This window comes from Nicotiana tabacum, chromosome 24, assembly GCF_000715075.1.
Source record: "Nicotiana tabacum cultivar K326 chromosome 24, ASM71507v2, whole genome shotgun sequence".
NCBI classification, from domain to species: Eukaryota; Viridiplantae; Streptophyta; class Magnoliopsida; order Solanales; family Solanaceae; genus Nicotiana; species Nicotiana tabacum.
This window is the reverse complement of record NC_134103.1, coordinates 16348278-16414903: the sequence shown is the minus strand read 5'-3', so window position 1 is coordinate 16414903 and position 66626 is coordinate 16348278. Positions and strand designations below refer to the sequence as shown.

General features: G+C 39.7%; 1 pseudogene; it reads left to right on the top strand.

Annotated features, from left to right (window-relative positions):
• Positions 1–16088: 16088 nt before the first annotated feature.
• Positions 16089–65778, top strand: LOC142178035 (MADS-box protein 04g005320-like; annotated as a pseudogene).
• Positions 65779–66626: the final 848 nt, after the last annotated feature.

The following is a 66626-nucleotide window of genomic DNA, read 5'->3' as shown; positions in this document are numbered from 1 at the left end:
CTCCAAAACCTTAAGAAGATATTGACTGACGCCAAAGGAAAATGAAAGGAATTTTTTCCCGAAATCCTATGGGCTTATCGTATGACCTCAAAATTTAGTACCGGGGTCACCCCGTTCTCGTTGTTCTACGGTGCCGAAGCGCTAATACTGGTCAAAGTAGGAGAACCGAGTTTCAGGTTCTGGTATATGACCGAAGAGTCAAACGGTGATGCCATGAGCACGAGCCTGGAACTATTGGATGAGAGGCGTGAGGCCGCCCTCGTCTGGTTGGCCACCCAAAAATAATGGATCGAAAGGTATTATGACTGGAGTGCCAACCTCCAACACTTCAATAACGGAGACTTGGTATTAAGAAAGGTAACACTGAACACCCGGAACTCGAACGAAGGGAAGCAGGGATCAAATTGGAAAGGTCCATATCGAATTATCGTGATTACCGACAAAGGATCATACTAACTCAAAGCAGGGAACGGTGAGCGACTACCGAACAACTAGAACGTAACTCACTTAAAAGGATACTACTGCTAAGGTACGACCCCATTCATTCTTTTCTTTACATATGTTGAGAATTGGACTAACACTTGCAGGCAACAACCAAAGAATGATGCAACTATTAGTCCTGAAAGCACGCGTTGCACTCTTTTTCCCTTGAATCGGTTTTGTCCCAAATGGGTTTTCCGGCAAGGTTTTTAACGAGGAAATAGAAGTTCGGGCTAACTTAGAATTGAAGACCAGTTATGAACCGGAATCGAGGGTCACATCAACAGTTTCCGAGACCTCTCGATGATCGAACTCGAATACTGGGGGCCATCAGACTTTAGTAATGATTTTTAGAAAGGAAGGAAACTTTGTGCCTGAACAGTCTAGCCTCGGTGGATAGGATTTATTATAAGGTCCAAACGGTCAAATGAACCGTGCCCGCATTGACCACCTAAGACACAACACGAAACGTGTACACACTTACAATCTTGTATATTACGCATAGAAATGAAGGAAAGTTTCCACCTTGCAGAAACATATTTTGTCCCTTAAAACTATTACATTTTGTTCCTTAAAGGATATTGAGCCCAAGGGCCGCCTCTATCCAGATCAACAAGATCACCCCGCTCGGGGACTATCGTCCAAGGCAAGTTTGGACGGCTCAGGCTATCGAATCCCAAAGGTACAAAGCCTATTAGGCAATACCCGAACTTAAAAGGCTACGGTTACCCTCGCTCGGGGACTGTCGTCCAAGGCAAGTTTGGATGGCTCGGGTTATCGAAGCCCAAAGGTACAAAGCCTATTAGGAAGTACCTTAACTTCAAAGGCTACGGCCGCCCCCGCTCGGGGACTGCCGTCCAAGGCAAGTTCGGACAACTCGGGCTATTGAAGCCCAAAGGTACAATGCCTATTATGGAATACCTGAACTTAAAAGGCTACGGCCACCCTAGGAATGGCTCGAGACGTTCGAACCCCGTAATCAAAACATAAGGCCTTCAAAAATTCCAAACAGGTTCAAAGGCTACCCTTGGCGAAATTATAATCTAAAAACATCTAAACAAGCACTTCGGGGAAAGCTTCCGGTTATACCTCGTCCCCACGAGTCTTGTTCGAACCATCAAATAAGACCTTAGTACTACGTTTTCTTCCGTGCTAAGGTGTTTGAAATCTTTACAATCATAAAGAGGAAACCAAAAGAAACGAATTTGAAAATTGCCAAAGGGAAAAAGCACTATATACATTCCAATAAAAGTCTTTACAAAGGCCAGTGATAACGACCTCAACAAAATAAATAAAATCCAAAAATAAAGAAAAATCCTTAAGGCGCCTATGCCTGATCTTCACCGGAACCCGCCTCGTCACCGTGGCCGTCAGGGTCTTTGTCATCCCCGGGTTCGCTGGAGCCCTCATAGCCCTCCTCATCATCGGGGTCAGCCAGCTTCTTGGCCTCGGCCTCAAGTCTTTTTGCATATTCAATCTCGGTTGACAGGTCGAATCCCCGGGTGTGGACCTCCTCGAGAGTTTCCTTTTGGGATTGCCACTTCACGTATTCAACAATGATTTTCAAGTGGTCCTGGGCTGCCTCGGCATCAGCCCTATACTAGGCCAACATCTCCTCAGCATCATCCCTGGTTGTTTCCAAAACGGACCTCGCTATCTCGAGCTCCTTGCCAAGAGTATCCCATTCAACAATGGCCGAGCCCAGCTGAGTTTGGAGCTCTTCGATTTGTTGAGCCTATGTGTCGGCCTTTTCTCTTGCCTCTCAAAGTTGGAACTCCACCGCCGCCAGCTGCTCCCGGACAGTCTCCTTCTTCGAGGCCAATTGGTCTATTTATCTTTTCTACCCTTCGGCCATGGCTTTGACCTCGTTCATCTCGGTTCGGAATTGGTCGATCCTGTCAACCTTCTGCTGGACCTGCGAGTTTTGGCCGTTAGTCGCCACGTCTAACTCGTCATCACTAACTTCAAAGATCTTTACCTGTTCCACTAGGTCGACATGTTCCTTTTGAGCCACATCCAACTCAGCCCAGAGAATCTTGACTGCTTCTTCGCGTTGCTCGCCGAGAAGCTTATACATGTCCCTATTCTCAGCAAGCTCCTTGACCTCGGCCTCGAGCTGGTTAATCTCAGCCCGGTACTAGAAAAAACTCTCATGATGAAGTACCGAGGCCTGAAAAATATAAAAGAGAAGAGGCATGAGAGATATCAAAAATTAAGTCTAAAGATGGGAAAGTGTATTGACGCTTTAGCCAGTTCAACGACGCATACACCTCATTCATTTTTGCCTGGTCTTCTTCGGTTACTAGGTATCGGAGGTAGCTAGCTAATCCGACTAGGGCAGAAAGAACTCGGGAATCCTAAGGGACGGTGATGATAACTGACCGCTTTCGGCCAGGGTCCATGCTCGGGGCGGGGAACCGATTGATTAGTATTGGGCTCGAGTTCGGCTCGCCAACCTTCGAGGATGAGCCTTTCCTCGGCACCTCTAAATCACCTAACCCGGAGAAGTCTTTCAGAGCAGTAGAGTCCACACCTTCAAAAAAGAAATGGAGGGGATCATCCGCACCGTGGGCCCCTTCGTTGGATCGCTCCTTCATCGCTCGGGCTTCGTCGAACATAGATTCTGTGAACGAAGGCGACTCTAAAATTTCTAGGACACTGGGCAGAACGGAACCGTCGTCTCGAGAGGTCTCGGCCCTCACCTCTGCACCAGCCTCCTGAACCTGAGGAGGGTTAGCCACCGTTGTTTCCCCCTCGGTTGTCGCCTGCTCTTCAGGGAAATATGGCTTACGGGCAACAAAAACATCACTTTCTTTGGGCTCGTCCCTAAGCCGGAAAAGCGAGTCCGAGTCAGTGGAGATGGATCTCTCTTTCGACTTGAGCACCAATCGTCTCCTCGGTTTTTTCTTCTCTGAGATCGGGGAACTCGGAGCCCTCCTTCTCTTCTTCTCTCCAGCTATAGCACGGGCCTGTCCCTAAGCGGAGGGATCAACTGACAAGTCTTCGCCCCCTACTAAAGGCCTAAGCTCAATGGTCTTAGGAAAGCTTGCAAAAAGAAAAGAGAGGGAATGAGAACATGATGGTGGAAAGGGGGGGCTGGTGTTACTTATTCGAGAAAGAAATCTTACCGTGGGAATAAGCCTCCCAGCAGCCCTTCGAGAGTTCGTGCCACGAGCGCTTAGAGTAAGGCATCTGTGAGCAAATGCCCTCGATCAACTCCTTGAGCCGAGGAATGGCGTTTGGGACTCGAGCAAGGACTGCATCACCACAAATACCGAAGAGGAAAAGGGAAACAAAACGTAAAAATGACATCTGAAGGAAAGTATACTTACGTGATAGATTCCACTTCTCGATGAATGGCCTAAATTTGGCAGGGATCAGGTCTGCGGTCCTCACCCGGACAAAGCATCCCTGCCAGTCTCGATCCCGATCCTCATTAATGCTCGAAAATTGGGCTTTGCTAGCACGACGTACAAGCTTTATCAGCCCCCCCTCCCCCAGAAGATTCGGAGACTGTACATGCGGAGTAGATGATCGATGGTGAACAAACAAGAGTCGACTTTGTTCACAAAGAATCGTAGGAGTATTACGATCCTCCACAGTGACGAATAGATCTAATCGAGGCAAATATCATACCTCCTATAGAAGTATAGTATGACCGGGTCCACCGAGCCCAGTGCGAAGGGGTAAGTGTAAACACTCAAATACCCCTCCATATGGGTAGTAATGTCGTCGTCGGGCCCAGAGATTACTATATTCTTACCCGCCCAACTGCAGTCCTTTTGAACCACAGGAAGGACGGCCTTGGTGATGGAGAAAATGTACCTCGATACCGCCTCACATCGGCCTTATACCGACGAGGGCTTTTCGAATATTTTCAAGGGAGGATCGGCTGCCGGTTCATCGGCAGCCGCGCCCGGAACAGGTCTCTCGAGAACAACTACGTCGGGAGCGGTCTCCTCGACTTCGGTGGTCGGTCGTGAAGAAGAAGCACCCTTTTGGGGAACAGTCTTGGAAGTCTTTGCCATTAATATCTGGAAAAAAGTTTGAAAGTGTGAAGGAAGATTGGGAGATGAAGGGTAAAAACTTGCTAGGAAAATCAAGCACGATGGCTTGGGTTGAAGATAAATAAAAGGTTACAACTTGTTGAAAAATCTTGAAGAACGAAGGTAAACATGTTGGAATATGAAGAAAGGCAGTGGTATCCTGAAGGTTCGGAGGTAGAAGTTTGGTCAAAAGTAAAAAATGAACGAAAGAGGGAGTATTTATAGAGGCCTTGCGCCGTTTCGCATCCAGGGACGGCCTGCCGATGTCTGACATGCGTTTGAAGTTATTATGTAGTGACACATAGGGGCTGATCCAGTTTTTGATCTACCACTTGTGTTAGTACCTGTGGACTCAGTTCTAACCAGTCATTTTTCAGTTGACTTTTAAGTCGCCTGGTTAGACTTGACAGAACTGTGACTGGTGGACTTGCACATGCCATTATGTTGCATTTGCAATTCCTGAACTTCATCTTGAAGTACATCTCTTTCCATTTCACAGATTTCAAGCTTAATTAAGTTCCTAGTCTTTCTTTTCCCTATTGAGTCTCCTTAGTTAATTCATCAGTTTTTGAGACTCTTTTAGAGTAAGGTCAAGAATATCCAGCAATTTATTACATCTATCACAGTTATAAGATCTTACCTCTCTTGTTTCACCTCGATCCATGAAACAATTTTTAGTATCCTCTTTGCATTCATCATCTGAAGCATCTTCATCAGTCCAGCAGCCCGAGTATCTGTTCATGTCATTTTCCAAAATGGCCATGAAGCACAGGTTTGCTATTTCTTTGTGTTCTGAACTGTGTTCATCACTCCAGCTTCCGAAAGATTTGTTTTTATTGAATCCTCTGGAGACCTTTCTTTTAAGATTTGGGCATTCAGCTTGAATATGTCCATACCTTCCACACTCATAATATTTTCCATCATTCTTGTCTTGTTCATTGTATTGCCTGATTCGCCTGGGTGGCATCCTTCCCCTTCTTTTGTTTCTATATCTTCTCATTAAACTATCCATGTTTCTAGATACCATGGAAATCTCTTCTTCAAGAGCTTCTAGGTCATCATCAATATCATTTTCAGGTCTTTCAGTTATAGCTTTGAAAGCAACTGTTTTCTTCTTTTCTTCCTGGTTTGTTTTCTTGAGATATATTTTCTCGAATGCTATAAGATCTTCTTGTACTTCATCATATGAACGTTTGTTTAGATATTGAGATTTGAGTGCAACTACCTTTGTCTGCCAAGTGGTAAGTAGACTCCTTAGAATTTTTCGAACTTGACCACCACTTGAGTAGGGTTTACCCAAGGCTTTTAGATTGCTAATGATTTTGCTGAACCTGGTAAACATTTCCCCAATGGATTCTCCTTCTTTCATCTGAAAGAGTTCATAGTCATGAACCAAAATATTTATGTGAGTTTTTTTTACTTTGTTGGTTCCTTCATAAGTAACTTCTAGTTTATCCCACATTTCTTTAGTTGTATCACAACTTGAGATTTTCTCATACTCCTCTCCACTTATAGCATTATAGAGTAAATTTCGTGCCTTAGCATTGATCTGAACAACTTCCATTTGCTCGTTTATGTATTCATCTATATCTTCCGGATCAGCGGGTGGTTAAACTGCCGTTGGTAGTGAATAGTTACCCTTTTTGATAGCGTGTCATACTTTGACATCATAAGATTTTGCATATATTTCCATTCGCACTTTCCAGTGAGAAAAGTGTTGTACATTGAAATATGGTGGCTTGACTTGCGACGTTCCTTCTTGAAAGAGTGCTCTAACAGTTACTTGATTTGCAATGATTTTTTCTCACAAGTTGTTGAGCAAAAAGTGTGAGACTAGCTCTAATACCAATTGAAAGTACGGGGGGGGAGGGGGTGAATTGACAATTTTTATTTTCAGTATTCTAAGTAGTTGACTAGTTTACCAATTAGTCGACTAGAGATAAGAACAGAATAATAATAATGCAGAAATGAAGTGCATGAAATAAAAAAACCAAGATTTTTATACTGGTTCTGTCACGATCCAAAATTCAACTAGTCGTGATGGCACCTAACCCAACCCGCTAGGTAAGCCAATTAACAATTATCCAATTCCAATGATATTTAATAAGACAGTTAAGTAAAGAAATTATCTGAATTTGATACATTTCCCAAGAACTGGTAGTACAAATAATAAGCTTCTAAGAATAGAGTATACAAAGCTAGTATGAAGTAATACATCATCTATTTGAAAAGTAAATAAACAAAGTTTTATGAATCTAAGGCTACCATGAACAAGAGGCAGCTACAACCGGACACATGTACATTTTCAGATCCAGCTCCTAACGAACGCAGCAACATCAGCGGCCAATATCTCCACGCTAGGTGCAGAAGTATAGTATGAGTACAATCGACCCCATGTACTCAACAAGTAACAAACCTAACCTTAGATTGAAAGTAGTGACGAGCTCGTACCAAGGTCAGAGTCCAACTTCCATAACCAACAATAGTTCATAACAATATAAAACAAGTAATACCCGAAGTAACTCAGAGATAAAATGCTCAATCAAATCATGATTTCTGAAAATAGTTCTGCCTTTTAAGTACCTCAGTGAAAACACAAATCGTTTACCAAAGTTGCCAAAAATATGAGTAAATTTGAAAACAATAATTTTCCCAAAAATCCCTTCAATAATAATAAAGATGTTTCATTTTTTTTCCAGATAACCAGTGTAAAACCAATGCATCACTATGCTCATATGTCAACATATGTGAGAAGTCATAAATGGCGTGATACCGTACAACACGAGGAAAAATACATCTCTATGCCTATATGTCATGTGTGCATATCAATGCAATGCATCTTAGAGATGAACTCATGTACTCACACTCTCAAAGTACTCAAATCCCACTTTCTCACACATTCCACCCATCATGCTCAATTACTCGGTACTGTATATGGCCAATCCGGCCTAGGGAAGATCCATCCCGGAATATACACATCAATTGATCATCAGTCACTCAGTACCGAGTAGGGCCAATCCAACCTATGGAGAAGATCCATCTCCAGGTATATAATGCTTCGGACAAGATACATGTCCAGGGAAGATCCATCCCTAAATAATATCAACCGCGCTCACTGGGGGGTGTGCAGACTCCAGAGGGGCTCCTTCAGCCCAAGCGCTATAAACCGCACAGAATTGGACACAAATATTCCTTTTGTCGATTTCATAAATCTAATGTTACACGATGGATTTGGAACCCCAAAATTAATCCTGATCTTAGTAGAACTAAACAACAAGGACCCACGCAAGCTTGGGTACCTAAACGAAAGTGATAATTCTACTTTACAGGAATACCACAGAAAGACCCGCAAAAGGAAAATGGTACTTAGACAGTGCGTGTTCCAGTCACATGAGAGGTATGGCCAGAACAATGATATTGGGACATTCCCTACCAAATCATTTTTGGGCAGAAGTAGTAAGTACAGCCTGCCATATGTTCAACAGATGTCTCATAAGACCTATCTTGAAGAAAACTCCATATGAATTATGGAAAGGTAAATGGCCCAGCATAGGCTATTTTCATCCTTTTGGCAGCAAGTGTTTTATCCACAACAACGGTAAGGAAAATCTTGAAAAATTTGATCCAAGAAGTGATGAAAGTATTTTTCTAGGTTATTCCATAAATAGTAGATATTTTAGAGTTTATAATAAATGTACTTTATCTGTAGAAGAATCGATACATGTCATATTTGATAAAAATAACACTACGGCCGAGAAAGGAATCATTGCAGGTGATGAAGATATCAGCCAAGAAACATCACAGTCAAGAAAATCACAAAAGTCGATTGATAATACAGACGGTGTCACAGAGTCGACTAATGAACCTGTCAATAACCAACCAAAATCACAGAAGGCATCAACTACTTATACGATTGCAACACGTCCAAATGAGTGGAGAAGTGAACCGGAATATCCTCAGAAGTTTATCATAGGAGATCCAAGTAAAGGAATGAAAACTAGATCACTTTCAAGAAAAAGGCAAATATAGCATTCATCTCTTAGATCGAACCAAAGAAAGTTGAGGAAGCCTTAAAAGATTCCAGCTGGGTACAAGCAATGCAGGAGGAAGTCGATCAATTTGATAAAAATCAAGTCTGGGAACTGCTACCTAAGCCTGCAAATGCTACTGTAGTTGGAACCAAATGGGTTTTCAGAAATAAGCTAAATGAAGATGGAAAGGTTGTGATAAACAAAGCCAGATTAGCAGCCCAAGGCTACTCACAGCAGGAAGGAGTCAACTACAATGAAACCTTTGCACCAGTAGATCGGCTAGAGTCTATATGGATTCTTCTTGCGTATGCATCCTTCAAACGATTTAGACTCTTCCAAAAGGATGTCAAAAGTGCCTTTTTAAATGGATTTATTGATGAGGAGGTATATGTAAAATAACCTCCTGGTTTTGAAGACTCAAAATTTTCTTACCACGTGTATAAATTGACTAAAGCTCTGTATGGACTCAAACAAGCTCCACGAGCTTAGTACGAAAGGCTTAACTCATTTTAACTTGTCCATGGCTTTACAAGAGGTAAAGTAGATACTACATTATTTATCAAAAGATCATCAAGAGGTAATCTTATTATTCAAGTCTATATTGATGATATTATCTTTGGAAGTGCTAACCCTCTTTTGAGTAATAAATTCGCTAGTCTTATGCAAAGTGAGTTTGAAATGAGCATGATGGGACATCTTACGTTATTCCTTGGACTTCAAATTCGATAATCTGAAGAAGGAACCTTTGTGTGCCAGATGAAATATACAAAGTAATTAATTCAAAAGTTTGGCATGAGCAGTGCTAAAGCAATTGGTACACCAATGAGCCCGTCAACAAGTCTCAACAAGGACGTAAAAGGAAATCCAGTTGATGAAACTAAATATCGTGGAATGATTAGCTCTTTGCTTTACTTGACTGGCAGTCGACCAGATATTATGTTCAGCGTGTGTAAATGTGCTAGTTTCAGTCAGCTCCTAAGGAATCACATCTGACTACAGTAAAGAGAATAATTCATTATCTCATCAGAACTATATCATATGGACTATGGTACCCACGTTCTAACAATTTAAGCTTGAAGGTTTTTTAGATGCTGATCTTGCAGGTGATAAGGAAGACAAAAAGAGCACCAGCGTAACATGTCAATTACTGGAAAAGGCATTAATATCACTGAACAGTAAGAAACAAGGCTCAATTGCATTATCCACAACTGAAGCAGAATATATTGCCGTTGGGCAATGCTATGCATAGTTACTATAGATTTCTCATCAACTGGGTGATTATGAACTATTTTTTAAACCTATTCAAATATTTTGTGATAACTCTAGTGCTATATGTCTCTTAAAGAATCATGTGCATCATTCTAGGGCTAAGCATATAGATATTAAACATCATTTCATTAGAGATCATGTCCTTAAGGGAGATATAGAATTATCATTTGTTGGCACCACTAATCAATTAGCAGACATTTTTACAAAGCCTTTACTTGAATTGCTCCCTAAGAGAACTAATTGGCATTATTTCGCTTGATCATAAAAATTAGGACTTATATGTTAATTTCAATTCTTGCATGTCTAATGTTTTTAGTTTTATTTTCTCTGTAAGTACGAATTAATTAAGCGCCTCCGATTTCCCTCTCTTTTCCCATCAGTCGCAACTTTCAAGAAAGGAAAATCAATCAACATGATCCTACACTGACACCCTTTCCTTTCCTGTACTCAACCGTCAAAATCCTTTCTTTTTAATCCTCTAAACCATCCTTCATTGACTTCATTGTTCTTATCGCTCATAAACCCTTCTTTAAAATTCTCCAATGGCTAAACACTCCAAGAATCCTTCTGCCTCCACTATAAAAAGTACTCGTTCTAAGGGAAAATCCTCTTCTCAGCCTCCAGAACAAGTAGACCTAGGGTCTGACCACTCAGAAGGGTTTGTCTCTTCTCAGGCAGAACCATTTGACCACTCTCACCGAATAGGAAAAAAAGCTCTTGGCAAAAGGACCATGGAAGACACCCTTGAATATTTTACCCCCAAGAAATCCAAAGTATACCTCTCGAGTTCTCTAGAGTCTGACCTCAATTTCTGGGATACCCCAAATAGGGATTTCTTTGTTGCTTTCAAAGACAAGCCCATTGCTCACGACATAGTAATCGATCTTGATGACATGGAGGCCCTCAATTGTAAGGTAAAGTATTTGTTTGTTTTTCAAGGATGGTCTAAATTCTTCTCTATACCCCCTCCCAAAGTTTATGAACCTTTAGTGAGAATGTTCTATGCCAATCTTCGTTCTAGCAAGCCTGATAAGTTAGAATCCCTAGTTCTAGGAAAACGCATTATCTTGATTGTGCCATGTTTGACTCATTTTTTAAGTGTAAGTGCTCTGGCTTTCCCATGCTTTTCAAAAATACTTGGTTTGATGACTTTGAAATTTCTTTTGATCAAGCAAAATGTTATATTGCTTGAGTGTCCATCTAATTTCCTTCCTAACCAGTTAGGTCCCAGTGATGTTAGTTTCGAAACCCGAGTTCTGGCCCACATTGTTGCAACTACTCTCCTTCCTTGCACTGGCTCATTCTCCACCTTCTCTCAACAAGATACCTTTCTTGCCTATTGTCTAGTGACTAAACTTAAGGTTTAACTGTCCTCATGGGTCATAAACTTCATGATTGAAAGTGCTGATGATCCCACCAGTCTTCCCTATAGAATGGCTATCACCCACATCTTGAAAGCCCACAACATCTCTATCTCAGAATACCCCTTTGTCTCTGTTTCAAAGTCCTACAATTCTAGAGCCTTTGCTAGTATGGGGTATGTGTGTACTAAGGGTTCCTGGGTGAAGATAAAGGAAGGTGAAGTCAAGAATGTTCAGCCTGATTCTAAGATTAAAGCCTCTGTTTCCCATCATAGTGTAGGTGATCCTAATATTGTAGAGAAAGATCGACTGTTATTGACAACAAGTTGATTATCATCAAGGACCTTCTTGCTGCAACTCAATCAACGGTTGGAGACATCCATGCCATCTCCAAAGAGACAGGGTCCGACGTTTCAAAGATAAGGGTCAAAATTCTCAAACTTGTAGAGAACACAGTCAAAGCCTTCAAAGAAGTATATGACAGGATTGATGGGGTGACAGTTTCAGCTAATGCCAGCTTTGAGTGTCTAAAGGAGGCGATTTGCAACACTCTCACTTATTTCTTGTGTCGTTAGTTATGGATGTTTCAGACAATTATTTTTGCTATTTTTCTGTTTTGGACTGGATAATCAGTCGCTGGATACTTTCTTTACTTTTGCTAAACTTTGCATGCCTATAGTTTGCAAATATTTGCCTATGATGTGCCTGTTTCTACTTGTTTTCAATTGTATATATGCTTGTCCTCTCTTTGCTGATGTAAAAAAGGGGGAGAAAAGATAGTCATACATTGCAGGACAAATAGCAACACTTGTTGAGGGGAGTCGACTGAAGCATATGCAACACATGTTGAGGAGGAGTTGACTACAGCAGAGCAAGGCAACATGGGAGTAAACTGTAGTTTGTCGACTGAAGCATATGCAACACCTGTTAAGGGGGAGTCGACTACAGCAAGCAAACCAACAGGGAAGTAAACTATTGTTTATATATATATATATATTATTTTTGTTATCGTAAAAAAGGGGGAGATTGTTAAATATGATTTTTAATGATGAAAAATAATATATCACATTTGGTGCAGGATCAGAAGAGATAAAACAAAAAAATCAAGACTCTCTATCATTCAAGCATGGACTAGGGAAAACAATCCATCAACGAAAATAAAGGAAAGGAAAAGTATTAATGACTAGCTATGAAAATGGAAGAAGCATCGGAAATTCAGAAGAAAAATCAATCAATGATTTGATAGATAATTGACGGAAGCTAGTATAGGAAGGTTCCAAAATCAAAGAAAAATAAGAGTGCAAAGTTCTACACTGGAGATCGTTAAAGCCCGAAATCAAGATTCCATCATCAATCACTCAAGTAACGAAAAGATCTGCCCCGCAGAAGAAAAGTCTATCAAGGACACAAGTCAAGAAAGTTCAACAGAAACCTAACCTTATCCTTGAAAATAATCAATTTGCGATTCGGTTCAAGGATCAATTCCCTTGGGTTTGTAATCTCTCGAGATTCGCGTCAATCAAGAGTCAATAAGGCTTCACGAATTATATATACATCTATTCCAGGCTTGAATCATATATACTTTAAACGAACCATTATCACTCTTTTTGTTCTACTCCAAACAAGCATTGTACTTCTTTTTAGATCTGCTGTGTAATTAGTGAGAGAAAAAAAAGAGATAAACACTGGTGAGACATTGTATCAAGAAGGAAAAAGTGACATATAAACTAAGCTGTTTGTGTAAAGATACATCAATCAACTTGTACTCGAGACACTTCAAATACTGAAAGAGACCCTTGCAACCCAAGGGGACTGGACGTAGGATTCACATTGAATCCGAACCCGTATAAAAATTATGGTGTCTTTATTTCCTGCACTTCATTTCTTCATTATTATTATTATTATGTTCTTATCTCTAGTCGACTAATTGGTAAACTAGTCAACTATTTAGAATACTGAAAATAAAAATCGTCAATTCACCACCCTTTTTACTTTTATATACATATACTGCATAGTAGAATATAAGGAGTTTCAAAGAAAAGAAGGCTATTGACGTGGTTCGAATAGAGTCGGTTCCTCCTCTCTTAGGTTAGGTTGTCAAGCACACATCTAAAAAGGAGTTGATCGTCATTAACTATGAAGTTTTTTAACTATTCGATATTTAAAATATTCTCGATTAATTCGTGCCTAATAGACTCATTAAAGGGTAAAAAAAGTCTTCTAATTAAGTCAATTTTTAAGTTTTGTTTGCAAATTGAATTACATAAAAGGGTGAATATGTCCAAAAAATCTTAAATCATCGTTTTCTGAGGGGGAACTCCATGACTTGACATCCAATTCTCTGTATCATAGTACGTAAAAAGGAGTATTCTCTATCTCTCTCTCTCTCTCTCTCTCTCAGGAAAGAAAGGAAAAGAAAAGTTTTTTCTTTATTTTCTTATTTTCAATTTCTACTTTTTTCCTTCTTCTTTGGAGGTAACCTTTGTTTTTCTTTCCTTTCCTGGTGTGGAGAGCACTTATACTGGAAAGACTCCAAAGACATAAATTCCCCTCCACTCGTATGGAGTATCCGAGAATATTTGGAGTTTTTGTTTTTTGGAGGGGGGGAGGGGGCGAGTGTAATATTAGGAAAAAGATGCATGTAAGAAAATTTGCAAGCAATATAAACTCGTTTTTTTATGGATTTATACTTTCAGAAATATATATTTTTTTAACTGCTCACTAAAATAATAGTCGATAATATATTATTTGTTTTGTATATATGAGTACTATATACATATAATAAATATAATTTATATATTTCTTAACTAATGAATTTAAATTTTCGGCTGATCGACGTATTTTATATTTTACCCTTATTTTGAGTGGGGATATACCATTTGATTGCTATTATCTCAAAATACTTTAGTATGCTTTATCACCATAATTTTGAATGCGATCATTCATGACAAATTCAAAAGAAAAAAAAACAGAAAGACCAGTTGGGCAAAAGATAAATTTTTTAGTTATAAAGAAATGTTTTTGAAGTATTAAAGGATACAACAACAACGTCCTAGTAAAATTTCACAAGTGGAGTTTGGGGAGAGTAGTGCGTACGCAGACCTTACCTCTATATCCCGAGAGAGTAGAGAGGTTGTTTCCGATAGACCCCCGGCTCAAGAACACGAAAAGAGATAATATATCAGTACCATCAACAAAATTCATTGAAATAATAACATCATAAGAACCAGTAAATAGATGAAAAATAAAAACAATAACTAGTAAATAAGGCCTGATACTATGAAAACGGAAGAGTAGTGTGTGAAAACGGAAGAGTAGTATGAACACAACATTGACCACTAGCAGTCTAATACAAAATTCTATCAGACTATCCTCACACTGGTACGAGTTGGAAATATACTCAACTACCTCCTAACCTACAACTTTAATACTCGACCTCCACAGCTTGCTATTAAGGGCCATGTCCTCGGATATCTGAAGCCTCACCATATCCTGCCTGATCACCTCTCCCCAATACTTCTTATGCCACCCTCTACCTCTCCTCGTACCCACCAATGCCAACCGCTCGCACCTTTTTACTGGGGCATCTGAGTTCCTCCTCTGTACGTGCCCGAACCATCTGAGTCTTGCTTTCCATATCTTGTCATCCATGGACGTCACATTCACGTTCTCCCGAATATCTTCATTCCCAATTTTATCCATTCTAATGTGCCTGCACATCTACCTCAACATCATCATTTCTGCTACTTTCATTTTCTGAAGCAATATTAAAAGATATTACAATTAAAAGTTCTCATAGAAAAAAGTTAAAAGAAAAAAAGAAACCAGGTTAGCTAGTAAAAGATTTTAGGTCTCTCTCTATATATTTAGCTCTTATAAAACAGTAACCGCGAAGTAAATAATATTGCCTTTTCCCCTTTTTTTCACCATCAAGGAATGTAATGGGATAGAGGGGTCTTGACTCGCACTTTGGGAATGAAGAAATTTCTGAAGAAAGAGGTTTCCTCGCTGGGGCGGAGATATAGAGCCGAGTGCGGGTTCGGTCGAGCTCAATAGTTTTGGTTCGAACTTTATATTTGTCTTAAAAAATCCATTGAATATGTATAAATTGTTAATTTTGAACACAGTAACTTAAAACAATTAAAATCTCGAACCTATAAACTTGAAATTCTGGCTTCGCCTCTGTTTCCTCGGTTATACACGACCTTAATCTTGATTAATCAGACCAATAAATTTTAAATAAGAGTGACTAAAAAAAACCTTTTTTCATATCTTCCTATTAATTTTTTTTCCTTGGCTAGGAAAATATTAAGTTACAAAAGATCAGAAGAGATAACAAAAGCACTTGCAGAGTTTGCACCAATGCATTTTCAAGTTCTAAGAGTAATATATATGCGTGAGTTTAACTTAGATACACTAAAATCGTAATTTTTTTTAATATTATTAACGTACTTTAATTAGTTATACATATAACTAACATTACGTTTTAAGTTAGTAATTTGATTATTATGAATAATTATATTCTTTAATTAGAAGTCTTTTTTATGTGATATGATAGTATAAATTTTCTTTGTGACTATTAAATATTTGCATGTATTTGTGGAGCTATGCTTACAATGTTGTATACGTATATAAAGAAACCTAAGACCTGACGCACAATAAAAACTACAGCTATTATCCTTACCCCAGAAGATAAAAAGAAAGAAAAAGAAGAGGTAAAGGATCAGAAAAGAAGGAGAAGAGGGAGCAACCAAAACTATAATTGAACTGTCTTACATAGACTTTTAATTATGGCAAAACACACCAGTTTTCCAGACTAAAACAACTGATTTAGAATAGAATCTTGTTACATTTTTATATTATATTTCATTCAGAAAGCCAAAAAAAGAAAGCTAGCTAAAATGGGAAGAGGGAAGGTAGAACTGAAAAGAATTGAGAATAAAATAAATAGACAAGTGACCTTTGCAAAGAGAAGAAATGGACTGCTCAAGAAAGCTTATGAACTTTCTATTCTTTGTGATGCTGAAGTTGCTCTTATCATTTTCTCTAATTAATACTGGCAAACTCTATGAATTCTGCAGCAGCTCAAGGTAAGTTTGTATAGGACAAAATACGTCTTCAAAATATTTAGCGTAATATAACATTAAAGAAAGTTATCGGCCGAGCTCGCCCAAGACGCAGCGAGGTCAATGGCCGAGGTGCCGACATGAGCCGTGGTCAAGATATCGACGGTTATCGAAAACAAAATGCTAGCAAGGGTCGAGGTCGAGATTGACTATTGATAATAAGACTTGCAACGGTTAATTTGTTAAGATAGGGTACTATCTGGTGAATATTTTTTGCATTTGTACTATTAAGGTTTCTTAGAAAAAATGCCTCATATATATAGAAAGAAGAGACAATGATACATGTAATATTGATTCTGATAAGAACACTTTTGAGAAGAAGACTCTCTCTTTGCCAAAAATACAAAGGTTACCTTTACAAATATTCTTGGTGATATATTATTCCCCACCTTTCCATCAGATCCGAGGATTGTTCATGCGAATCCTGGATCTATCTATCATTCATCATTGTCACGCAAAATATTCGTCTCACTCATCCATTATTAGGCGAATCATTCTCTTTATTTACTTAAATATAATTTATTGACATTTATTGTTATCTATAATACCCTTAGCGTCCTTGCTTTAAGAGTATTTTGCATTTATTGTCACCAACCATATACGGAATCTGTCCTATCTACTATACGTTTTTGTGCTTAATATCTAGAGTTATTATCCTTAGTCAGAATTAACCCCATACTACGTAAATTTAATAGTTTCACCGGAGATTACATTTTATGGTCAAACAATTTGGCGCCGTCTGTGAGGATTTTCTAACTAAGTCGTTTAGTTTCTTCAAGATCTACTACCGGCACTGGTAGCTGACGTAAAAAAAATGAAAAGAAGAACCTTTTTTTTCTTTTTCTTCTCTCTCTGCATGCACCGATCTAACATGGCCGGTAACAGAGAATAAAGAACGAGAATGATAAGTGACCTCCCAACCAACCTCATGGACATCATCTATGAAAGCTCTGAAGCAATGGACGAGGACACAATGCCGAACGCCTCCCCTAGGCGAGGTGGATCGCCCCCTCCCCAATGCAGCATCACAAAATCCCTCGGCAAGACAGCCTCCACATCCGTGGGAGAGGAGACACCGCCAGCGATAAAGAAACTTCTTGAGGCCTGGCTAACTGATACACTGACCAGCGTCCTCCATAAAACCGCTTAGGATGCAGCTGCAACAAATGCGAGAACCCGTGTTGCACCACCAATAAACGAGCAACACGATTAACCTCCCCCCCGAACCCGCGACGACAGGTATCACTTACAATGTTGTTAACAATGCAGGTGGTGATGCTCTCACAACCATTCTGAAAAGGATGGAGAAAATGAAAAATGAGAACAAGGAACTTCGGGATCAAATGAGAGAGCATCAAGAAAGGGTCGATAAAATACCGGCCGCTCCTAAGTTATTGCCGAAGAGAGATGCTGTTCGGTTCGTCGAGAAGCCGTACAGTGATAGTGCTGCCCCATATGCCATACCAAAGACTTTCAAAATGCCACCTTACATGAAAATATACGATGGCACGACCGACCCCGAGGATCATGTGACCCACTACATCATCCCTGTGAAAGGCAATGACCTCTCCAAAGAACAAATATCCTCCATTCTGCTGAAGAAATTCGGCAAAACCCTAACGGGAATGGCATTAACCTGGTACTCGCAACTGCTAGCTCGTTCCATCGAAACCTTCGAGGAAATGGCCGATAAGTTCGCGACAGCCCATGCCGGGGCCAAGAAGGCCGAGGCAAGAGTGAATGATATCTTTGCTATCAAACAGTCCCCGGGAGAAGGACTTAGGGACTTCCTCGCCCGTTTCAACCGAGTAAGAATGACTTTACCCAATGTATCAGAGGGAATGGCGGTAGCCGCTTTTCAAAACGGGCTAAACAGAAATAGTTCAAGAGCAACAAGAAAATTATTAAGCCGGCTTATGAAGTACCCCCCAACAACTTGGGACAAAATACATAATGCATATTGTGCCGAAGTTCGAGCAGATGAAGAAGACCTCAATGGGCCGATTCATCGACTGACCTCAGTACAACCAGAACCCAAAAAAGAACGGAGAAGTGATATCAGAAGAGATCCAGCGGCCTCACGGCTAAACTGGGAACGATATCTCCTATATGTCAGAACTACCGCTGTATCCTCACCTCGCCATGAAAAGGGCTAGCCCCTATCAAGAACGGGGACTCACCGAAATGAAAGAGGTATGCCCCATTTACTATCCGCTCACAATTTTTTTGTGTCACCTACAGAGATCATCTACACCTTGGAGAAACTCGGACCCAAGGTTAAGTTGCCACAGAAGATGAGATCGAACTCGAATACCAGAAAATAAGATGCTCTCTACGAGTTCCATCAAGAGCGAGGACACAAAACCGAAGACTGCATCGCCCTAAGACAGGAAGTCGTAAACATGTTGCGACAGGGACACCTCAAAGAATTGCTGAGCGACTGGGGAAGGACCAACTTTTCTAGGGGACGCGAACATCAAGGGCCGCCAAAGCCGCCCTCTCCAGCCCGCACCATCCACATGATCATCGGCGGTGGGGACGACGCTTCCGTCAACAGTGTGAATTTCACCACGACCTACAAGCTCAAACGGCCGATCACCCACGAACGGTATGATGAACTCGAAGAAAGTATCATCTTCGATAAGCCAGATACAAACGGTTTGGCATTCCCTCACTATGACGCTCTTGTTATTACTTTATGAATTTTAGATACCTACGTAAGACGAATTATGGTAGATGATGGGAGCGGCGCATGTAGTATCCATCCCCAAGTACTCACACAAATGAAACTCGAGGACAAGATAGTACCACGCTGCATCACACTAACAGGCTTTAACAATTTAGTTGAACGAACATCTGGCAAGATCACACTCCCCGTCCTGGCGGGTGGCGTCACTCTAGAGACCACGTTCCACATCATAGACCAGGATACGACATACAACACCATAATAGGGCGACCGTGGATACACTCCATGAGAGCCATACCCTCCAGCTTGTACCAAGTCATCAAATTCCCAACTCCATGGGGCATATTCAGCAAACGTGGGTGGCAACGCACATCCCAAGAGTGCTACTGCATCGCCCTAGACTGCACGACCACCTAATAAATGAGAGATAAAGAGAAGCAATCAATAGGGTTGAGGTCGATATGCGACGACATCAAGGACGTCATCAGAGACCCTGAGGTGGCCGAGGCTATAGGGTCAACCATAGAGGACTTCGATCCCGTTCAGCTAGATGTCAACGACCACAACAATAAAGCTTACATCGGCTTCAAACTCCAAGAACAGGGTAAGTTTCGCAAATTTCTAATTACTAACGCGGACCTGTTTGCTTTTAGCCATGCAGATATACCAGGTAGCCCAATGGAGATCGCCACACACAAATTGAATGTTGATGCACTCTACCCCCCAGTAAGGCAGGTTTGACGTAAGTTCAATTCCGCTATCAATGATGCAGTGCGCGAAGTAGTGGAAAAATTATTGGAAAATGGCTCTGTCAGAGAGTTGAAGTACTCCAATGGTCGCCAACGTGGTCATGGTGAAAAAGAAGAATGGAAAGTGGCGGATGTGCATAGATTTCACCGACCTGAACAAAGCTTGCCCCAATGATTCGTTTCCACTACCTCATATCAACCAGCTCATCGATGCGACAGCCGGGCATGAGTTGCTGAGTTTCTTGGACGCCTACTTGGGCTACAACCAGATCCTTATGAAGGAAAAAGAAAAGAAAAAAGCCACCTTCATAACCCACCAGAGGACGTACTGCTACAGGGTCATGCTATTCGGATTGAAAAATGTGGGGGCAACTTACCAAAGGCTGGTGACAAAGATGTTCAAAGAACAACTTAGAAAAACAATGGAGGTATACATCGACGACATGCTGGTCAAATCCAAAAAGAAAGAAGATCACATTGGCCATTTAAGAGAAGCCTTCGGCATACTCAGGCAATACGACATGAAATGGAACCCCGAGAAATGTGCATTCGACGTGGCCTCAGGGAAATTCTTAAGGTCTCCTAGTGTCGCAGCGGGATATCGAGGTCAATCCTGACCAAATTAAGGCCATCAAAGGTATACCAGAGCACTTGACTACCAAAAAGCAAGTCCAGAAACTGACCGGTCGTATCGCCGCTCTGTCAAGGTTCATCTCGTGGTCCTCCGATAGGTGCCAAAATTTCTTCGGCGTAATCAAAATAGGAGAACGGCCTCCAATGGACCCATGAGTGCGTCCAAGCACTGAAGGAGTTAAAGATGTACCTGTCCTCGCCATCGTTGCTCTCAAAACCGGAACCAGGACAACCTTTCCTCGTCTATCTCGCCGTGTCCGAAGTAGCTATGAGCGCAGTCTTAGTCCAAGAAAATAAAGGTATGCAATCTCCCATCTATTACATAAGCAAGACACTAGTCGACACCGAGTCGAGGTACCCCCATCTTGAAAAGCTGGCTCTGGCCTTAGTCGTAGCTTCACGGAAGCTTAGACCATATTTCCAATGCCACCCCATCTCGGTCGTCACGACTTTCCCCTTAATAAGCATTTTACACAAACCTGAACTTTTGGGAAGATTGGCCAAATGGGCCATCGAACTAAGCGAGTACTATATTACATATCGACCGCGAACGGCGATAAAGTCTCAGGTCCTCGCCGACTTCATCACTGACTTCAGTTTGCACATACTGCCTGAAGTCGAAAAGGAAGTCGTCCATGCTTCTCCCTAAATACACGACCTCTGGGTCCTATACACTGACGGCTCATCCAACGTGTTAGGGTTCGCGCTGGGATTCATACTCGAAGTCCCAACAGGCGAAGTGATTCGCCAATCTATAAGGTGCCCGGACAAGACTAACAACGAGGAAGAATATGAGGCCGTAATTACAGGATTAATACTAGCACTCAAATACGGGGCGAAGCGGCTAAGGTTGCACTGTGATTCTCAGCTCGTGGTCAACCAAGTCACATGGACTTTCCAAATCAAGGAGAAAAGGTTACAAAAATACCAGACCGAAATTTGCAGACTACTACCTGAGTTCGACAAATGCCAGCTTGATCAGATTGCCCGAGCACAGAATATCGAGGCGGATGGCCTTGCCAAATTAGCAGAAGCCACCAAAAACATCACAAGAGGAGACCAAAATTGAGATAAGAACTATAAACCTATCTTGGGACTAGTGCAACCGTATTATTACATATTTGCAGAACGACATACTCCCAAATTATTAAAAAAGAGGCCAAGAAGCTGTGAATGCAAGCGGCCAAGTACAACACCATTCACAATGACCTGTACAAAAGAACATATGGCAGCCCCCTGGTGAAATGCTTGGGTCCAAATTAGACGCTTCACGTCCTTGAAGAAGTGCACGAAAGCCGCTGTGGAGCTCACTCAGGTAATCGAGCTTTTGTCAGGTGCCTCATACGAGCAGGATACTACTAGCCCACCATGAAAAAGGAGGCTGCAGATTTCGTGAAAAATGTGAGCAATGCCATAAGTACGCCCCAATGATCCACCAAACAGGCGAACACCTACAATCAGTAACTTCCCTCTGGCCGTTCATCTAATGGGAAATGGATATCATGGGCCCCCTCCTGGCAGGTAACGTACGATTTCTCCCGATTTTAACTGATTATTTCTCTAAATAGGTGGAAGCAGGAGCATTCGCCTAAATACACGAACAGGAAGTAATCACCTTCATATGGAAGAACATCATATGCGGTTTGGGTCTCCCCAAAGAAATCAGCTGCGACAACGAACCTCAATTTGCAGGAAAGAAGGTCGCCGACTTTTTTGAAAAATGACACATCAAGAGAATACTATCGACGCCTTACCACCCCGTGGGCAACGGGCAAGCGGAGTCCCCCAACAAGTTAATACTGAACATCATGAAGAAGAAGCTTGAAGACGCCAAGGGACTGTGGCCGGAGATATTACAAGAAACACTCTAGGCCTACTGAACAACGCCAAAAATGGGCACAGGGGAAACGCCATACTAATTAGTCTATGGGAATAATGCAATAATACCAGTCGAGGCCGGGGAACCCAATCTAAGATATTTCCATGAAAGCGGACCCCAAAACGATGACAGTAGAAAGCAGAAACTCGACGAAGCCGGGGAATGAAGAGATATGGCCTACGTAAGAATGGTCACCTAAAAGCAACAAGCAGAACGCTACTATAACAAGAGGGTAAAGATCAAGCCACTTGATGTCGAGGACTACGTGCTTAAAGCTAAAACACAAGCAAGCAAATACCCACGGGAAGGCAAACTAGGACGGCCCCTACAAAATCACGGCATTAGCAAGCAAAGGGTCATTCATACTAGAAACAATGGAAGGAAAGCGACTATCAAACAACTGGAACATTACACACCTCAAATACTTCAACTTTTAAAGGACGAGGTCCCCAAAGTCGCACTATTTTTTCCCTCACTCGAGTTTTGTCCTAATTGGATTTTCTCGAGGAGGTTTTTAACGAGGCGAGGACGGGGATACTTTAGGATTGAAGTGCGCACAAACGAGGGCACTGGACAGCTAGTTTATTGCTCGATCTCTTACTATTTTTCCAGTTCGACCAATGATGGGACTAGATAGACTGAGACTGAACTACCAGCCAATGCCTGGAAAATATGTAAATCTCTCCAGGAATATGAATAAAGCACAGGTACATGAAGTTTATTTTTGCTCTTCCAAATTAAAGGTAACATTCGACCTCGTTCGAATTAATACCTATTCGGCCCACGACCTCAATTAAATAAAGGTAACATTCGACCTCGTTGGAATTAGCACCTATTCGGCCCACGACCTCAATTAAATAAAGATAACATTCGACCTTGTTCGAATTAGCACCTATTCGTCCCACGACCTCAATTAGATCAAAGGTCATATTCGACCTCATTCGAATTAACACCTACTCGGCCCACGGCCTTAACTACATGAAGGCTACTTTTAACCTCGTTCATCCTACTCAAACAAATTTGTTACGACAAAGGCAATCAAGCAACTAAATCAGAAAAGTGCACAAACCAGAACAAAGAAAAGGAATCAGGTATGAATAACAAAACTAACGCTTCATACTCAGAACATTTGTTTTTACAAAGGATGCACGCTTACAAAAAAGTACACACAAGTCTGCGGCTAAGCAAAAAAGAACAACTAATCACCGCCTTGCCCAGCAACGCCACCAGCTTGATCGCCCAGACCGTATCCACCTATCTCCTTGCCATCGCCAGCAATATATTAATCCTCATACCAGGCATCCTGTTCGATCCGATCCATGCCCGCATCCTCCTCGTCGTCGCCGGCCTCCAGTGTAGCGAGATCATAGCCACAAGCAAACCGAGCTTTACGTGCCTTAGCACGAGCGTCCTTAAAGTTTGTTTCTCACGGCCACATATTTGAAGACTGCCGACAACTGAGAGAGGAAGTAGCCCTGTTATTCAACAACGGACACCTCCAAGAATTCCTGAGCGATCGAGCCAAACATCATTTCAGGACTAGGGACTCAAATAAGCAGATCGAGCAGGAGGAACCTCAACACGTAATTTACATGATCATCGGTGGGGTCGACGTCCCCTAGGAGTCGATGTTAAAGCACACCAAAGTGTCCATCACAAGGGGAAAACGGACTCGAGATTACATGCCAGAAGGAACCATATCTTTCAACGACGAGGACGTTGAAGCCGCAAACGCACAATGATGCACTGCTAATATCTGTACTCAAAAATAAATCTCGAGTTAAGCGTGTGTTAATTGATCTAGGTAGCTCGGCCAATATCATCATATCGATGGTCATAGAACAGCTGGATCTATGAGACCAAATTGTGCTTACAGTCCGAGTTTTAAACGGATTCAACATGGCATGTGAGACCACTAAAAAGGAGATAACCCTATCAGTGAACACCGCCGTTACCGTTCAGGAAACAAAGTTCTGCGTGATCGAAGGAGATATGAGGTACAATGCTCTATTCGGGAGGCCATGGATTCACAACATGAGGGGAGTGCCCTCAATACCACACCAGGTGTTGAAATTCTCAACACTAAGAGGGATTAAAATAATTTACGGAGAACAACCGGCGGCAAAGGAGATGTCCGCGGTAGACTAGGTGGTCCCGATATCCGCATTCTCAACATCAAAGAACCTGAGTTCGATCACCAAGGTAGAAACCAAATAGCAATCACCAATACCGGACCCGACCGAGATGGAAAAGTAGGGAATGAGAGAGGATGACGACTACGGAGTTCCCAAGTCTTTCATAGCCCTCGACGATACCGATGCCACCAAATCAATGGTCGAGGAGCTGGAGCAAGTCATATTGATCGAGCACCTGCTCGATCGGAAGGTATACCTAGGCACGGGGTTAAGTCCCGAGCTCAGGAAAAAACTCATTGAATTTCTTATAGCTAACATAGATTGTTTTGCCTGGTCCCACCTTGACATGACTGGGATCCCGCTGTAAATAACTACTCACAATCTAAGCTTGGATCCGAAGTTCCACCTGGTCAAACACAAAAAAGAGGCCTCAGTCCGAAGTCAAGCATGCATTCATCATAGACGAGGTATCTAAACTTCTTAAAATAGGATCCATTCTAGACGTTAAGTACCCAGATTGGTTAGAAAATGTAGTAGTAGTCCCTAAAAAGGGGAATAATTTAAGAATGTGTATAGAATATAAAGACTTGAACAAGGCATGACCCAAGGACTCATTTCCTTTTCCTAACATCGATCGCATAATTGATGCGACGACCGGCCACGGCCCCCGTCCCCATCAGATCCCTGAATATATCCAGCTGGGCCTCGGCATGAATCCATTCCTCGTACTAATCCCGCAGAATATCAGGAAAGGCAGAAGTGCGGGACGAGGACAGCTGAGCCAACAACTGCACCTTATCGGCCTCGAGAATTGCACTCGATCACTAAGGCTCGAAGCCTCTTTCTCCAGTTCCCCTATCCGCTCATCAAGATGCTACTCCCTCGGCCTGGCCGTCTCCAAAGCACTCTCCCACTCAGAACAAAGAATGCAGATCATGATTGTGAAAGCCTCCGCCTTTCGTGTAGCCGACAACTGAGCCAACACCGCTTTCTCTAAGCCCACCGCCTTATCAGCAACCTCGCCACTCAGAGCGTCCACTTTGAGTTGACACTCCTCGAGCTCGACGTGCAATGAAACCACCTTGGCTTGAAGATCGGTGCATTGAGCCTCAACCTCTTTGCTCACCTCGAGTTTATCTTCTTTGTCCCTTAACCCCCCCTCGAGTTTGCTGCATTTTTTGATGACCTCACCAACTCGTCATCCTTATCCTTCAGTTCATTTTGGACAGCCCGGAAATTGCTGCTCCCTCTGAGACGCGTGCAAAGATCACGATGTTTATCACGGTATTCGCGATACTTCCGCTCCATCTTCTGAAAAATAGCCTTACGCCTCTTCTCCCGCCGGGCACTCTCGATCTCCAAAATCATGGTCTGATAGAAAGACAGAAAACGAGGAATGAGAATGAAACTGAGCTCAAAATAATAATAATAATAATAATAATAATAATAATAATAATAATAATAATAATAATAATAATAATAATAATAATAATAATAATAATAATAATAATCAAAATGGGAGTGAATCAAATAAGGAGTATGTCACTCGACAAAGTAGCATCCTTTAGCTTCTCAAGGGTTTTACCCTCCACATTGGAACAGAGGGGACCAAGAGAAGGGAACATGTCCTCAGTATCCACCAGCAAATCCCGGTCCAAGGGGATCGCGATGGTCCCCTCTAATCTCACCTCAAGTCGGGTGAGCCCTTCCCCCATCATCCGCACCTCCTCAGCATCCATATCGAAGTCTGTCTCGTAACCTTCTTTGGCCACGCTTTTCCCCTTTGTGTCAAGGAAGAAGGATCCTCGGCTGGTAGCGAGGCCGATGGCTCATCCTACCATAAGGCGTTAGGGACTCTCGTCGACGGCCCCTCAAAATCTACCACAGCCTCTGGGAGAGACGTACCCTCCTCGAACCTCGATGACGGTGGAATCATGGGCGGTAACTCGGCGTCATCTCCAAGATCTATGGTCACCATATTTCGGATGATGAAATCCTCCATCACCGAGCTCCCCGCACGGACAGCTTTTTCTCCGACATCTACAAATTGCTTTTACAGGAAGCAAATTACCACCATTCCACGACGACTCCTCTTCATCGTCCTCATCTATTAGATGATGTAGAGGAGAAGTCGAGAGTCCCACGGCAGGCATAGTCGATGACCGAGCAGACCTCGCAGCGGCAGAAGGAACAATAGCTTCCTTCCTTTTGCGGAACGCTGGAGCAGGAGCCTTCCGCTTTTTCGAAGATCCTCGGGCTGCAAAAGAAAAGTTAGAAAATTGTCACTTCCTGCACAAAATCGTAACGAGCAGGCGACCATGAAGTCAAAACGGCGTGAACAAAAGATAGCCAACATATGGATGAATACAGATAGACGAGCTCACCGGTCACTGAAGGCGCGAGCCCGAATTTCTTGATAAAAGCCAACCATTCACGAATCCCCACTGTGAGAGGCAAGACCTTGATGACCCAGTCATAAATGTTCGCAATCAAAGGAGGGGGCGAAGTCTCAACTGCACGAGGAAAAGATGGAATGTTAGACTACGACTAAAAACGGGCAAAACAAATGCTTGGCAAGAGTTACTTACAAGCATAATTCCAAGCCTCAGGGAATCCGCTCGCGTTGGCCACCACGTCCTCGGTCTTGACGAAGAAGTAGCTGAGCGAGAATTGATGATTTGCTTTGTCATCTATCTTCACTAGCAAACTTTTGCTTCCTCGGTGACGAAGTTGCAACATCGTCCCCCTATAGAAACTAGGGGCGAAGAGGTGCATCGGGCGACAGAGAGAGATCCCACGGCCAGCCAATTTCGCATACTTCGTCAATATGCGGATAAGTTTGTAGATATAAGGGGAGAGTTGGGCCGGGCAGAGGCCGTAGTAGCGATAACATTCCTCTGCCAATGGGAGAAGAGGAAAGGAATATCCTACATAGAACGGATACGCATAGAACGCATAGTATCCTGGGCGGTGTATTTGTACCACATCGCGTCCCGCCGGAACCAAATCTATGTGAGTCGAAATTTTGAACTTTGCCCTAAATTCAGTTAGATCAACCTCGTTCATCACCGATTCCGAGACCTCAGGGTCATCTTCAGGTAACTTCAAAAAGTTAGATCTAGTCTTTTCACTACGAGAAATTATTTCCTCCACCGTAGGAAATCGATCATCCTCAAGGGAAACAGAAACATCGTCGCCGTGAGGAGCCATACGAACCGCCAAGGGGGTAGGGTTAGCCACTACACTGGAGCCAGAGGTTGCGTTAACCATATTCTTGAAGGAAGATGTTTTAAGCACAGGAGTTGGAAGCAATAAAGATCGCCGGAATCAGGAGAGTTGACACCCAACGATGAAGCAAAAAGGAGACTAGGGTTCAATATGGAGTATGAAGGAAAGAAACGCAGGGGATTCGATATTAGGAGGATGCAAAACAAACAAAAATGGCCTCAAATACCTATTTATAAGTGTTCAAGCACCAAAACCGAGAAATCAGGCCATCATTACCCAGCGCAGGTATCGAAACATCAAAGGCGCAGGAAACGACGCAAGGCGTCCGGAAAACGCATCATAATGACGGATGATGTCATGACGTCATTCTGAAACAATGCATCCCCAAAGTTTGCATCTCACGAAAAGTCATATTGCCACCTCGCCTAAAGCACCGCTATCCAACTTGCTCATCTCATTTCGTCCACTACGACATACAAAGTTCGTTCATCTAGGCCGTCTTAGCTCGGGCTTAATAAGCGGAGGGACTAACTGTATAGGCCAATATCCGTCTTCAGAATATTTAGCGTAATATGGTATTAAAGAAATTTATCGATCGAGCTCGCCCAAGATGCAGCGAGGTCAATGGCCGAGTTGCCGACACGAGCCGTGGTCAAGATATCGACGATTATCACAATCAAGATGTCAACAAGGGTCGAGGTCGAGATTGACTATTGATGATAAGACTTGCAATGACTAATTTGTCAAGATAGGGTACTAAAAGAGAATATTCTAGTGAATATTTACTGCATTTGTACTATTAGGGTTTCCTAAAAAAAAGGCCCCATATATATAGAAAGAAGAGATAATGATAGGACATATAATATTGACTTTGATAAGAACACTTTTGAGAAGAAGACTCTCACTTTGGCAAAAACACAAAGGTTACCTTTACAAATATTCTTGGTGATATATTATTCGCCACCTTTCCATCAGATCCGAGGATTGTTCATGCGAATCCTGGATCTATCTATCATTCATAATTGTCAGGCAAAATATTCGTCCCACCCATCCATTATTGGGTGAATCATTCTCTTTATTTACTTAAATGCCATTTATTAGCATTTATTGTTAGCTATAATACCCTTAACGTCCTTGCTTTAAGAGTATTTTGCATTTATTGTCACCAACTATATACGGAATTTGTCCTATCTGCTATATGTTTTTGTGCTTAATATCTAGAGTTATTATCCTTAGTCAGATTTAACCCCATACTACGTAAATTTAATAGTTTAACTGGAGATTACATTTTAAACAACGTTCATTAATTTACCCCCAAAACAAATTAGTAGTATATTTTTCTAGTGTCTGTTAGGGCCGCATACCTCGCCAGTGTAGGCCTCATATGCCTTAATTACGTTTTGGATCCTTCCAGATCAATCTTTCATCAATTTCCAGTTAATCGTACTAGGTATACCCTCGTGTAAGCACTCCGCCAGGTCCGTACTAGAAAAAACTCGGTCAAGGTATAAGATGATTCGGTCTTTTTTATGCCTTTATCTGAAAAAGATCGATCTAGATTTACTCGAAGATTAGAGATGTCACTGGCACTGTATTTCTATTATTCGCATATTAATTGAGGGGTGCTTCTTATCATATTTGTGGTGGGAGAAAAATGTTTTGTGGGCTAAAATTTTCCATATATTTTGCCCTTATTTTGAATGGTATATACTAAGCAAAATTATACTTTCCATTTCTTAGAGCTTCTGCTCTTTCTTTTCTAGTGCTGATTGTTTATTGATGTGAGATCTGAGTCAGAATTTGATTTAATTCATGTTAGTGTGATATACACACAAGCTAAATTATAAGGTTAAATTATCTGCTTATTCAAGAATGCAAATATTACATGAGATCTAGGTTAATTTTCTTGTAGAGTACAAATAACATAACATATCAAGAATCTTGATGAAATAGATAAAGCACCAATTTCTGAGAATGAGGGGAGTCTATGATTTTAACTCTGGTTATGATTTGATGTGCACCTCCATTTTTCTTTCATTTTATGACACTTTATTTTAAGCATGGCATAAAGTGAGCTTTGATTAGAATTTATGCATATATTTCGAGCATTTATCTAATTAATTAGATTTCCTTTATCTAATAAGTACTGCTTATGTTATATGCAGATATAATAATTCTTTCAGAACTCGTTAATTAATGATATCAATAATCATATTAACTGATGGGATAATTTTAACCTTTCTAAACCTAAGAAGAAAATTATCATGCATAAGAAAGATGCAGGCTTCCTACGAAAAGGAAAAACAATTTAGGCTCTACCTTTCGATAAGGGAGGATTATAAATGGGGTTTAAGTTTTATGCATTAACGTTACAAAAAATAGTTATACAATCTGATTACTTATTAGGTATTTACAGTAAATAACTTGATAACCACTAATTGATATCAATGCAAGGCCTCCTTTCCTTGTGTCAAAGTTATAGATTCACATTTATGGTTAATTAAATCTTCAAATTTTCTGTCTCTTCATCATTTTCTTTTAGTTCTTTCAGAAGCTTTATCTATTCATTAGTTGTCAAATTCTTTGTACAGTAGTGAAATGATTCTAATAAAATACTGCATTCTTTGACATAGCTTGTTGATTAGATTTAGACATTTTATCGTGGTATCTTGTAACATGCACAGTGTTACAGTCAGACCTATCAATAACAACATTCTTAAATAACAATCATTGACTATAAAAGTCATATTTTTTCGAAACCAATTTTAGTATTATGTTCAGGGATGGACCCACATCTTGCTAAGGGGATTCAACTGAACCTGCTTCGTCGAAAAATACTATTGTGTATTAATGTAAATTACAGCTCGTAACTTTATATAAAATATTATATTTGAACCTACATGACAATTGCTTTGCTCCCGCAAAAGTGGTCAGGCGGGTTCATAGTTCATGTGTTCAATTCCCAGTCAGTGCTTTTATACTTCTTTTTTGTATAGATAGCAACAAGAATGTGCAAATGCTAGGCCTAGTAAAACTGTTTTGCATCAAATTAAATTAACCATACCTTGGCTTGTTGATTTATTACTCCAATGGCTTATATTTTCTCGTTTTCTCTATTTTAATTTATTGTTTGTTTTCTTTACTTAAACTCAAATAAAACTTATACTGAAGTTTACTTTACTTCAAAAGGTAATTTTAGCTCTCTCCTTCTTAAAATTTGCTAACCCTTGCAAGTATATTTGATGAAATTATATATTATTTGTTAATTTAATTTATGTTGAAACTTTTCATTGTTTTTAATTAAATATTAATTACACTACTGTATAAGCTCTCTTATTTATTTATTTATTTATTTATTTATAATTTTGGTATTGATTTAGTTTAGTTTGTAACTCTTTTCTTAGTGCCTTCTTTTATAACTAATAATTTGTTACTTATAAAACTAAAAAATATTTTATAATCTCAAATTTCTTAGAGTTAATAATTTTTTGATTGGTCAAATATTATTTTTTGGTTAAAGTATAACAAAATTTTAAATTAGCTAAATTTAAATAAGCAAAAATTTGTTAGAATTATAAAGTGTCGACTTTAAGATGAATTCATTTTAAGATCAGTATAATCCCACTAGTGGGGTCTGGGGAGGATAATGTGTACGTAGACCTTACCCCTACCCCGGGGTAGAGAGGCTGTTTCCGATAGACCCTCGGCTTCCTCCCTCCAAGAATTCTCCACCTTGCTCTTGGGGTGACTCGAACTCACAACCTCTTGGTTGGAAGTGGAGGGTGCTTACCACTAGAGCAACCCACTCTTGACAACATTTCACTATAACAACAAAAATATATCAGAATCAATAAGGCTGTTATAAAGGGGTTTGATTGTATACAGGATGAAAAGAAGTAATCAAAATTTTTATTAATTGCAAAACAAGATCATAAGATCTAATTTCTTCTGAACTTAGGAAAACCTTGAAAGTCACTGTTTATATGTATATATCTAATATTACCTTTCTTTTCATTTCAAGTGAACTATATCTCAGAAATAAATACAGAAATATGATCTTAGAGTGCTTCTAATAAGAAAACCATACACGCATGTTTATCATTATTTCTTAGGTGTTAAGTAAAGTCAATGATCACTGGTCTGTTTAGAGTCATGGTTGGTGAAATAGATAATTTTCAGAAATAGTAAGCAAATAAAAGGGAAACATGAACATTTATCAACATTGGTGATTATTTTCCATAGGATTATTGACTTTCGAATTGATCGTGACTTTTTTAAAAATAAAAAATAAAAACCCCTCACAAATTAGGAGGATCTATAGTGTTTCCACACTTTCTCTCCAGCGTGACTCGAACCCAGAACCTAACGGTCGTAGGTGGAGGTGCTTTTACCAACTGAGCAAGCCTCACTTGTCATAATTGATCGTGACTAATAGGTCGAAAATTGCTCTAAGTGATATGTAACTCTCTTACAACAATAATAATCTAGTGAGTCTCACAAGTGGAGTCTGAAGAATATAGTGTATATGCAGGCCTTAACCCTACCTTTGGGAAGATAGTCTCACAATAGACCATCGGCTTAAGAAGATGCAAAGCAACACTAGAAATAAGCAATATCAATCATAAAGGCCGAAAATGTAATAATATTAATCTAAGAAGCGAAAAAAAAACGAGAAGAAGCAATAGCAACAAGCAGCAACAACAATAAGATAATATTAATAAACCAATGCGAAAGATAGTAGGAAAGCATCATGAAACACTAGCAATCTAAGAACAAGACACTATAACCCTAAAAATCCCGGTACGGAAGAGAAAAACACTTGACTACCTACTAACCTTCTACCCTAATTCTCGACCTTCACACCATCCTATCAAGGGCAATGTCCTCGTTAATCTGAAAGTGCGTCATATCCTACCTGATCACTTCTCCCCAATGCTTCTTTGGTCGCCATCTACCTCTTCTCACACACGGCAAAACCAACCGCTCACACCTCCTTAATGGGGCACCTAATTAGCTTCTCCCTTTCACATGCCCGAACCATCTGAGTCTGACTTCCCGCATCTTTTTCTTTATGGGGGCCACACCTACCTTTACCCATATATCTTCATTCCTAATCTTATACAACTTAGCATGCTCGCTCATCCATCTCAACATCTTCATTTCTACTACTTTTATTTTTTGGATATGGGATTTCTTGACTGGCCAGCACTCTGTCCCATACAACATAGTTGGTCTAACCAGCACTCTGTAGAACTTATCTTTAAAATTTGGTTGCACATTCTTGGCAACATAAGACGCCGGATGCTAACCTCAATTTCATCTACACCGCCCTACACGATGTGTGAAATCCTCATCAATCTCTCTATTTTCTTGGATAATAGACCCAAGATACTTGTAATTTCTTCTCTTGGGGATGACTTGTAAATCAAGTCTCACGTCCATGTCCGTACCCTCAATTACGTCACTGAACATGCACTCTAAGTATTCTATCTTAGTCTTACTCATTTGAAATCTTTAGACTATATGGCTTGTCCCCAAACCTCCAACTTGTCGTTAACACCATCTTACGTCTCGTTAGTTAATAGTATATCATTTGCAAAAAATATTATCACGACCCGAAATTTTCACCTTCGGGACCGTGATGGCGCCTAACATTTCACTTGCTAGGCAAGCCAACGTTAGAATAATTTTAGATATTTTTAACAATTCAATTTAATTAATAATAAAGAAACCATGTAACTGGAATAAAATCTGAACTAAAGTGAATAAACCAAGATAATAGCAATGTCTAAAATACCATCCCAGGACTGGTGTCACAAGTGCACGCGCTACTAGAATAATACAAATAAAGGTTTGAATAAAAATAAAGTTATCTGAAATAAAATACACAACTAAGATAAAGTAGAAGGGGACTTTAGATCTGCGAACGTTGTGCAGCTATACCTCAAGTCTCCTCTGGTAGCTGAATCCGAACAAGTTTATGGTATGCCGCTGGACCAACTCCGGTATCTGCACAAGAGGTACAGATTGTAGTATGAGTACAACTAACCCCATGTACTCTGTAAGTGCCGAGCCTAACCTCAACGAAGTAATGACGAAGTTAAGGCAGGTCGCTTACATTAACATGTACGCAATAATAATAATAATAATAATAATAATAATAATAATAATAATTATAATAATAATAATAATAATAATAATAATAATAATAATAATAATAATAATAATAATAATAATAATAATAATAATAATAATAATAATAATAATAATAATAATAATAATAATTATGTCGTGGCGTGCAATCCAATCTCCAATATATCTTTCAATCAATTCTGTTGCGGCGTACATCCCTCTCTTCAGAATATCAATTAACAACAACACTCATACGTAAGACTACTTCAATAAATGCCACAATTAATATGAAACTATAAGGCAACAAGGTATACAACAATTATGATTTGTGGAGGAAACAATTAGGGACAAGTAACAAATAAGTGTGGAATTAGGGAAGAGATAGGCAATTTAATATATGAAATGCTAAATGACAAGTAGCAATTATGACACAAAAGTCAAATAAGCAGGTAGCACTTAAGGCATGAAATCAAGGCATAATAGTAGGCAATGAAAATAAGAGAATCAGTTAATATAATAATTAATTCATGAAATAAGGCAATTAGTAAAATACGTAAAAGCATGGAAATAAGCAATTTGACGATGTATAGACACTCGTCACCCCGTCTATACGCCGCTACACATGAAATTCATGTAATGCATAGTTCAAGGGTTCTATTCCCTCAAGTCAAGGTTAATCATGACACTTATCTTGCTTCGCAATTCAAGTGATCACTCGACCACGACCTTTCCTTTCGAATTAGTCTCCAAATCAATCAAACCTTGCAATTTCTTGGCCAACAATTCAATTGGAGCTTTAGAAATTATTCACAATTCGAAAGAGGCTTAATTTAAGTCATTTTTGAAAATGTCAACCAAAAGTCAACGTGGGGCTCACTTTTTGGAACCCAACAAAAATTTACTGAATCCGAATACCCGTTCCGATACGAGTTCAACCATACAAAAATTATCGAATTCCGACAACGGATCGCCTTTCAAATGTTCATTTTACATTTTTGGAAGATTTTATAAAAATCTCATTTTCTTCAATTAAATTCACGGATTCATGATGTAAATAAGTATGGAATCATGAAATATAATCCATTTAGGATAAAGAATACTTACCGAGTTCAAACTCGTAAAAATTCCTATGAAATCGCCCAAATCCGAGACTTAAAACTCAAAAATGAACTAAAAAATCAAACCCCCGAACTTAAGCATTTTGCCTAGGGGTGTTCGCATATGCAGACTGATTTGCGCACCTGCAAGATTGCATTTGCGAGACAAGGCTTGCATTTATGAAACCAAGCAGCATGTCCCATGGACGCACCTGCAACATCGCAGAAGCGACCAATCGACCGCAGAAGCGGTCCTTCCTTCGCAGAGGCGATTGCGCACCTGCGCCAAATTTCTCCGCAGAAGCAAAGCAAAAATCCAGTGCCCAAGTCGCAGAAGCGACACATTTCACGCAGAAGCGGAGCCGCACCCGCGCTCCAACATTCCGTAGGTGCGGTTGCACTAGGTTCTGCCCAGAACCACCTTCATTCAACATGCTCTAAATGATCCGAATCTCATCCGAAACTCACCCAAGCCACTCGGGACCTCGTTCAAATATCCCAACCAGTCCGGTAACATACCGCGGACCTACTCGAGGTCTCAAATCACGTCAAATAACGAAAAAATGACAAATCGCACGTCGATTCAGACTTATGAGTTTATGAAATTTTAAATTCTATAACTCGCGTCGAAACATGTCAAATCAATCTGGAATCACCTCAAATTTTGCAGGTAAGTCCCATATGACATATGGAATCTCAATCCGAGTCCGATATCGACAAAGTCAAATTTACGATCAAACTTTGAAAATATTTAACCTTTAGGTTTCTAATTTCCGTCAAATGACGATAATTCGAGTTAGGGACTTCCGAATTTGATTCCGGACATACGCCCAAGTCCCACATTACGATACGGACCCATCGGGACTGTCAGAATACTAATCCAAATCTGTTTGCTCAAAATATTGACCGAAATTAACTCAAATGAGTTTTGAAGCACTATTTCACATAAACGTTTTTCAAAAAAATATACTGACTGTGCACGCAAGTCGAAGAATGCAAAATGGTGCTATTCGAGATCTCGAAGCATAAAATTGAATATTAAATTTAAAGATGACCTATCGGGTCATCACAAATATAGACCATGACACCATTCATTGAATATGGTGCCTCAGTGCGTCCATTGCCAAGGCAAATAAAAACTATGCAAATCCTTCTTCCTTTCCCTGTACTATTCCACTAACCTCCTGACTAGGTGGATGTCTTCCGTAGTCAAATGTTTTTGCATTAATCCGAACCGGTTCTCGTATATAGACATAGTCCTCCTTTCCCTCACGTTTACCACCCTCTCCCAAACTTTTATAGTATTAGTAAGTAACTTAATTAATACCCTTATATTTGTTATAAATTTCAAGGTTGGCGAAATAGATAATTTTCAGAAATAGTAAACAAATAAAAAGGAAACATGAACATTTATCAACATTGGTGATTGTTTTGCATATGATTATTGACTTTCGAATTGATCGTGTCGAAAATTGCTCTAAGTGATATGTAACTCTCTTACAACAATAATAATCCAGTGAGTTCACAAGTGGAGTTTGGAGAAGATAGTGTATACGCAGGCCTTAACTCTACCCTTGGGAGGTAAAGAAGTTAATACCAATAAACCCTCGTCTCAAGAAGATGCAAAGCAACACTAGAAACAAGCAATATCAATCATAAAGGCCGAAAATGTAATAATATTAATCTAAGAAGCGGAAAAATAAACGAGAAGAAGTAGTAGCAACAAACAGTAACAACAGCAAGATAATATTAATAAACAAATGCGGAAGATAGTAGGAAAGCATCATGTAACACTAGCAATCTAAGAACAAGACACTATAACCCTAAAAATCCTGGTACGGAATAGAAAAATACTTGATTACCTACTAACCTTCTACCCTAATTCTCCACATTCACACCCTCCTATCAAGGAAAATGTCCTCGTTAACTTGAAACCGCGACATGTCCTACCTGATCACCTCTCCCCAATACTTCTTTGGTCTCTCTCTACCTCTTCTCATACCCAGCAAAACCAACCGTTCACACCTCCTTACTGGGGCACCTAAGCTTCTCCCTTTCACATGCCTGAACCATCTAAGTCTCACTTCCCGCATCTTGTCCTTTATGGGGGCCACACACACCTTTACCCAGATGTATTCATTCCTAATCTTATTCAACTTAGTATGCTCGCTCATCCATCTCAACATCTTCATTTTTGCTACTTTTATTTTTTGGATATAGGAGTTCTTGACTAGCCAGCACTCTGCCCAATACAACATAGTTGGTCTAACCAGTATTCTATAGAACTTATCTTTAAATTTTGGTTGCACATTCTTGTCAACACAAGGCGCCGGATGCTAACCTCCATTTCATCCACACCGCCCTACACGATATGTGACATCCTCGTCAATCTCTCTATTCTCTTGGATAATAGACCCAAGATACTTGTAATTTTCTCTCTCGGGGATGACTTGTAAATCAAGGCTCACGTCCATGTCCGCACCCTCCATTACCTTACTGAACTTGCACTCCAAGTATTCTATCTTAGTCCTACTCATTTGAAATCTTTAGACTCTAGGGCTTGTCCCCAAACCTCTAACTTGTCGTTAACACCACCTTGCATCTCGTTAGTCAATAGTATATCATCTGCAAATAATATTATCACGACTCGAAATTTCTACCTTCGAGACTGTGATAGCGCCTAACATTTCACTTGCTAGGCAAACCAACATTAGAATAACTTTAGCCACTTTTAACAATTCAATTTAATTAATAATAAAGAAACCAAATAACTGGAATAAAATCTGAACTAAAGTGAATAAATCAAAATAATAGCAATGTCTAAAATATCATCCTAGAACTGGTATCACAAGTACACGAGCTACTAGAATAATATAAATACAACAACAACAACAACAACAACAACAACAACCCAGTATAATCTCACTAGTGAGATTTGGGGAGGGTAGTGTGTACGTAGACCTTACCCCTACCCTGGGTAGAGAGGCTGTTTCCAATAGACCCTCGGCATCCTTCCCTCCAAGAACTCCCCACCTTATTCTTGGGGTGACTCGAACTCACAACCTCTTAGTTGGAAGTGGAGGGTGCTTACTATCAGAGCAACCCACCTTGTCAATACTAGAATAATATAAATAAAGGTCTAAATAAAAAAATAAAGTTGTCTGAAAAATAAATACACAACTAAGATAAAGTAGAAGGGAACTTCAAATCTACGAACGCCATGCAGCTATACCTCAAGTCTCCTCTGGTAGCTGAATCCGAGCAAGTCTACGGTACGCCGCTGGGACCAACTTCGGTATCTGTACAAGAAGTACAAAGTGTAGTATGAGTAAAATTGAACCCATGTACTCTGTAAGTGCCGAGCCTAACCTCGACTAAGTAGTGACGAGGCTAAGGTAGATCGCTTACATTAACCTGTATGCAATAATAATAATAATAATAATAGGAATAGAGGTAAAACGAGTAACTCATATCCACAATCGAGGACAATTCGGCAGTCACAATCAATTATTACTTTTATCATTCTGTTGCGGCGTGCAACCTGTTCCCACAATATAATCTTTCAATCAATTCTATTGCGGCATACAATCTGGTCCCACAATACAAACTTTTATTCAATTCTGTTGCGGTATGTAACTCGATCCCCAATATATCTTTCAATCAATTCTATTTATAAGGCAACAAGGTATACAACAATTATGATTTATAAAAGAAACAATTAGGGACAAGTAACAAATAAGTGTGAAATCAGGGAGGAGATATGCAATTTAATATATGAAATGCTAAATGTCAATTAGCAATTATGACACAAAAGTCAAATAAGCAGATAGTAATTAAGGCATGAAATCAAGGCATAATAGTATGCAATGAAAATAAGAGAATAAATTAGTATAACAATTAATTCATGAAATAAGGCAATTAGTGAAATACGTAAAAGCATGGAAACTAGCAATTTGACGACGTATAGACACTCGTCACCTTGTCTATACGCCGCTACACATGAAATTCACGTAACACATAGTTCAAGGGTTCTATTCCCTCAAGTCAAGGTTAATCATGACACTTACCTTGCTTCGCAATTCAAGTAATCACTCGACCACGACCTTTCCTTTCGAATTAGTCTCCAAATTAATCAAACCTAGCAATTTCTTGGTCAACAATTCAATTGGAGCTTTAGAAATTATTCACAATTCGAAAGAGGCTTAATTTAAGTCATTTTCAGAAAAGTCAACCGAAAGTCAACATGAGGCCCACTTTTCGAAACCCGACAAAAATTTACGGAATCCAAACATCGTTCCGATATGAGTTCAACTATATAAAAATTATCGAATTCCGACATCGAATCGCCTTTCAAATTTCATTTTACTTTTTGGAAGGTTTTATAAAAATCTCATTTTCTTCAATTAAATTCACGGATTCATGATATAAATAAGTATGGAATCATGAAATATAATCAATTTAGGATAAAGAACACTTACCCAGTTCAAACTCGTGAAAAATCCCTCTAAAATCACCCAAATCCGAGACTTAAAACTCAAAAATGAACTAAAAATGTCAAACCCTTGAACTTAAGGACTGATTTGCGCACCTGCGAGCTCGCATCCATGGCCACACCTGCGCAATATAATGTCGCACCTGCGACATCGTAGAAGCGACCAATCGACCGCAGAAGTTGTCCTTCCTTCGCAGAGGCGATTGCGCACCTGCGCCAAATTTCTCCACAGAAGCGAAGCAATAATCCAGTGCCTAGGTCGCAGAAGCGACGCATTTCACGCAGAAGCAGAGCCGCACCTGCGCTCCAACATTCTGTAGGTGCGATTGCACCTGGTTCTGCCTAGAACCAGCTTCAATCAACATGCTCTAAACAATCTGAATCTTGTCCGAAACTCACCCGAACCACTCAGGACCCCATTCCAATTTACCAACCAGTCCTGTAACATAACGCGGACCTACTCGAGGTCTCAAATCACGTCAAATAATGACGAAACTACAAATTGCGCGTTGATTTGGACTTATTAGTTTATGAAATTTTAAATTCTATAACCCTCGTCGAAACATGTCAAATCAATCCACAATCACCTAAAATATTATAGGTAAGTCCCAAATAACATAACGGAGCTATTCGAACTCTCGAAATCTCAATCCGAGTCTGATATCGACAAAGTTAAATTTATGGTCAAACTTTGAAAATCTTTAACCTTTAGGTTTCTAGTTTCCGTCAAATGGCGATAATTCGAGCTAGGGACTTCCGAATTTGATTCCGAGCATATGCCCAAGTCTCAAATCACAATACGGATCCATCGGGACCATCAGAATACTTATCTAGATCCGTTTGCTCAAAATGTTGATCGAAGTCAACTCAAATGAGTTTTGAACCATTATTTCACACAATTATCAATTTTACACATAAAAGATTTCGGAAAAATATACGGATTGTGCACGCAAGTCGAGAAAAGCTAAATGGTGCTAATCGAGATCTCGGAGCATAGAATTAAATGTTAAATTTAAAGATGACCTATCGGGTCATCAAAAATAAACACAATGACACCTCTCTTTGAATATGGTGCGTCAGTGCGTCCATCGCCAAGGCAAATAAAAACTATGCAAATTCTTCTTCCTTTCCTTGTATTATTCCACTAACCTCCTGACAAGGTGGATGGATTTCGTAGTCGAATGTTTTGGCATGAATCCGAACCGGTTCTCATATATAAACATAGTCCTCCTTACCCTCACTTTCACCACTCTCTCCTAAACTTTTATAGTATTACTAAGCAACTTAATTAATACCCCTATATTTGTTATAATTTTGGACACCACTTTTGTTCTTGTACAACGGGATCGTTGTACTCCACCTTTTGTTTTCGGGCATCTTCTTCATCCTAGGAATAACTTTAAACAACCCAGTCAGCCACTCTAAGCCTGCTCTACCTACGTGCCTCTAAAATTCCACCAAATTTCGTCAACCCCAATCTCTTTATCCCTGCTCATCTTACGCATAGCCCCCCACGTCTTTCTCAATATTTATGCGCTGACAATAACTAAAATCACGATGATCCTCAGAGTGCTCCAAATCACCTAACACAATATTCCTGTCCCCCTCTTCATTCATGAGTTTATGGAAGTAAGTTTGCCATTTTCGCTTAATCTGTGAATCTTCCATTAAAACTATGCCTTCCTCATCTTTGATACACCTCACTTGTTCCAAATCACGAGCCTTCCTTTCTCTTACCTTGGCCAGCCTGAATAGATTCTTGTCCCCACCTTTGTTCCCCAGTTCTTCATACAGACAACCAAATGTTGCAGTCTTGGGCTCTGTGACTGCTAACTCCTCCTCCTTCTTAGCCTTCTTATACTCTTCTTTGTTCATCTTTTATGTGCTCTCCACTAATTTCAAATACGTCATTTTCTTTGCTTCCACTTTTCCTTGGACCTCTTTATTCCACCACCACTTCCTTTTATGATCGCCAGAGTAACCCTTCGAGACCCATAATAGTTCTCTCACAACCTCTCTGCAATTCGCCGTCAATGTCCACATACCACTTGCGTCCCCGCTACTCTTCCAGGCCCCTATAGCCAGCAACTTTTCACCCAACTCATGAGCTTTGTCCTTAGGAGTTGAGATGAAAGTAGCAGAAATGAGGATGTTGAGATGTACGTAACTCTCTTAATTAATAACATTAACCAAGATGTGATTTATATGTAAGTAATAACCCTAATTTATCCAAAATCAAGTAAGGCACGTGTAGAAATAACAGGTAACAAACATATGCCTAATATGTCCTAGTTCTCTAGGTCAAAATCATTAATGAAGTAAATAAAATATTAGATGATGAATGTTTAATTAAGTAAATGAAGCATAAACGTTCGTATATGATGACCACTGTCACGACCCAAAATCCCACCACAGGCGTCGTGATGGCACTTAGTCTCTAAGACTAGGTAAGCCGGTTACAATTTCATTTCGAGCCATTGTTTTTAAACATATAATTATAACAACCTCCCAAGACTGGTAAAAAGAGTCATGAACTCTAACTGAATACATGGAATGATCTCAAGGATCGAATATATAATACTATTCGAATAAGAGTTGATAGTACAATATAATGGAAAGACTCCAAGGGGCTGCGACGACCAAGCAGTCCTACCTTGAATCCCTGCGATCACACTCTAATCTCTACCCGAATCTGATATCTCCAATACCTGGCTCTACACAAAAATGTACAGAAGTTTAGTATGAGTACACCACAGTCGGTACCCAGTAAGTATGAAGACTAACCTCGGGAGAGTAGTGACGAGGTACAGTCAAGACACTCACTAGTCAAATAATATGTGCAATATAGAATACAAAAATAATAGAAAACAAATAGCAGTGATGGCAACAATAATCAACTTGTGACATAAATAGAAAGGCAATAGGAACACCATAAATATTACTCAAATGAATAATAAACACAAGTACAACCAATTAATCAAGTCCTTCAAAATATACATCTTTTATGTATGAGTTTTTCAAATAAAAATCTTTAGAATGTAATCCGTACAATTAAATATATCCCGAATATACTTCCTTCAAATAAATATCTTACGAATATAATTCTTTCAAATAAATATCTTTCAAATATAATTCTTTCAAGTAAATATCTTTCGAATATAATTCTTTCAAGTAAAAGTCACCATGTGACACCTCATTTAACTTTCCTGGTGTGAGAAATATATTCAACATATCACATCAAATGGCATGGCAATACCTTCATGCATTTGTCTCATTCTCACCCAATATATATATGTAGATCAAATCAATTGGCACGGCAACACTTCGTGCATTTATCTCTTTCTTACCGTGCATACATATAACAATACCAACTAGGTGAGAGAAATGCTAATGACAATAAAAGGGAGAAATGCCAATAACAATAAAAGAAATATAGTGGGAGGCACACATGAAGCAACAACGACTACAAGACACAGAGAAAATATAGGTGCACAATAACAGCTCAAGATAAAGGCATAAATGTATACACAGCGAAAAGATATCACAATATAATGTATGTCTCTTGTCCTAGCCTACACGGAAACACCCTTCGTGTCATGAACATATGATAATATAAAAATAATTGTACGGTATCACCCTTCGTGCTTTTACTCTCATCCTCACATGATAATATAAATGAAATGGCACGACATTATCCTTCGTGCATATTAAGAATGGCACGGCATTACCCTTCGTGCTTTATACTTTTCCTCACATGATAATATAACTGAAATGGCACGACATCACCCTTCGTGCTTTACACTTTCAAATGGCACGGCATCGCCCTTCGTGCTTTACACTCTCAAATGGCATGACATCACCCTTTGTGCTTTACATTCTTCCTTACCAAGTACATGTATATCATTAATAAGAAAGATAGAAAGCATAAATAACATCAAGGAGAGTGTTTAAATGACAACACAATACAATAATTCATATCACAATTTGTCCACCTGCCACAACCAACTCCAAAGATACAACATAGATGGAAAAGTAACTCAGCATAGGACAACACCTTCTTTAATCCAAATTTTTGATAAATATATTAACGCCTATTTTTAAGCTTATTTAATTAATTATTTACAGATGGAAAATCCATAATGAAATTAATTCCAAGAAATATCAAATCAACAAATAAACGAAATTCACATAAAATCCAAGTGGCAATCACCCCAAATTATCATATAAAATACAAACTCGACAAACAAGGAACGAGGCATGACAAATAAAGGATTTACTATGTTCCAATAATTTTCCAATTTAATATATAAGGGTGTCTACAAATTTTAACCGGTATAAATTGTACATATAAACCAAGTACGTACTCGTCACCTCGCGTACATGGTTTTCAATTACACAATTTCCAAATAAGACTCAATGCCTAAGGTGTAATTCCCCCACTCAAGGTTAGGCAAGATACTTACCTTTTTTAAGTTATGTCGATATTCCAAAATAGCGTTCTTGCTTGAATTGACCTCCGGACAACTCAAATCTATCCAACTTGATTGTATAACTTCATTAAAATTTATCGAAAATAATTCCGGATAATAAAACGTCAACTTAAAATTTTGCATTAAAAAGTCAACGCGGGGCCCGCCTCTCAGAACCCAACAGAATTTTTATTAAATCCGAACACCCATTCTGATACGAGTTCAACCTTACCAAATTTACCAAATTCTGATAACGAATCGACCTCCAAATCTTAAATAAAATGGCAACTTAAAATTTTACATTAAAAAGTCAACGCGGGGCTTGCCTCTCGGAACCTGATAGATTTTGCACGAAGTCCGAACACCCATTTCGATACGAGTTCAACCATACCAAATTTACCAAATTCCCATAACGAATCGACCTCCAAATCTTAAATTTTTATTTTTGTAAAATTTTGCAAAAATCCCATCTTCTTCCAATTGATTCACTAATAAAAGATGAAAACAATCATGGAATCATGAAATATAATATAAACTGAGTATAAAACACTTACCCCGATCCATTTGGTAAAAATCCTCTCAACAATTGCCCAAATCCGAGTTCCCTAGCTCCAAAAATATTGAAATAAGCTAAAAAAAAATGAAACTGCTCAATAAAAACCCATTTCCCGTCACTAAAAGTCTATTTTTCATCACTAAAAGTCCATTTCCCGTCACTAAAGGTCCACACCAGGGCCTGCTTGCACCAACAATTTAATATTTCACTAAAAAGGCTCTAACTTCCAATCAAGAGGTTGTGAGTTCGAGTCACCCCAAGAACAAGGTGGGGAGGTCTTGGAGGGAGGGAGCCGAGGGTCTATCGGAAATAGCCTCTCTACCCCAGGGTAGGGGTAAGATCTGCGTACACACTACCCTCCCCAGACCCCACTAGTGGAATTATACTGGGTTATTGTTGTTGTTGTTGTAAAAAGGCTCTAAGTACATCATACGAACTCAGAAGTCGACGATTCTTGTTCCTATGAGTCACAAATAATAATACTAACCTAGTCGTTCAATCGAAACTCAATTCGGAGCTCATTTTCTCAATGCGATACCAATTTCGTTCGTTAAACAATTAACTCATGTTTCGCGCCAAAAACCCAATCGGGACTTGATGAAATTAGACAAAACATTCCAGATCATTCCTATATTTCATTATCAAACTCTCAAAAGTCTCGAAATCGAATTTCGATCTCTAGAACTAAAAATGGACCTTTGGATCATTACATGCTTATGCTCAAAACACCAAACTCTTCCAAAAACCCTTCCCAGATAGCCTGTAGTATATCAACCATAACCTTTTGTACTCAACTCCAACTGCCAAACGGTTTAAATTTATGAAAACTTGATACAAAGGGATACAATTTTTATTTTTGGATCATCGTCAAATTCCATAGAGATTACGAGATATAAGCTTCCAAAGTCAGCCATGTGCATCAGAAATTTCTGCGATGCACACTGCGAGGAAAAACAAGTGCAGTACCAGGCTTTAGTTAGTCGAACATAACTTTCTATTCCTATGTCCAAATTATGAATGATTTACATTTCTGGAAACTAGACTCAAAGGACTACAACTTTTATATTTGTTTCATCTCTAAATTCCTTACAGATTAGGAGATATAAGCTTTCAAAGTCAGCCCTCCGCAGCAGAAATTTCTGCGATGCACACTGCTGTAGCCAAAAACCAGCAGTTAAAAATGGCCTAGAAATATTCCGAAACCACTTCGAAACTCACCCGAGCCTCTCGGGACCCCGTCCGAACATACCAACAAGTCTCAAAACTTATTATGGACTTTGTCGAGGCCTCAAATCACATCAAATAACACCAAAACAACGAATCACACCTCGAATCGAAGTTAAGAGTTTATGAAATTTTCCAAACTCTATATCTTGTGCCGAAACGTATCAAATCAATCCGGAATGACTTCAAATTTTGCAACAAGTCATAAATTACATAATGGAGATGTTTCAATTTCCATAATTGAATTCCGAACCTAATATCAATAAATTAAACAATCGGTCAAACTTTCTAAAAATCTTCCATTTTTCAACTTTCGCCATTTCAAGCCAAAATCAATTACGGAATTCCAAATACGTATCCGGACACACTCCTAAGCCGAAAATCACCATACAAAGCTATTGACATCATCAAAATTCGATTCCGAAGTCGTTTGCTCAAAAGTCAAACTCCGGTCAAACTTTACAAATTCAAGCTTTATAAAATCAAACCTTTTATTTTATTTTTTGCAAAAACTAACGGAAAACGTGCCTACGCACCTCAGAATTACTTCAAATTTTGTACATAAATCATAAATATTATTACAAAGCTGATCGAACTATCGGAATCCAAATCGGGACCAGGTATCAACAAAAATTCAATTATGGCCAAATTTTGGAATTCTTTAAACCTTTAAATTTCTAGTTTCCGTCAAATGGCGATAATTCAAACTAGGGACTTCCACATTTGATTTCGGACATACGCTCAAGTCCCAAATCACGATACAAACCCACCGGAATCGTCAAAATACTGATCTGCATCCGTTTGCTCAAAACATTGACCGAAGTCAACTCAAATAAGTTTTAAAGGCAAATTTCACATTTTTTTTGTTTTTTCACATAAAACTTTTCGGAAAAAGATACAGATTTTGCACGCAAATCAAGAAAAGCTGAATGGAGCTATTCAAGGTCTCAAAATACATAAATTAAGGTTAAAATTAAAAATGACATATCGAGTCATACATTCTCCACCTCTAAACCAAACATTCGTCCTCGAACGTGTCAAGAATTATTCTGAGTTTATCAAATTGCTGATTTTTCTCTTACACATATAGTTGCGGATGATTCTACGTCACCGCAATCGACATATATCTAACCACATTGTCACGACCCGAAATTCACCTGATCGTGATGGCACCTAACCCAACCCGCTAGGTAAGTCAATCATCAACTATCTGATTCCAATGAAATTTAATAAAGCAATTAATTAAAAGAAAATATATGAAACTAATACATTTCCCCCAAGAACTGGTAGTACAAATCATGAGCTTCTAAGAATATAAACAGAGTTTTACAGATCTAAAGCTACCACGAACAAGAGGCAGCTACATCCGGGATGCAGGTACATCTTCGATCCAGCTCCCATCGATCACAGTAACATCAGTAGCCAACATCTGCACGCAAGATGCAGAAGTGTAGTATGAGTACAACCAATCACATGTACTCAATAAGTAACAAACTTAACCTTAGGTTGAAAGTAGTGACGAGCTAGCAAAAAGGTCGGGTCTAATACCAATATTCCACAACAGTTCATAACAGCATAGTACAATAACAAAGGAGTACCTCAGAAATAAAAGGCTCAGTTCGTTCACAGTTCCAGAAAAAAATAGGCATTTCTTTTCAAGTATCACAGTGAAAACCCAAATTTTTTACCGAAAAAGCCAAAATACGAGTAAGTTTGAAAACTGTGGTTTTTTCCCAAAACTCCTTTCAACAAATAGTAAGAAGTTTCATTTTCAGATAGCATGAGGAAAGTGCTTCTCTATGCCTACTTTTCAAGATACAGGTAAAATCATAAATGTTTCCAAAACTGGGTAGCAGAAGGAAATGCACCTCTATGCATGTATCTCAAGTACGCATGTCAAATGCAATGTATCTCGATGATGAGCTCATGCACTCACACTCTCAGAGTACTCAATCTCACTGTCTTGCATTCTCTCTCACTATGCTCAATGCTCAGCACACTCAATCACTAAGCGTTGTACAATACCTGCTGCGACGTGCCACCCGATCCATATATGACCATAAGTCCCGTTGCGGTGTGCAACCCGATCCACATATATATAGTCGACTTCGCTTACTGGGGGTGTGCAAACTCCGGAGGGGCTCCTTCAGCCCAAGCGCTATATCGCTGTGGCGTGCAACCCGATCCCATAATATATAAATAGCCATAAAGCTCGTTGCACCGTGCAACCCGATCCATATACATATACAAGCCTAAGGCTCATTGCGGTGTGAAACCCGATCCCACAAATGAAGTCAATTTAACTTGTTGCGGAGTGCAGCCCGATCCCAAAATGTGTAATCAATATAACCTGCTGCGACGTGCAGCCCGATCCCAAAATATCACTCTCACTCGGGCCCTCGGCCTCACTCAGTCGTCAATCTCTCCAGTCTCACACACGGGCTCACAATATCATGAAACTATAACTAGCTCGACAACAATGATATGGTGTATCAATAAATAATAACTGAGACTGAGATATGGTATGAATACATGGATATGACTGGGTATGAAATATCAATGAAATCAGTGAGATGACAGTAAGAAACGACCACTATGGGTCCAAACAGTATCGGCAAAATGCCTAAACATGATATCTAGCATGATTGACAGCTTAATTACTTTATCAGATGGTGAAAACACGGATATCAATAAAGTAGGACCACTATACAGCGCCATGGGAACAACATAGTCTCAATTCACATGGTGCACGCCCACACGACCGTCACCTAGCATGTGCGTCACCTCAATACTAATCACATAACACGTATTTTAGGGTTTCATACCCTCAGCTCCAAGATTAGAAGAGTTATTTACCTCGAACAAGCCAATACCAATGCCTAGCAAGCCAAACGATGCTCCAAAGATGCCATACCGCATGTTCCGACCTCCGAACGGCTCAAAACTAACCAAAAATAACTCAAATACATCAAACAATGCTACAGGAACCAATCTCGATAAAAAAAGATCAAATCTTGAATCAAAACCCCAAAATCGGCCAAAACCCAACCCGCGCCCGCACCTCAGAATCCGACAAAATTTACAAAATTCAACAACCCATTCAATTACGAGTCCAACCATACTAGTTTCTCTCAAATCCGACTCCAATTTGATGTTCAAAACTCAAAACTTCATATTATGAAACTTTAGGCCAAAACTCCCCAATTTCCTCTTTAAAATTCACAATCCAATTACCAAAAATGAAGGTAGATTCATGAAATATAACCAAAACTGAGTAGAGAACACTTACCCCAATTTATAAGGTGAACATTGCTTCAAGATTCGCCTCAATCCGAGCTCCATAGCTCCCAAAATGAAGAAAGAACCAAAACCCTCGATAATATAGCTTCTGTCCAGCTATTCCGCATTTGCGGATAATTCGTCGCATCTGCGACCACCGCTTTTGCGGTAAACACTTCGCTTCTGCGAAAATGACTAACCCAACAATCCCTCACACCTGCGATCTTGAAGCCACATCTGCGATCGCGCTTCTGCGCACTTGAACCTCATCTGCGATTGCGCAGGTGCGTCCAAGCACTCGCACCTGCGATCCTCACGCCCAGCTCCCCTTCACTCTTTTGCGACTCATTTGTCACTTCTGCGACCATCGCACCTGTGCAATACCAGTCACAGATTCGAAATTCCAGGACCAGTAGCTGACCCGGTAGCGCGTCTCCTCACCATCCATGAGAGAATAGAGATATAAAGGCTCAAACTCCAAAATCAACAAATTCTGCATGACATGAATGAAAGAAGTGGAAATTTCCTAACAGCTCTATAGCCTCTAGAAGATAAGTACAGACGTCTCCGTACTGATCCACAAGAGACTACTAGACTCGTTCGTGACTCGTAGAACCTATAAACCTAGAGCCCTGATACCAACTTGTCACATCCCAAAATCCCACCACAGGCGTCATGATGACACTAAGTCTCTATGACTAGATAAGCCGATTACAATTTTATTTCGAGCCATTTTTTTAAACATATAATTATAACAACCTCCCAAGACTGGTAATACAGAGTCACGAACTCTAACTAAATACATTCAATGATCTCAAGGATCGAATATACAATACTATTTGAATAAGAGTTGATAGTACAATATAATGGAAAGGCTCCAAGGGACTGCGATGACCAAGCAGTCCTACCTTGAATCCTTGCGATCACACTCTAATCTCTGCCCAAATCCGATATCTCCAATACCTGGCTCTACACAAAAATATGCAAAAGTGTACTATGAGTACACCACAGTCGGTACCGAGTAAGTATCAAGACTAACCTTTGTAGAGTAGTGACGATGTACAATCAAGACACTCATTAGTCAAATAACATGTACAATATAGCATACAAAAATAATAGAAAACAAATAGAAGTGATGGCAACAATAATCAACTTTTGACATAAACAGCAAGGCAACAAGAACACCATAAATATTTCTCAAACGAATAATAAACACAAGTACAACCAATTAATCAAGTCCTTCAAAATATACATCTTTTATCTATGGGTTTTGTAATGATCCAACCGGTCATTTTGACTTTTAGAATCCCGTTCCCCTAAATAAAACTCTCTGTATGTTCTTTTATTAATTTATGACTTACGGGGATGGTTGGTTCGGGATTTGAAAGTGTTCGGGTTGAAATCGGAACACTTGGTTCCTTAATTTGGTTTTAAAAGCCTAAGTTTGACTTCAGTCAACATCTTGAGAAAACGATCCCGGAATCGGGATTTAATGGTTACAATAGGTTCGTATGATTATTTTAGACTTGGGCGTATGTTCAAATTGGGTTTTGGACAACCCGGGAGTGTTTCGGGGCTAAATAGTGAAAATCAACTATTTTAAGGTTTAATGTTCTTTAAATTTGGTTGGGAGTAAGTTTTTGAGTAATTGAGGTCCGTTTGGAATTCCGAGACCAGGAATAGTTGTGTAATGTCATTTAAGACTTGCACGCAAAATTTGGCATCATTCCAACTAGTTTAAGTATGTTTCGGTGCATTGGGAGTAAATCGAAGAACTTAAAGTTCATAAGTTTGATTCAATTGGTTTTGGGGTGTGATTCTTTAGTTTTAATGTTGTTTCGGGCATTCCGAGAGTTCGAGATAGTCCGTTTTATGATTTGAAACTTGTTAGTATGTTCGGGTGGGCCCCGGGGGCCCCGAGTGTCAATCGGACGAGGCTCATACCAAGTTGGAAATTGGGAGCCAAAGCTGAAGCTCCCAGCTGCTGTCAGAATCGCACCTGCGCTTGGCCAGCCGCAGGTGCGAGAGATGAGTTGCATAAGCGAGTAGGCCAAGGCTGCCCAGGACCACAGGAGCAAACAATTTTCCGCACCTGCGAAGGCGCAGGTGCGAGGGAAACGGGCGCAGAAGCGGCTTGAGCCACAGGAGCGGCAGATTTGGCACAGAAGCGATGCCGCAAATGCTGCTGGGCAAAATGGTTTAAAGGGAACGAGGCTCAACCATTTTTAGCCCGTATTTCCTCCATTTTGGGGGGATTTTGGAGCTTTTTGAGAGAAGATTTCAACTAGCAACTTGAAGGTAAGTTAATTCTACACACTTTGAGTTAAATACATAAATTATGGGTAGATTATAACCTGTAAATCTTGGAAATCTAGGGTTTAGATGAAAAAACTAGGTTTTGACAAAAATGAGATTTTAACCATGAAAATGGTTATGGAATTGGATGGAAATTGTATATTTGAGTTCTTGAGATTATAGATAACGTTTTGCTCCGAAATTTCTAGAATCCGGGCACGTGGGCCCGGGGTAAATTTTAGAAATTTACCATTTTGGATAGGATAATTTATTTAATAGTCTAATTTCAATTTTAGAATATGTATTAATTATCTTATATAATATTTGGATAGTTTCGAAATTTTCGGCACTGAATTGGGATTATTATGCGACGTTGTGATCTGGAAGTGGGCTTTGAGACAAGGTAAGTCTCTTGCCTAACCTTGTAAGAGGGAATTTACCCCATAGATATTTCACATTAATAATTGTTGCTAATTGTGGGGGCTACGTACGCACGAGATGACGGGAGTCCGTGCGTAGCTACTAATTATGCTATGTCCGGGTAGTTTAGGACTCATATCATAAATTACTTGTGATAATTGTATCTTTTATTTGATTAAATTACTGAAATTATATTGTAAATTGTTTGAGAAAATAGTAAAAGATCAAAACTTCATATACTCGAATTTTGTGTAAATTATTGAATTGTTAATAAAGATTGAACATCCTACGTGTTAATATTATAATAACTTCTCATTCCGAAGGTTCTTAAGAAAATGTCCTCCTTTCTTGTGGAGCGGGCCGAACGCCTCGGCAGTATAGATGCATCTATGGATCGCGCCGCACGTCCCTCGGCAGTGTACACGACACTCTGGATCGGGTCGTACGACCTCGGCAGAAATCGTGCCTAATAATAATAATTACACGATACCTTGATATTTTAAATGCTGCTTGTGAAGTTAATTGATAAATTAGAAATTTTTGAAATGTAAAAAATCAATTATTTTTGCTTGTTAAGAAAATTATTGTTGTTCATCTAAAAATCATGTTTAATTCAATATATTATATTGTAATATTATTGACCCATAGTGAGTGTCAAAGTCTACCTCTCGTCACTACTTCTTCGAGATTAGACTTGATACTTACTGGGTACACGTTGTTTACGTACTCATACTATGCTTGCTGCACTTTTTGTGCAGGACCTGAGACAGGTACTATCGGAGGACCTATCGGCGCGCACCCATGTTATCTAGAGGCTTAGTTGTGAGCTGCCTTTATGAGCCGTTCTGCTATAGGGTGGGCGCCATTACGACATATAGGTGAGTTTGGATCGTGACAACATGGTATTAGAGTACTAGGTTCACGTAGGTGTCACAAGTTATGAGCAGGCCTAATAGAGTCTTACAGATCGGTACGGAGACGTCTGTACTTATCTTCGAGAGGCTATAGGATGTTAGAAAAACTACCTTTCTTCATCTCCCATCGTGCAAATAATGTAGTACTAAATATCTTTCTCTTATTCTCTCATAGATGGTGAAAACACGCTCTAATTAAGTTCCAGACCAGGGAAGCGCTACTCCCCCTGTTGTTAGAGGCTGGGGCAGAGGCCGAGGGAGGGCTCCAGCCCATAGTAGGGGACGAGGATCTCCCAGAGTTGTTCCAGTTATGCCACCACTGGGTCCAGCAGAGGATCCTATTATTGAGGAACAGGGCAAGGTGCCCGTAGCAGAGCCAGCTCCGGTAGATTTCACGTATGCACCGGGATTCCAGGAGGTCATGGGTCGTATGTTGCGGTTCATGGACACTATGACTCAGGCCGGTTTATTTCCGGCATACCCAGCCACATTTCAGGCGGGCGGGGGAGCACAGACCCCTACCGCACATGCTCATGGGCAGGCAGTTGTAGTATATCAGACCCAGGGTGCACTACCCGTGGGTGAAGTCCAGCCAGTGGCAGCAGCTACACCTGAGCCCAGACCAGCTGCAGCCGCCGAGCCGCAGAAGCTATTGGACAGATGGACTAGACTACATCCTCCTGTCTTTGGAGGTGAGCGACATGAGGATCCCCAGGACTTTATTGATTGGTGCAGGGATAGACTGCACAACATGAGGATATTAGAGTCTCATGCGGTAGACTTTGCTACTTTTCAGCTGGAGGGCAGAGCCCGTCGATGGTGGAAGTCTGATCTTCTAGGCAGACCAGCAGATTCTCCTCCCATGACTTGGGACAGGTTCACCCATATTTTCTTGGACAGTTACATTCCACCCTCCCAGAGGGAAGAGTTGCGGTTCCAGCTTAAGCAGCTCCAGCAGGGTCAGATATCAGTGATCGATTATGAGGCGAGGTTCTCTAAGTTATCTCGCCATGCACTTATGATACTCCTTACCGAGGAGGAGAGAGTGCGGAGGTTTGTTGCGGGTTTATACTGGCATTCAGGCCACCATGGCCCGAGAGGTTGAGATAGGGACTTCTTACGAGTTGGTTGTGGAGATAGCCCGAAGGATTGAAGGTGTGCGTCAGCGTAGCCGAGAGCAGGTTATGAGGGATAAGCGGTTTAGATATTCTGGAGAGTTTAGAGGTACTCCGTCTAGGGGTAGAGGTCAATTCGTGAGAGGGTAGTCCAGCAGGCCCCCATATCCAGCACCACCGCCTCCTCGGGGTGCCCCAGTACGACCTTATTTCAGTACTATGCTAGAGAGTTCTTATCGCCCACCAGCTATTAAGGGTTCTTCCAGTGGGTATTCAGGTCCCCAAGGTCAGACTTCTAGTCAGCAGCCCATCGCATCGATAAGTTGTTACGAGTGCGGGGATTCCAATCACATGCGGAGATTCTGCCCCAGGCTTCGGGGCAGACCAATGCAACAAGGTCAGCAGACTATGATTACCGCACCAGTTGCTCCACCAGCCATCCGACCACCCAGAGGTGGAAGTCAGGTGGGTAGGGGTCGTCCTAGAGGTGGAGGCCATCTAGTTGGCGCTCCAGCTCGGTTCTATGCTTTTCCATCCAGATCAGATGCAGATGCCTCAGATGCCGTGATTACAGGTATTATTTTTGTTCGCGGCGAAGATGCCTCTGTATTATTTGATCCAGGATCTATGTATTCATATGTGTCATCTCTATTTGCTCATTTCCTGGGTGTTTCTCGAGAGTCCTTGAGTACTCCTATTTATGTGTCCACTCCTATGGGCGATTCTGTTGTTGTGGATCAGATCTATCGGTCTTGTGTTGTTACATTATGTGGTTATGAGACTAGAGCAGATCTTCTGATGCTTGATATGACTGACTTCGAGATTATCCTGGGCATGGACTGGCTATCCCCATATCATGCTGTCCTAAATTGCCATGCTAAAACTGTTACTTTGGCAATGCCGGAATTTCCTAGGTTGGAGTGGAAGAGTTCGTCTGTCAGCACATCTAATCATGTTATTTCCTTTCTAAAAGTTCGACATATGGTCGAGAAGGGTTGTTTGGCTTATCTAGCCTATGTTTGGGATACTACTGCAGAGACTCTGACTATTGATTCATTGCCTGTAGTTCGGGAGTTATCCGATGTATTTCCTTCAGATCTTCCAGCCATGCCACCAGATCGTGATATTGATTTTTGTATTGACTTGGCTCCAGATACCCAACCTATATCTATCCAACGTATCGCATGGCTCCGAAATAATTAAAGGAATTAAAAGAAAAACTTGAGGAGTTACTAGCAAAAGGGTTCGTCAGACCGAGTGTATCGCCTTGGGGTGCACCGGTATTATTTGTGAAGAAAAGGGATGGAACTATGCGAATGTGTATTGACTATCGCCAACTGAACAAAGTCACCATTAAGAACAAGTACCCGTTGCCGCGTATTGATGATCTATTTGACCAGTTGCAGGGTGCTAGGGTGTTTTCTAATATCGACTTGAGGTCGGGGTACCACCGGTTGAATATTCGGGATTCGGATGTTCCGAAGGCTGCTTTCCGGACTAGATACGGTCATTATGAATTTCTAGTGATGTCTTTCAGATTAACTAACACCCCGACGGCGTTTATAGATTTGATGAACAGGGTATTCAGGACATATATCGATTCGTTTGTCATTGTCTTCATTGATGATATTTTGATTTCCTCGCGCAGTAAGGAAGATCACAAGTCGCATAAGAGAGTGGTGCTTTAGACACTGCAGGAACAAAAGTTATATGCTAAGTTCTCCAAATGTGAGTTTTGGCTAAATTCTGTAGCATTCTTGGGGCATATTGTATTGGTCGAGGGCAGTAAAGTTGATCCTAAAAAGATCGAGGCAGTTCAAAATTGGCATCGTCCCACTTCGGCGACTGAGATCAGGAGTTTCCTAGGTTTAGCAGGTTATTATTGTCGGTTCGTGGAGGGCTTTTCATCTATTGCAGCACCTTTGACCAAATTAACCCAGAAGGGTGCTCCGTTCCGATGGTCTGATGATTGTGAGGTGAGCTTTTAGAAGCTCAAGACAGTATTGACTACAGCACCAGTGTTAGTCTTGCCTTCTGGTTCGGGGATATATATAGTGTATTGTGACGCTTCACGCGTTGGTTTGGGTTGTGTATTAATGCAGGAGGGGAGAGTTATTGCATATGACTCATGTCAGCTAAAACCCCACAAGAAGAATTATCCGGTATATGATTTGGAGTTAGCTGCAATAGTTCACGCTCTTAAGATTTGGAGGCATTATCTTTATGGGGTGTCTTGTGAAGTTTACACTGATCATCGCAGTTTGCAGCATTTATTCAAGTAGAGGGACCTAAATTTGAGGCTGCGCAGATGGCTTGAGTTACTAAAAGATTATGATATTACTATCTTATATCATCCGGGCAAGGCAAATATGGTTGCAGACGCCTTGAGTAGAAAGGCGGAGAGTATGGGTAGTTTAGCTTTCATTTTAGCAGACAAGAGACCATTAGCTTTGGATATTCAGTCCTTGTCTAACAGACTTGTGAGACTAGATATTTTAGAGCCCAGCCAAATACTTGCGTGTGTTGTGGCCCGGTCTTCACTATTTGAGCAGATCAAGGCTCGCCAGTTTGACGATCCACACTTAATGGTTCTTCGAGAAATGGTACTACGGGGAGGTACTAAGGAAGTTACTATTGGTGCGGATGGTGTTCTATGACTCCAGGATCGTTTATGTGTTCCTAATGTGGATGGACTGAGGAAAAGGATTCTAGAGGAGGCACACAGTTCTCAGTATTCTATTCATCCAGGTGCTACGAAAATGTATCGTGAATTGAGGTAGCATTATTGGTGGCGGAGGATGAAAAAAAAGACATAGTTGAGTATGTAGCTTGGTGTCTAAATTGCCAGCAAGTTAAATATGAGCACTAGAGGCCAGGTGGCCTATTTCAGCAGATCACTATACCAGAGTGGAAATGGGAACGCATTACTATGGACTTTGTAGTTGGGTTTCCGCGGACCTTGCAAAAGTTTGATGCAGTTTGGGTTGTTGTCGACAGGTTGACCAAGTCGGCACACTTTATTACGGTTGTGACTATGTATACTTCAGAGAGGTTGGCCCAGATTTATATACAGGAGATAGTTCGGTTGCACGGTGTGCCAATTTTCATCATATCAGATAGAGGCCCTTAGTTTACTTCACATTTCTGGAGATCAGTACAGAGTGAATTGGGGACTCGTGTAGAGCTCAGCACAACCTTTCATCCGCATACCGACGGGCAGTCAGAGCGGAAAGTTCAAATTTTGGAGGATATGCTCAGGGCATGTGTGATTGACTTTGGAGGTCAGTGGGATCGTTTCTTGCCTTTGGCCGAGTTTGCTTATAATAACAGTTACCAATCCAGCATCGAGATGGCTCCATTTGAGGCTTTATATGTTCGGCGATGTCGTTCGCTTATCGGATGGTTTGAGGCCGGTGAGGCTAAGTTACATGGTACTGATTTGGTATAGGATGCCTTGGAAAAGGTAAAATTAATTCAGGAGCGACTTCGTACAACACAGTCCAGGCAGAAAAGTTACGCGGATCAGAAAGCGTGTGATTTATCGTTTATGGTGGGTGAAAAAGTTCTCTTGAAGGTTTCGCCGATGAAGGGAATCATGAGATTTGGGAAGAAGGGCAAGTTGAGCCCAAGGTTTCTAGGACCATTTGAGGTGTTGAGACGAGTTGGGGAGGTTGCTTATGAGCTTGCTTTGCCTCACAGTCTATCAGGAGTTCATCCGGATTTCCATGTATCTATGCTCCGGAAGAATCATGCCGACCTATTGCATGTGTTAGACTTCAGCACGGTTCAGCTAGATAAGAGCTTGGGTTATGAAGAGGAGCCAGTTTCCATTGTTGATAAACATGTTCGCCAGTTGAGGTCCAAGAAGATTACTGCGGTAAAATTCCAGTGGAGGGGCCAACCAGTCGAGGAATCGACTTGGGAGGCCGAGGAGGACATGCGGAGCAGATATCCACACTTATTCAGTACTCCAGGTATAATTCTAAACCCGTTCGAGGATGAATATTTGTTTAAGAGGTGGAGAATGTAATGACCCAACCGGTCATTTTGACTTTTAGAACCCCTCTCCCCTAAATAAAACTCCTCGTATGTGCTTTTATTAATTTATGACTTGCGGGGATGGTTGGTTCGGGATTTGAAATCATTCGGGTTAAAATCAGAACACTTGGTTCCTTAATTTGGTTTTAAAAGCCCAAGTTTGACTTCGGTCAACTTTTTGAGAAAACAACCCCAGAATCGGGATTTGATGGTTCCAATAGGTTCGTATGATGATTTTGGACTTGGGCGTATGTTCGAATCGGGTTTTGGACAACCCGGGAGCGTTTCGGGGCTTAATAGTGAATATCAACTATTTGAAGGTTTAATATTCTTTAAATTTGGTTTGGAGTAGATTTTGGAGTTATTGAAGTACGTTTAGAATTCCAAGATCGGGAATAGTTTCGTAATGTCATTTAAGACTTGCACGCAAAATTTGGCGTCATTCCGAGTAGTTTAAGTACGTTTCGGCGCGTTGGGAGTAAATTAAAGAACTTAAAGTTCATAAGTTTGATTCAATTGGTTTTGGGGTGTGATTCTTTAGTTTTAATGTTGTTTCGGGCGTTACGAGAGTTCGAGCAAGTTTGTTTTATGGTTTTAAACTTATTGGTATGTTCGGATGGGGCCTCGGGGGCCCCGAGTGTCAATCGGACGAGTCTCGGACCAAGTTGGAAATTGGGAGCCAAAGCTGAAGCTCCCAACTGTTGTCAGAATCGCACCTGCGCTTGGCCAGCAAAAGGTGCGAGCACGCATGTGCGAGAAACGAGTCGCAGAAGCGAGCAGGCCAAGGTAGCCCAGGACCGTAGGAGCGAACAATTTTCCGCACCTGCGAAGGCGCAGGTGCGAGGGCAATGGGCGCAGAAGCGGCTTGAGCCGCAGGAGCGGCATATTTGGCGGAAAAGCGACGCCGCAAATGCGGCCCAGGCACCGCAGATGCAAAAATGGTGCTGGGCAGAATGATTTAAAGGGAACGAGGCTCATCCATTTTTAGCCCGTATTTTTTGCTTTTTTGGGGCGATTTTGGAGCTTTTTGAGAGAGGATTTCAACTAGCAACTTGAAGGTAAATTAATTCTACACACTTTGAGTTAAATACATAGATTATGGGTAGATTATAACCTGTTAATCTTGGAAATCAGACAAAAATGAGATTTTAACCACGAAAATAGTTATGGAATTGGATGGAAATTTATATTTGAGTTCTTGAGATTATGGGTAATATTTTGCTCCGAACATTTCCAGAATCCGGGCACTCGGGTCTGGGGTAAATTTTAGGAATTTACCATTTTGGATAGGATAATTTATTTAATAGTCTAATTTTGAATTTTCGAATATGTATTAATTATTTTATATAACATTTGGATTGTTTCGGATATTTCGGCACCGAATTGGGATTTTTATGCGACATTGTGATCGGAAAGTGGGCTTTGAGATAAGGTAAGTCTCTTGCCTAACATTGTAAGAGGGAATTTACCCCATAGGTGATTCACATTAATAATTGTTGCTAATTGTGGGGGCTACGTACGTACGAGGTGACGAGAGTCCGTGCGTAGCTACTAATTATGCTATGTCCGGATAGTTAAGACTCAAATCATGAATTACTCGTGATAATTACATCTTTTATTTTATTAAATTACTGGAATTATATTGTAAATTGTTTGAGGAAATAGTAAAAGATCGAAACTTCATATACTCGAATTTTGTGTAAATTATTGAATTATTAATAAAGATTGAACATCCTACGTGTTAATATTATAATAACTTCTCATTCCGGAGGTTCATAAGAAAATGTTCTCCTTTCTTGTGGAGCGGGCCGAACGCCTCGGCAGTATAGATGCATCTATGGATCGCGCCGCACGTCCCTCAGCAGTGTACACGACACTCTGGATCGGGCCGTACGACCTCGCCAGAAATCGTGCCTAATAATAATAATTACACGATACCTTGATATTTTAAATGCTGCTTGTGAAGTTAATTGATAAATTAGAAATTTTTGAAATGTAAGGAATCAATTATTTCTGCTTGTTAGGAAAATTATTGTTGTTCATCTAAAAATCATGTTTAATTCAATATATTCTATTGTAATATTATTGACCCACAGTGAGTGTCAAAGTCGACCTCTCGTCACTACTTCTTCGAGATTAGGCTTGATACTTACTGGGTATACGTTGTTTACGTACTCATATTACGCTTGCTGCACTTTTTGTGCAGGACCCGAGACAGGTACTATCGAAGGACCTATCGGTGCACACCCACGTTATCCAGAGGCTTAGTGGCGAGCTGCCTTTCTGAGCCGTTTTGCAACAACTAGTACCTCTTCTTGTACTTGTATTTTATTTATTTTATTTTAGACAGTATTTAGAATTTTGTATAATCTACTAGATGCTCATACACTTGTGATACCAGGTATTGGCATACACCAGTAGAATTTGTGGATTTAAGTATTTACTTGGGTTTTTAATTTATCTTGTTTTCTCATATCATTTTTAATTTTTGAAATTTCGAAGTGTTTGATTACTCAAAATTTTTTTAAAGAAATGAATATATGTTTAAATCATTAGTTGGCTTGCCTAACTGGGATGTTGGGCGCCATCACGACCTATAGGTGAGTTTGGGTCGTGACAAGTTTTTTAAATAAAAATTTTTAGAATGTAATCCGTACAATTAAATATATCCCGAATATACTTCCTTCAAATAAATATCTTATGAATATAATTCTTTCAAGTAAATATCTTTCGAATATAATTCTTTCAAGTAAATACCTTTCGAATATAATTCTTTCAAGTAAAAGTCACCATATGACACCTCATTTAACTTTCCTGGTGTGAGAAATATATTCAACATATCGCATCGAATAGCACGGTAATACCTACGTGCACTTGTCTCAATCTCACCTATATATATATATATATATATATATATATATATATATATATATATATATATATCAAATCAATTGGCACGGCAACACCCTTCGTGCATTTATCTCTTTCTCATCGTGCATACATATAACAGTACCAACTAGGTTGGAGAAATGCCAATAACAATAAACGAAATAAAGTGGGAGGCACACAGGAAGCAATAACGACTACAAGACATATAGAAAATATAAGTGCATAATAACAACTCAAGATAAAGGCATGAATGTATACACAACGAAAAGATATCACAATATAATGTATCTCTCTTGTCCTCGCCTGCACGGAAACACCCTTCGTGCCATGAACATATGATAATATAAAAATAATGGCATGACATCACCTTTCGTGCTTTTACTCTCATCCTCACATGATAATATAAATAAAATGGCACAACATTATCCTTCGTGCATATTAAGAATGACACGGCATCACCCTTCGTGCTTTATACTTTTCCTTACATGATAATATAACTGAAATGGCACGGCATCACCCTTCGTGCTTTTCACTCGCAAATGGCATGGCATCACCCTTCGTTCTTTACACTTTCAAATGTCACGACATCACCCTTCGTGCTTTACACTCTCAAATGATATGGCATCACCCTTCGTGCTTTACACTCTTCCTTACCAAGCACATGTATATCATTAACAAATAAGGTAGGAAGCATAAATAACATCAAGGAGTGTGTTTAAACGAAAACACAATACAACAATTCATATCACAATTTGACCACCTGCCACAACCAACTCCAAAGATACAACAAAAATCAATTAATTTCAAAGCAAATAGCCCAAGGCTCCACACAACGTATATAAAACCTCAAAAACAATAACAGAGATGGAAAAGTAACTCAATATAGGACAACACCTTCTTTAATCCAAATTTTTGATAAATATACTAACGCCTCTTTTTAAGCTTATTTAATTAATTATTTACAGATGAAAAATCCATAATGAAATTAATTCCAAGAAATATCAAATCAACAAACACACGGAATTCACATAAAATCCAAGTGGCAATCACCCCAAATTATCATATAAAATACAAACTCGACAAACAAGGAACGAGACATGACAAATAAAGGATTTACTATGTTCCAATAATTTTTTAATTTAATATATAAGGGTGTCTACAAATTTTAACTGGTATAAATTGCACATATAAACCAAGTACGTACTCGTCACCTCGCGTACATGGTTTTCAATCACACAATTTCCAAATAAGACTCAATGCCTAAGGGGTAATTCCCTCCACTCAAGGTTAGGCAAGATACTTATCTTTTTGAAGTTATGCCGATATTCCAAAATAGCGTTCTTGCTTTAATTGACCTCCGGACAGCTCAAATCTATCCAAATTGATTGTATAACTTGCTTGATTGTATAGCTAACGGAAAAAGTGCCTACGCACCTTGGAATAACTTCAAAGTTTGTACATAAGTCATAAATATTGTTACGAAACTGATCGAACTCTCGGAATCCAAATCGAGACCGGGTATCAATAAAAATATAATTATGACCAAATTTAAGAATTCTTTAAACCTTTAAATTTCTAGTTTCCGTCAAATGGCGAAAATTCAAGTTAGAGACTTCTAAATTTAATTCCGGGCATACGCCCAAGTCGCAAATCATGATACGGACCCACCAGAACCGTCAAAATCCTGATCCGGATCCGTTTGCTCAAAACATTGACCGAAGTCAATTCAAATGAGTTTTAAAGGTAAAATTTCATATTTTCTTTGGTTTTTCACATAAAATTTTTCGGAAAAAGATTCGGATTGCGCATGCAAATCGAGGAATACTGAATGGAGCTATTCGAGGTTTCAGAATACATAAACGAAGGTTAAAATTAAAAATAACATATCGGGTCATCACAACCACACACTTCAACAATGACAAAGAAACATATAGTTGGAAGTTTCTTGTGCGCATAAATACTGAGACATGTACATGGATACCGATACTATATATAATAGGTGAAGAAGATATATTTAGGACAAAACTTACCACCATCTGAAGTTTACATCAAACTAATGTATACTAAGACATTGATAATTCATTGTAAACACCGGGAGCATGTAAAGTTTTGCCGTGGTATACTATAAACCCCATATATATGGTATCTATCTATCAACCATTGAGTATTTTCCTGTTCATATGTCCATTTTGTGTTATATAATATCTAATTACAGTTTAGGTAATTAAAGTAAGATCACTGAAGAAGATTGCCAAAGCTTAAAAATACTGATAAGCTGGGGATAGTGCGGAGAGTGGTAACTGGAAGAGAGAATTATAACTGCGTTTGGCACTGAAGAGAACGTGAATATTGAAGAAACAATGGAAGAGAAAAAGACATGTGATTATAAATCATCTTATTAAGGTTAAAATAAGAAATTTAAAGTTAAATTATTTCTAAATAGCTAAGTATGACATTCATTTTGGGGATTGGTGACAATCTTTCATTTAAGTCTGGTATGTAATTTAAGGTTCTCTCATGGTGCCTACTGAAAAGAGGAGCAATCAAGTGGTCAAAAGTGAAAGATTACAGAGCGAATAGGTCCTTATAAGGAACCTTCAAAAGGCCTGTCGTCTGGTGCGTACACAAAAGTAATGAAGTTGCTTGAACTACAAAATCATGTCTGTCTGTTGTGGCTAACAATAAAATGCAGGCCAAGGACGGCTCCTCTTCCCCTCACTGTCCTTTCCCTAATATCAACCTTGAGTTATCAAAGTATTTCCGACTCAGCTTGGCCCAAATACCCCCTACACGACTAGCACTAAAAGGCAAAACTTGTAATTAACTAATTTGGCGATCTATCTTAGTAGAGCTTTTAGTCTTTTGATTATAGTAGGAATCACGAGAGAGCATAGGGTATCGCCTTATCATTGTCACGAGTCTGTTTATAGTTGCTACTGTTGTTATAATCAACATGTGGTATAAAAGAGGTTCTCATTAGTAAAGTTTAGTGTCCAACACTTTTTGGAGCTTTAAATTCTGTTTTCATTACAGAGTAGTTGATTCATTCTCTTGCCTTAGTACACTTACCTTCAGAAATCTATGGCTTCTTTGCCAATCAATGATAAAAAGTACAACAAAACATGTTTATGATAATTCCAAAAATACATCTAATTATCTTAACCAATGTCTTATATATTATTCTGTAACTTGCCCTTTTAGTATGTCCACGACACTGGAGAGATACCACAGATACAATTATGCTGCAGTGGAAGGAAGCCAACCTTCAACAGATTCACAGGTTCGTTCTTCTTACTCGAGCATCATAATTCCTCAAATTAAAGTTTATTGAAAATTTAGGAAATAGTTCAGTTTTTCACCTGAAAATAGTTAGTAAAAATTAATGTTGATTACTAACTTTGAGCAAATTGATTTGCTTGCTATGCTTTTGTGAAAACAGAACACGTACCAGGAGTATTTGAAGCTTAAAATAAGAGTGGAAGTGTTACAACAATCTGTGTGTTAAATACTTATTACACCAAGACTAGATGTAATTTTTAACTCATTGCTGCATTCTCTATATTATCTTAAAAACACAGTCGATGCACTAAGCTCGTGCTATGTGTGGAGTTCAGGGAAAGGACGGACCAATATTTGGTCTACATAACCTTACCTGGATTTCTAACAGGGGCATAGCCAGAGACGGCTCTAATGTTGTAGATAATAAGGCATACGCCTTCGGCCCCCAAATTTGAGAGGCCTATTTTTTAAAAAATAACAGGTTCATAGGTATTTTTAAAAATATATTTAATACTTTTAGTACAAAAGTGAATTTTTTTTATGTAAAAGGTAAAAAAAAAAATTAGATATGTAAAAATTTAGGTCTCACATTAAAATTTGGCTTTAGGCCATATATTTACTTAAGTTGCCCCTGGGTGTAGCCAGAAGCCCGACAACAGATTCGGTCGAACCCAGTAGCTTTTGCTCAAATAGTGTATTTGTGTTAAGAAATTCATTAAAAATATACAAATATTAAATTTAAAACCCAATTTTTAGCACTTTAATAAGTCGTCGTTCTAAAATTCATAACACATAAAATTGAAATTATGACTCCACCTCTAAACTATTACTTTCTCTTTCATATAATATTCAAATATTAAATTTAAAATCCAGTTATTAGCACTTTAAGTCGTCGTTCTAAAATTCATAACACATAAAGTTGAAATTCTGACTCCATCTCTGATTTCTGCAAAGATTATTTCTAAAATTTACACTACATTCTCTTAGAAATTTGTGGTCCTAAACAAGTTAAAAGGGGACCCAAAGTATTTGTTTGGTTATAAAAGCTTCTCACTAAGGGTAGAATTGTAAGTTTAAGCTAAATTGTTTCCAAATTTAGAAAGGGGTCATTCTTTTTTGAACGGACCAAAAAAAAAATAGGTTCACATAAACTGAAACGCAAGGGAGTATTATTTTTATTTAATAAAAACATTTTAAAATGTTTTATTTTAAATTTAAAAGGTGACTTTTAGCTTTAAAAGGTGTTTGTTGGCAAGAGTTAAGTCTATTTACATGTATTATAAATACATGTTGTCTCTCCAATGACGATATATATACATAAAAACAACTACAAAATTTTTTCTTCTTTTCTCTATGTTTTTTTTTACAACTCACAAAATTTGTTCCTTGTGAAATTCGGATTAATTGCTGGTATTCAATTTTATTTGGCTTTGTAAGATTTTTACTATCATCCCCGCAACAATGAAGTGGGAGGCTTAAATTCCTTGAGGACATTGATTACGTTATTAAATCCAATGAATTTCGTCCTCATATTCTGCAATACTTTTTCTAACATAGATAACGTCTTCCTAAATACAAATTCAACATAAAAAAGTAACATCTTATTACTCTATTCAAAATTAAAGAAAAGTTGTGTAATTATCTAATAAGGTCTAAATCGACTCATTTTAACTTGTTTTCAGACACAACACATGCTTGATCAACTTACTGAACTTCAACAAAAGGTACATACTACATACAGTATACTCATTCCTAAGAAATCAAGATGATATTGCTATTTGCTCAACTGTGTGTAGGAAAAATGGCATTTCCTATTTGCTTCTTTAACAGGAAGAATCTCGTACTAAAATGAACAAATCTTTGAGGATGAAGGTAACAATATTATACCTTGACTAAACTTTTTGTTTAATATTCAGCTTTTGAGAACAGAAAAAGGTCAAGCTAATAGCACATGATATTACTGCATATGTGGAGACAATGATCCTTATTGTAGAGATGTGCTAGATTGATGGACCTTGGTATATGTGCTGGTAGAGGTAGAAAGTATATATTCTTTCCAATAGTCGAGGTGTACTCTTTTAACAGCTTGGACACCATAGTTGTAGAAAAAAGGTAAAAGGTCCAAATTAAATACACCCGTGACTTTGCAATTTGTCTTATATTTTCCCTTCATTAAGCTTTCGGTCAATGAAAGTCTCATTGTTATATTTCATCTCAAATATGCCCCCTCTCACTAACGGTTTGCCACCGTTAAAAAGTTGATCTGATTCGGTTGATATGGTGCAAGCCACATGGGGGTATTATTTAGACTTTTTAAATTATTCATGGGTATATTTGGACCTTTCAATTATTCAACGGCATGCTTCAAATTATTGCAAAAGGTAATCTATAAACCGATTTGATAATTTAGGAGTAAACTTGGACCTTTTATTTGGTCTACGTGACTTTACCGTGGAAAATATCTGAGTCAGACTGAACAGCCGTTAGTGGAGGTTCATATTTGAGTTGAAAGATAATAGTGGGGACTTTTATGGATCGAAAGGTAAACGAAAGTAAATGTAAGACAAATCGCATACTTAGATATAAAGTGTATGAGCAACTAGTAGAATATACAAAAGTCTAACTATTGTCCGAAATAAAGTAGACAGAATATAAATACGAAAGAGAGACTCTAGGGGCTGCAGAACGGCTCAGGAAGCAGCTCACCACTAAGCCTCGGGATATTGGGATGCGCGCCGGTAGGACCGCCAGATGCACCTGTAATGATCCGGTCGGTCGTTTCGAGAGTTATAGCCCTGTTTCC